At 36.9% G+C, this 72,089-nt stretch overlaps 4 protein-coding genes and 1 pseudogene across 7 annotated transcripts; 4 read left to right on the top strand and 1 right to left on the bottom strand.

The window, feature by feature from the left end:
• Positions 1-5,991, top strand: part of LOC113294735 — a 7,188-nt pseudogene extending 1,197 nt beyond the window's left edge.
• Positions 5,992-6,627: 636 nt separating this feature from the next.
• On the top strand, positions 6,628-7,429 carry LOC113300593. The gene is made up of 2 exons (XM_026549796.1): positions 6,628-6,829; positions 6,923-7,429. Exons 1-2 carry the CDS (start codon positions 6,732-6,734, stop codon positions 7,236-7,238), a joined length of 414 nt encoding a protein of 137 aa, XP_026405581.1. The 5' UTR covers positions 6,628-6,731; the 3' UTR covers positions 7,239-7,429.
• A 13,714-nt stretch (positions 7,430-21,143) lies between these two features.
• LOC113294732 lies at positions 21,144-28,951 on the top strand. 3 transcript variants are annotated; one of them, XM_026543109.1, is made up of 15 exons: positions 21,144-21,344; positions 22,062-22,531; positions 22,621-22,900; positions 23,323-23,621; positions 23,990-24,172; positions 24,326-25,057; positions 25,157-25,251; positions 25,341-25,400; positions 25,486-25,574; positions 25,991-26,581; positions 26,698-26,772; positions 27,007-27,077; positions 27,181-27,238; positions 27,610-27,877; positions 28,084-28,951. In XM_026543109.1, the coding sequence occupies exons 2-15, from the start codon at positions 22,128-22,130 to the stop codon at positions 28,638-28,640; spliced, it is 3,762 nt and encodes a 1,253-aa protein (XP_026398894.1). In that variant the 5' UTR covers positions 21,144-21,344; positions 22,062-22,127; the 3' UTR covers positions 28,641-28,951. The 3 variants fall into 3 exon arrangements, with proteins under 3 accessions (XP_026398894.1, XP_026398892.1, XP_026398893.1); XM_026543107.1 differs by having other exon boundaries at positions 21,146-21,344; positions 28,009-28,951; XM_026543108.1 differs by having other exon boundaries at positions 21,147-21,344; positions 22,624-22,900; positions 28,009-28,951.
• A 7,009-nt stretch (positions 28,952-35,960) lies between these two features.
• LOC113294731 (probable protein phosphatase 2C 6) lies at positions 35,961-39,287 on the top strand. Its single transcript, XM_026543106.1, has 5 exons — positions 35,961-36,230; positions 36,522-37,773; positions 37,884-38,207; positions 38,296-38,401; positions 38,543-39,287. The coding sequence occupies exons 2-5, from the start codon at positions 36,865-36,867 to the stop codon at positions 38,875-38,877; spliced, it is 1,674 nt and encodes a 557-aa protein (XP_026398891.1). The 5' UTR covers positions 35,961-36,230; positions 36,522-36,864; the 3' UTR covers positions 38,878-39,287.
• Positions 39,288-40,061: 774 nt separating this feature from the next.
• On the bottom strand, positions 40,062-42,540 carry LOC113300479 (mitogen-activated protein kinase kinase 2-like). 2 transcript variants are annotated; one of them, XM_026549682.1, is made up of 8 exons: positions 42,440-42,540; positions 42,256-42,340; positions 41,834-41,971; positions 41,386-41,610; positions 41,097-41,279; positions 40,762-40,982; positions 40,630-40,675; positions 40,062-40,543 (listed from the first exon to the last, which is right to left on the bottom strand). In XM_026549682.1, the coding sequence occupies exons 1-8, from the start codon at positions 42,517-42,519 to the stop codon at positions 40,445-40,447; spliced, it is 1,077 nt and encodes a 358-aa protein (XP_026405467.1). In that variant the 5' UTR covers positions 42,520-42,540; the 3' UTR covers positions 40,062-40,444. The 2 variants fall into 2 exon arrangements, with proteins under 2 accessions (XP_026405467.1, XP_026405468.1); XM_026549683.1 differs by lacking the exon at positions 42,256-42,340 and having other exon boundaries at positions 42,440-42,527.
• Positions 42,541-72,089: the final 29,549 nt, after the last annotated feature.

The raw sequence follows: 72,089 nt of genomic DNA, 5'->3' as shown, positions 1-72,089 counted from the left end.
CATGATATCTCTGAATGCATATTGCATGTAGTACTTTTGAGTTAATGTTGTAATTCTTTAAGGACATGATATCCTGATTCTTACAAAAATGGAAGGCATAGAGCCTTAAACTAGTCTTCAAGTAGAATTCCCACAACCGACTTATTACCCTATATATACCATATGAACCTACCTTATTGCTCTATGGTATATATAAGGGACTAAGTTGGCTATGGTATGTGTACATTAGAGGGACTGGAATTCTACTTCGTAAGTAGTTTTAAGGCTTTAAGCCTTCTATTTTCTGTTGATATCATTGGTTCATTTCGAAGAACTTTAGGGTAATATGAGACCGGATCGAATTCTAGTTCAAACTAGTTGTTTGTGGCTGGTGACATGGTGCCATAATTTCCCTTGGATCATGGTATTCACCACGAATGGTGCACCATGCATATGATTATTGCTTATGGATGGGTGTCATGCCACCATTCTGAGGAAATGGTGTGCAACCTTTCATGGTTGGTAGAAACGAGAAACAAAATATCCTAGAATGTTACAATATGCTTGAGATGTTTCATCAAGTGTGTGTGTTTGATGCGTGTTAGGATATAACAATAAACAAAATGCAAAACTGATAGGGCACTTGCTCTACACCGACCATGCTAGGCTGCACATCACTTGCTTGCGGCTGGTGCATGGTGCCAAAATAACCCTTGGATAGCATTCACACTCAAAGGTGCGTCATCCCGAGAATTAGGGCTCATGGATTGGAGCGATGCCACCATCATGGGCACTGCGTGCAAGTGATGTGCAGCCTAGCATGGTTGGTGGAAATGAGAAACAAAATTTCCTTGAAATGTTTCATCAAGTGTGTATGTTTAATGTGCATTCTGAAGTTGTCTTTTCTAGCTGAGGATAAATGCGACATAATTTGCTAGATAATGAGGCCATTTTGTGTATCTCTCTAAAGCTGACCTCGAGTTTTCTCTTACATTTTGCACTGTTAAGTTATTACCGTAATTGGGAAAGTGCTTAATTGAGTGTTGTTTGTCATATTGCTCTGGTTTTTCTGCTGGAGCAAGGTGGCCTCGCTGTTGATATGAGTTGTTTCTTTGTCTTTTGTTCAGACGTCATGTGTTGGAAAAGCAATTAGCATCCTCAGATGTACCTGAGGAGGAACAAATAAATTTGTTGAAGGATTTGGAAAGGAAAGAGACAGAGTTTATGAGACTTAAGAGGAATAAGATTTGTGTTGATGATTTTGAGCTGTAAACCATCATTGGGCGTGGAGCATTTGGAGAGGTACGAGCTGTTAACACTCCACATTTATGTTTCTTTATATGAAAGAATAGGTTGATTCTTTGTAAGAATTTTAGAATTAGGTGCAAATTGAAAATTTACCATATACGTCATGCCACTGTGACGAATAAATTCTGGCGGTAATTCCTTGACTGTTGGTAATATGTTATTTATTGTTCCCTTATTTTCTCCATACTTGATAATTTGCGTCCCAGAACCTTTTATGACCATGCAAAATAGTGTTGATTCTCATGTTTAGTCAATTTGCATCACCTTGGGACTCTGGATTTTAAGTCTTTGAAAACCCACTTGTTGTAAACAGGTTTTCAAGGAGAATTAGATCCAATTAGTTTGAACATTCTTTTGTTTCTTGGTTCATATGCTTTGTATTGACACAGGTAAGGCTATGCCGAGAGAAGTCCTCGGGCAATATATATGCCATGAAGAAGTTGAAGAAGTCAGATATGCTTAGCAGGGGCCAGGTGAGGTTAAACATCATTCCCATCCTTTGTTACTAAGCTTGTGGAAGGTGTCATTTTGTTATGCGTAGATTACATTTTCTCCATGGTTCACAATGTGTTCAGCTAATTAGGAAAGTTGTATCTGTTTAATAAACAAATTGTGGGTATTTCACTAACTTGTTGTTTCTTTTACTTTTATTATAACTAAGTTTGATTCATGATTTATTTCGGAGCTCATCTTTTGACAATTAGGGTCCTAAATAAACCATGTGAAACTGTTTTCTTCTCGATGCAATGTGTAAGAATGTTTGTATGTGTTTGTTTGAAAGATGTTGATTGTCGGGTGATGTACTCTACCATAGGCTTGCCATTTTGATACCTTGGTGTCGACTTGCTTATTATTGTCTGTGCTTTGGATTCAACATTTTATGTTCAGTTTGAAATCCTTTAGCATTGATTTCCTTTTCATTGTTAGTATAGCGTCTACTTCGGTTGATGGAGAGAACAGTCACGGAAATCATGCATTTCCTTGCATCGTTTGTGAAATGTTTTGATAGGTCCACTCCTTTTCCGTCCATACCATATTTGCTTCTGTAGTCCGCTTTATCAATCATATGCCAGCTCTTCACTGAATTTGGTTTGTGTACTTAGAGATTTATTTTTTCACCCGTAGGTTGAACATGTTCGAGCTGAAAGGGATTTGCTTGCGGAAGTTGGCAGTCACTGCATTGTGAAGTTGTACTACTCATTCCAAGATGATGAATACTTGTACCTAATTATGGAATATCTTCCTGGTGGAGACATGATGACTCTCTTAATAAGAGAAGACACCTTAACTGAAAGTGTGGCTAGATTTTATATTGCTCAAACCGTCCTGGCCATAGAGTCCATTCATAAGCATAACTACATTCACAGGTTAGTAATTATTTACAAGTGAATTAGATTGAGAAAGGTTACATATCTTTTGTAGGAGTAACTTCATCCTTTAAATTAAACTACCCGTAAAATTCCGATCTTGCATTTTCAGGGATATCAAACCTGACAATCTTCTGTTAGACAAAAATGGTCACATGAAGCTGTCTGATTTTGGTCTTTGCAAGCCACTAGACTCTGCTACTTTGTCTACTTTACATGAAAACGAAGCAATGTCTGATGAGAACTTGCGAGAAACAGTGGATGTTGACAACAGCCTCCAGAAGGCAGAGGCTGGACGTAGGTGAAAAAGCCCAAGTGAACAGCTTCAGCATTGGCAGATAAATAGGAGGAAGCTGGTAGGCGTTGAAATTTTACATCATAGTGATATATTAGTTATTTTAAGGCATTTGTTTTAGGTCGCACTAACATGCTATTGGTTTTATCTTCAAGGCATTTTCAACTGTGGGTACACCAGATTATATTGCTCCAGAAGTATTGCTGAAGAAAGGCTATGGCATGGAGTGTGACTGGTTCGTATATCAATCCTTTTAACTCAGTGGTAGAACTTGTTACTTGTAACTTCGCCATCATGAGACATTTATCATTTTTGTGGTTTACTTAGTTTTCAGTCATTTGGTTCCACTTCCTTGCGACTTGCGACTGTCACCCCTCAATTGATTGCACTTATATATTTCTTATTAATAGTGGAATGTTGATTACCTTTCCTGTGAATGGCAACCTAGTACACATTTATGTTGATCTGTTCTGCCTTCCGTCATTTTGTCTTTTAAGAAGAAGTACCCCTAGTTTTTTTTAAAATATACTTCACTATTCACCAATTGGTTATAAGTTCTGCAGGACCAGGTTTAAGTCTATATAAACCACCTGTATAGAGCAGTACCTTAGATAGTTGTCTGTGAGACTTATACTCCTGTCCATCATCTTCAGATCTAGATGCGTCCTTTGAACTCATTACCAACTCTCTTTAAACTACCTAGCTTTTCTTCGCTTTCTGCTAAAATGTCATCTACTATTGTAGTGATGCCCTGTTCCCCTTTCTGTATCTGTGGGATGAGGTATCTAAGAGCCTATAACCCAAACCGACTGAAAGTATGTGCTCTATTAACCAAGTAAATGTGTTTCATGTAGCATCTAATGGTTTGTCCTTAGACATTGTAGTTAGTAGTTACCACATCATAGTATACTCTATGTGAGTGCTTTTTTCCTCCATTACTGCCCAAACTTTCTTTTCAACATTTTAACTAACATGAGCTATATTTCTCTTGCAGTAGTATTTGATTTGATATATTCTGATTCAGTGGACCACTTGCAGGTGGTCACTAGGCGCAATTATGTATGAGATGCTTGTTGGTTATCCCCCATTTAACTCCGATGACCCCATAACCACATGCAGAAAGGTGAATCTTCTTATCATAATTTGGGGCATCCTTGTGAGCCTAATCATCTGCGGAATTCTATACTGTTAACTTTAATTGTCAGTAGCTAAAGGATCGTTTTGATTTACTTTTGCATTTTGTTTGTATCCTTACAGGAATTTTAACTAATTATCTTAGACAATATTACTAGGACACGACCGCCTTATAAAGCTCAAGCAACCGAAGGTTTCTTGTTTATTTGACTCTGTTCAATAAATGATTTCAGATTGTTCACTGGAAAAATCACCTAAAGTTCCCTGAAGAGGCAAGGTTGACACCTGAAGCAAGGAATCTCATCTGTAGATTGTTATGTGATGTTGACCAGAGACTAGGTATTGGAGGGGCAGACCATATAAAAGTAAGACCTTAAATTATTTTTAAAATTCTATCATATGATTTTGTTCCTTGTATTCATTGTAATGGAAATGTCTCAGGCTCATCCTTGGTTCAAAGATATTGTTTGGCACAAACTTTACGAAATGGAAGCAGCTTTCAAACCAGAGATCAACGGGGAGCTTGATACTCAGAACTTTTTGAAGTTTGATGAGGTTAGGTGCTAATCGTCCTTACCAGACATGTTTGTTTATTTCGTGGGCCATAACTTATTCCATTTGTCACTTCCTAGGCGGAAACTCCCCCAGCAAGAACTGGTCTGGGCACTCACGGAAGGTACATCACCTGTTAATTTTTAAGATTAGATATTGTTCTCGAGTAGACTCTAGCAATTCTGACTTTGCGTAGGCGCCTCTCCAATAGCTTCTGGGAGTTGGCTAAACTTTAACTTCTGACATTTTAACACTACTCTATTACCGTGAAAATTAGTATCTTGGATTTTCTTTTCAAATCTATTACCATGAGATGTCTCAGGTATAAAAACTAAATGCATGTTCTAAATTGGTAAGCTCCCTTTAGTTATCTTCATATGTTTCTCTAAAGTGGATTTGTATCCTTCTTGTAAATTAGGGAGTGAATTCTCGTTAAACCTGTTTTATCTTTATTCTAAATGCATTGAAACTCATGTTTCTTTCGTTGACAGATGCTATTAACACCCAAAGATTTAAGCTTCGTTGGTTATACATACAAGAACTTTGACGCTGTGAAAGCGAAACATCAATCTTTGGGTATACGGTTCTTGCTTTTAAATTTAGAAACTGGATATCTCTTAAAGTTCTCTTGTTCTGTATTCCTCTTCATGCTTGTTAGTTGAAAGGGAAACAATCATGTAAATGGAACCTTACACTTAGTTATTTCATTGTTTGCAGATCGGAAGAAGAGTACATCACCGACACGACAATCGCTGGATTCTGTAAACAGTAATAAACTATAAAACTAACCCTGTTTGTTAGCCTCAACATATCTGCTGTTTAGGATTTATGTTTTTGACAAAGTCCAAGTATAGTATCCTTTTTCCTTTTGGCCCTGATCATGCTAGGTAAATTTTTCTTGCAGGTGATTCTGCTGTGGATTATTGTGCCAGGCCAACAATGTTGGAAATACAAACAGATAAGCTAACAATTGACGATTCCATGTTGCCATAGAAAGAAATGCAGTTAAGGCAATTCGCCCATGTGATGCATTCCGCTGTTAAAACTTGAAAGTTCTCGTATGACGATGATGGTAAAGAGCGTAGCACTGCCTGCTTAGTTTTCAGTCAGTCAGGTTATTGTTACCGTAAATTTGTGTTCTGTTTGATGAACCACCCACCGTCTAGATGTACAGTAGTATGTATTTAGAAAAACTGTCACTGGCGAAATGCATTATTAGTTAGTAGCAGTCAAGTGTCATTATGCACAATGTCCTGGCTGCCCAAGTCGGCACACCCTCATGCCTTACCTTGCGGTAGTTTCTGGTTTTTGCATCTAAACAATTCAGGAAAATTAAGCAAAGAAGAAATTTATGCATGTATGAGATTGTTCCTACACATTGCTAACCTGCCTATATGTATTATTCGGAAATCTCTTTAACAAACTGATAATCTTCGGTATAACATTTTAACTGTGGCTTAAGTTCTTCTTTTACAGTTTTACCTTCAAATTCATTCAAAATCAATATAGCTGTGTAGTTTTCCATTTGACACAACTTCTGTGTTACGAAGTGAGGTTAGAAAAGTTCTCTGAAATTTCCAATTTGTTGATTTCTCCAAAACCGCTTTAATTTCTTCGTCAACAGTCAATTTTTCTTTTTCCTTTTTCTTTTTGTGGTTGTAAATTTAACCATAATTTCAATGTCAACGATTTCAATTAAATAAAATCAACTTTAAAAAAAAAATATCTTTTTTTCTAATTTCCCGGTAGACCATGCATGTTGCTTCTTAAATCTAAAAGGATATACCTTTCCAATTAACTCTTCTTTTTAAGTTTGTTTCCCTTTCCTTTATCCATCGAAATCAATGAAAACGTATACTGAAAACATAGTTTGTATTACTTTTCTTGGTATAGGAGCAAGAGCAACACATGTCCTGTCCTGTACCCTAACTACTACTATATCATAGATTTCATTTCCCCAATATATATATATATATATATATATATAGACACCGACTCATCCTTCATTTGTACTTCTTGGGTCTCTCTCAATTCTTTTCTCCATCCTCCTCCATCTTCTTCCATCAACAAAATTTAAGCTTCTCACAAAAATAAAAATGTCTACAACTAATAACGTTTGCTGCTTGTGTGGTGATATCGGTTTCCCTGATAAACTCTTCCGCTGCAACAAATGCTGTAACCGCCTTCAACATTCGTAAGTACTTTTAACTGCATATTACATCTTGTTTTGAACTACTTAAGTACTTTATCTTTTCTAATTGTGATCATGAAATTACATTATCAACAGTTATTGTAGTAACTACTATGATGATTCGGCGTCGGTAGTGAATGTATCGTGCGATTGGTGTCTACACGAAGAGAGAGGCAGTATTACTACCGCCGCTGCTGCAACTTCTGGCAAGAAACAAATCTCTTCTTCTGGCAAAAGATCTTCGTCGTCTAGCAGTGGTAAAGATCATGAGTATAACTCATCAGGCGAGAAGATTAAAAAAAATGATAAAGAATCAACTACTAGTACTGATCAAAAGGGAAAGAATAGTGGTTCTCCATCTCCAAGAACTGCTGGCCGGAGATATAAATTTCTGAAGGATGTGTTATGTTGATCATGAAAGGATCAATCAGTATGTTAACGTCAATATCATCACGATCGTATCATCAAGAGTTATAGTATTTAATTTCCATCTATATATAGTTTTTTTGTTTAAATGTATGTTTCATGTGTAAATGGAACTTTATAATTAGAAACATGTATCAGGTTTTATTTATTGTGATAAAAATCTTCTTAATTAATTAATTAATGGTGATTTAGATCGATCCTTTTAATTTTAATTAACTTTTTTTTTTTTTGTTTTTGTTTTACTTATTTAGCACTGTACTTTGTTTAGGTGTAAGATCACATGAAAAGATTTGATCACTGATTGATTGGGATTTAGTACCTGAAAGAGATTTGTGATTAGAAACATAGAATCATATTATTTCTCTAATCACCGTACCTTATAATTATGATTATGTTAATTATGCTAGATATAAGTGTGAGTGGTCAAGTAATATGTCTCTGTCTGTCACATTGAGGTGTTGCGTTTGCCTTTAATATGTACTCACAATATAGTCTGAGCTGAGAGTAGTCTCTGTAAGAGAAATAAATTGACACCAAAAAAGGGAGATCATATAGCGTATCTAAAAACTGCTGCTAACTTTTTGTAGGTTCGTTGAAGGTATTTATGACATCCTTATCTCCATTTTTTCTCTGTAGTCTTCTTCATGCATATCTCCTAGATTGCCCTACTGAATTTTTGTTCTTAACTATACAACATTAAACTGTGTTTAGGCGGTTGTTGGGTTGCTGTCTAGTTCCTTTATCTCCTATGTGTTTGGGTGGCTTTTAGCCTTTCTTGCACTTAGACGCTTCTCTTCTTAACAAATTTATAACCTTGTAAGAGGCCAAAAATAAATAAATTCATTTAACTAAAACTTTTACTCAAGTTTTAGCGAAATCATTTTCACAATGAAGAAGAGCAAAACAGAACTGGAGATGGTTTAACTTGGAAATTTTCTTACGAAAGAACCACCCATGATTATTGATTGTCTCCATCTCAAAATCAAAATCTTTCTTGATGATTTGACTTGGAAACACTTGTACTCAATGTTTAGCTTGATGGTTCAACTGGACTAACGTAAGAATAAACGCATTAAGGAATTCCCTTGAGATTGTAAGAAGAATCTGTTGTTCATTGGTCAAGTTAATTAATCATGAGAACTGCCTTTGATAGGGAGTCTTTCTTGACCACTCAAACTGTACAAAAAAAGATTTAAATCATTTTGAAAATCTATTTGAGATAACCCAACACACAACCCCACCAAAATCTAAATCATCTTCCATCAATATCATCTAGTAATAATAATTGATACTCCTCTACGACAGGATGAGTTTCTCTACCATGGATGAGAACAACGATACCAACGAAGAGGGCGGATGCTTTACACCCGTATCGCAATCTGTATACTAATACTAACATGTAATAAGTGATGATCGAGGATATGATACGTTTAACTGTTGGGATATATACATCATTAGGATCATATATAAACTACAAATTCTGACCCGTCTAAACATTGATTTCTACATAGTAGTCGTCGTCTTCTGATGATATTTCTTCATCTGCTTAGTGCTAGGAATTTGAGATAGCAATGGTTAGCAAGTCTATAATTTCCAAATAATATACGTAATTCTGTACGTACGTATATAATTAAGGAACCAAGATCTGTAATTAGATAATTTTGGAATTCTATATAAGGTGAGGTACATAAAAAGTAGAAAGAGCTTTTTCTATTTTTCCACAATGCATTGATGAAAGATCTTGACCCACAAATTGTAATCAACTCAAGAACTTAAAAACAGACCTTTTCAGATACGACATGATCAGCATATGTTTTTTCAAGTCGGCCTCAACGATCATGGGATATATCATATTTTACTTAATTAACTCTTGATCAAATAATTATAATATATATATATATATATTTGATTTACCTAGAATATGTTTATTCAAGTCGGCCTCAACCATCATGAGATATATCATATATTACTTCAAAAATTCATGATCAAATTATTATATTTTTTGATTTACCTAGATTATCACATACTAGTGCATGCGCTAAATATTCTAATTGAGCTTAAAAGTGAAAATGGTGATGACTACTTCTTTATCTGAAATATCTCTTTTCTCTCTCAAAAGTATGAGTTTGATCGGTCAATTGCATTTTTAGAGATTTTCATTAGTGCCTTATCAAACCAGTGTCTACGTACCTATTACTAGGTTAAGTCGTCATGTTCAACATCATATCATTATGCATCATGTTCAACATCAAATCAAGCCAAGTCTAGACGGGTATTAGGATACCATTTCAAAAATTACCAGAAGTTGGTCTGCGAATACAATTTCATTTTCACTTTTACAATCAAACAAAAATAATCTATTTATCTTGAAGGAAATTGTTTTTATTTCTGATTTCTGAAATTGATTTTCGTTTTAAAGTATCTGAATATCCTGTAAATCATTTGTACGGTAGAGGAGAGTTTCCATCTACAAGAAAAACAATTGATGATTGTATCGATGTAATAAAAGTTTCCTACATCAGAAATAAGCGGTAAGTGTCTAAATAATTCATTGGTGGCGTACTGGCGGTGGCCTTAACCTCTTGGACCATATGTGCAAAACCCAACGTTGCTTCGATATATTCCAAACACTTCTACCAAATAGATAATAATCCCAAAATCTAATCCATGATCATGACAAAGACTATGTTTAGCTTCAGTTGCCAGTAACAAACAAAATTAACCAACTACTTGCTCAAAATTATGTCCCCCTTAATAATTTTCATGCTTTCGCAAGCATGAATTCATTGGTTCGGATAACTTTAAAGAGCTTGCCCAATCACTTGCCACTAGTGGAGCATGATCTTCTGGCCGGATAATGGCCGGACGTGGTTAGAGCTGTCCGGATATTTTCTCCCGAACTATTAGGAGCTAAAGTATGAAAACGTCACTGGCCGGAGGTGGCTAGATTCCGGCAATTTTCTCCCAAACTATTAGGAACAAGGAAGCATGAAAACAACAGTGGCCGGAGGTGGCTAGCGCTGTCCGGCATCTTTCTCCCAAACTATTAGGAACTAGGAAGTATGAAAACCACACTGCTGCATTGCTGGATTAGTGGGGCCCACATAAAAAAAAAGGTGTAACAGTGAGCAGTCGACCAGGGGAACGTTTTGGATCGACAAAATATTTGGTACCAACGAGTTTCAGGGTCAGATCATCAGTATTTTACCACAGTATGGTGAAACCGGCACCGACTGATAATATTTAACGATGATTTATTTACCAATAGTTTAGTTTTCATCTCATCTTGGATTTAGCTCAAGTGCCCCCAGCGTAAAGGAACAGGGGACGAAGTGTACTGCTAGTAGTACGTACTTCGCTTGGTAGTAGCTGGTGAGATACAGATAGCTAGATATACTTTTTGTAGGGCATTCAAGAGATTCATAAATGTGTTGTGTTTCAATCTTTACCAGCAAAAACTACTATCCACATCTTTGGAAAGGGTCGTTTCTAGGGCATGCGGACAGTACGTATATATACTGTTGCCTCCTTCAACATGCAATACACCTATGCATTATTTGTACATTTATATGTTGTACATTTGGCAACTTTATGTGGTTGTGATGTGATATTAGCCTTATGTACCCTCTGAACATGAAGAAAAAGGAGAAGAGAAGGACAGTTTGGAAGGTTATTGTTGTGGACAGGTAGGCAGGCAAATAGATAGGTGCGTTATGTTTTATCTATTTGAGCCAAACAGTTTTTTTTTTTTGGTACTGTGGGATGATTTGATTTAATTTATTTTTTTCTTCTTATGACAAGTTTCGAGCTCAGGTCATAATTTCTGTTGTGATGTCACTCCAATGACTTTACCACTGTATCGATATCGTTTTTTTTTTCTTTTTACTGTGACTAACCGGTCAAGGGTAACCAAAAAAACGAAAGGAGGAGATTGTTTTTTCCTCTTTGGTTTCTGTCAAAAGTTTTAGCTAGGAGCTATGCACTTAATGCAGCTCAATCCCCTGCTCTTCATCCTCCTCTTGCTTCCCTACATTGCAGGTAATAATAATTCTTACAACATAAAGACCCAGTATGGCCAGGAATTAAACCAAGTGCAGGAAGAGTCGTTTTAGTTATAGGTGATTTTAAATTGAACCCCAAGCATGTCGTCAAGGGTATCACAAGAGTGGTTAGGTAAATTTTGGGGCCGGTCCTCAAAATTGTGTCTAGTTTAATGCCAATGGTAATGGTCATTGTGCAAGTACTGGTGATTGTTGAGGCAGCATGTATAGTAACGGTGCTGGAGGTGCACCACCTGCAAAGCTGCAACTCTTGCTGAAATTATACTTGGTGGGCTTGGCTTCTATGGTACAGAAGAACCCATCAGCACTTAATCCTGGATGGAAGAGGGAATGCCTTTCTCCGATTAGTCTAATATTTGAACTACCAAGTGTAAACGAACGAATATGATTCGTAGAAATTTTTATCGACTCCTTAAATTTTGTAGTGCAACTCATAATTTGGCACAATTGCTTAAATTTTGCTTACTGATGATACCATAAACTATTTAAAAACCCATAACTTGCCTTGTTGGTACACAAAAATGCTCCATGACAGTCAAGATGTAACTCTAAACAAACCAATTATACATGAGGCAAAATTTTGTTCTTACTCTAGGTAAGATTCATGACCCAAGAAATCTGTTCATAATCCTCACAGTATAAAACCTACCACTGTATCTTCAAGATCACTTAGTCGCTTAATGCTCTTACCTCATTGGCGAAAATTTAATCACATGCACTTGTAATTTCTGACTTCCTCTTTCCCTACAATATTAATAGTCTGATGCAAACAAAATCTGTTCTATAAAACCTACTCAAAAAGCTCATTATTTTTGTGGAAAAAAAATTACAGCCCTCTTTGAAATTTAATTCTTAGCCCATTCAGCTGTTTCTTACCCACCTAAATTTTCAATCTTTGCTTTGGTCCCTGCTCAAAACACAACATTGGTCACAATTGGATTATCCTCCTATCTCGATCATGCGAGATTAGAAACCTCTCAAACACCTTTGTGTTACGGTTGTAACAAAATACGTACACTATCTGAATTTTCAGGTTGTATGAGGATCATACCATTAGTCCATGCAAAAGGTAGTAAGATATGCTCTTCAGTCCACTCGCAGCGTTCGCCTTCAAACGCATCATCAACAAACATTTTCACCCTTCCTAATTTGGAAAATATATATAAACAAGCTTTATAATTGGATATACGTACCAATATCCCAAGACGCCCATCAAATTCCATTAACTGAACAGTAGATATATTTTGTTTGTCTCTAAGAAAGTTCCTGATGATTGGATGATACCGGAACTCTTCGCTTCCAAGATGAAATTCTACCAATTCTTCAACCCACCAATATATAGAACCATTTGCATAAACAGGAGGATCCACCTTTTCCAACCAAAGTGATGTGGGAGTTTCATCATCACATAGTCTTCTCCTCCATGTACCTTCTCCGGTATTCCATATATTACTATCAATCGTCAAGACTTCAACAACAAAATGTGTAGCATATGTGAATGAACTTAATACACAAATGATTTTATGTTCGTTTCTCGTTGCATCAAATCCTAATGCAATGTAATCAGCATCTACCCGACTTTCCCAAGCAGCAGTAGTATTAATCCATGGTGATTGTTCTCCAGAACTAGGATTATATAAAGGGGATTTTAATAAAGTGCCACACTTCCAATTTGCAGTTCAAGAACATGCCACCGTTTTTTTCAGAGTTTATTTAATGCCACACATTTGACCTTTTCCATCCAAAAAAACTGTTGCCATCAGTTAATGCATAGGTGGCAGTTATCCAGCTTAGTAAAAGACATATACACCCTCAAATTCATAGTGTACCCGTCTATAACCAATTCAATCACCATTGCGTTGTTCTGTTGCCATGAACCATCATGAGAACGACGAGACTCCATACCAATTTCTCGACTTGCAGATAAAGCCCATCAGCCAGCGTATACACCTTACCTCTTTCCGTCTTCTCACTTGGACGGAACAACAGCTTCAACTGATCCGGATGATTTGTGAGAAAGAGAACGGCAGAATGAGCATCTTCTGTAATGCACTAGCTGACATGGAGTTGACATCCTCTTCTTGCCCTCGTGCTGTTGTTCCATGATATATGGAGGTCTGCAGTTGCTTAAAAAGAGTTGAGTATTCGCAACAAAAACCCCAGCTGTCTCTATAATGCACTTGATACAGTTTATGTATCCTATGTTCCAGTATAACTGCTGCCACTCTCGACTTGAAAGGAATTCAAAATCACCAGCAGAATATAAGCTATGTAATCCAAGTCCGTACTTATCCAAGTAGTTGCTTTTGTACCTCCAGAAGTACAAGGCTAAGGAAAATTTCGTACCAAACCTGAAGCAACTCTTGACATAATCCATCCTTCCTCGACACCACATGATGCTGAATTGTGCGCTATTATCATTAACTGAATCCTTGACATGAGGTCATGTTCCTCTTTCTCAACATTAATATCAGATTGCCATAATTTCGCACTTCAGATCCTCATCTTACTAGACACAACATTATTAAGTTGCCATATCAGCTTACCCACTGCTTCCACATGCCTCTTGTCTCGAATTAGCGAATCCAACAATCTGAGAACTTCCCAAAAGACCTCTAACTTAATCATTTCCTGAGTGTAATCACAAACATAACACACTTTCCTCTTGGTAGTGACATCAGCACATTCAATGTTTGTGGAGTAAGTGCGTAGATTGATGCAGACAATATGAATTAGTGAAGCAGTTGGTTCCAGATCCCACTCTCTACATTCTCTCTTGCAATATATGCCGAAAATTCCTGTAAGGTCCAGAATACCACTAGCCACAACTGACTGCAATGCAGCTCCCCTCTACCAGTATCAGTGGAACTATATATATCTTTTTTACAAAGTGACATTAAACCCAATCTCACCACTCTTACAATGACCCAAGAAAAACTGCCATTAAACCCAATCTCAGCCACCGTCTCCTGTAATTCATGACCACCATTTGATCAAAACCAAATTGGGCAAAAACCGATATTCAGATTACATCAAAACCCCCGATTCAATTCCTTGGTTGCTGTTTGAAGAAGTCTTGTATAGGAACGGTAGGCATCCACCATCTGCCACACTTGTAAATCCCAATTCAAAAAATTGAAATCGACCATTGCTTCAAATTGAATCGGGATTTAAACATGAATCGACCCACCAATCACAACAGCTCAATCATGTTTTTTCTGTGGATACAGCTCAATTCTTCAAATTAATACTCAAACCATTGCTTCAAATTGAAATCGACCCACCAATCGGGATTCAAATCAAAGACATCCTAAGTTCTCTTTTCTCCACAGAAAAAACCCTAGCTCTTCGATTTATCTTCAAAATGGTTTCAGAACATTAATTAAACTTCAACCCCTTTGTTCTACATCTGAAAGCAACCCTAACTTCAGAAATCCTATGTTCGATCTACAGCAGCAACTCCATCCTCTTCATCCCGTGCTAAAACAATCAGAACAGCATCACCGACAATCAACTCTTAACGTTTCTCTTAAGTTTATGATATCATAATCACAAAATCTTCTCACGGAAACACGATAAGAGAAGAACGGGGGAAAGAGGAAGAAGAAAGAACTAACGGCGAAAGATGGTGAACCCATGACTAGTATAATAGGGTTTTCAAGGTTAAATATGTAAATCGCGACATATTATTTTGACCAAGTCAGCGAAAAAGACCAAGTGTGTGGGTCCTGACGGAAAAACTAACGGTTGTGGCATTTAATAAACTCTGAAAAAAACGGTGGCATTTTCTTGAATCGGGATTTGCAAGTGTGGCAGTTTGTTAAAAATCCCTTATATAAAATAAAAGCATCTTTATTCCAGGTGGTGATGAATACCAAACCATTCACAGTTTGTGTTGGTGGCCCACCTTCATCCAATACTAATAATTTACTATTTGGTAACCCTAATGGAGGAGTAATCCAGGTGAATTGGATGTTACCTCCTTCTCCGATTTTAGCGACAGGATCACGATCGGGCTTCATGGATAGTAGTGTTCGAGTTTGAAATCCTGAAAGATTCAAAAAGTTATTCAAGTACATCCATTAAAACCCTTCAAGGAATCTCTGCTGCTGCTCCTCTTCTTTAATGGACGATAACTTCTTCAAACAAAGAAGCTTCCTTTGAAAAATATCTTCAACCTCTTTCTTCTTGAAAAAATTGTTCTCCTCCTTGATCTTTGATTTCCATCAATTGTCGTCAGTCAATATCGTATCAGGAACGTCCTCCTTATCTTTCTCCCCTCTTTGTTATTAGGAATCAGTCGTCTACCTAAAGAAGGAGGAATCAATTGTTTTCCTTCCAAAAAATGAATATTACATGGAGAGATCTTCTTCAAAACTGCTCTCATCGCCATTGCTGCAATCTCTCTGTCTCCGTCCCTCGGGTTAGGCGGCGCCTAATGAAACCATTAAAAACACAAAATTTACCCCTGTTGCCAAAACAAGATTTCCTGCCCCGGGATATTACAATTTTGGAGTCGTGTCCGACGCGCCCATGTACGTGTCTCACATGTTTTTTCTCGTGCGGACACTGTTTAGACGCGGATAGGTCATGAGTTAACTCCATGATTTGCACCTTAGTTGACACCAAGTTCGAGGCTAAGGAAAGTCTGGGCACTATATAAGTTTCGATTTGATTTTTATTCGATCTAATTTCGTGTTGTGTTTTTTATGAAACTCGATAATCCTATAAAAATGAGTATAATTGGAGACGTATAACATCATCATCTATCAATTGGAAAAAGCAACCGTTGAAAATTGAATGTCCAAATTAAATCGGGTAGACAATAAGGATTGGTATTTCAAATTATGCTCTTTTTGATAGGAATCTAAAATTTAATAAGAAAAATGCATGACCAGCATATTAGCTTTAAATTCATGATCGTTTGTACTCCAAAAAAAATTTGGTGTAAACCTTATAAGATAATATAGTCTCTGTATAAAATTGTTTGTTGACCCTCCTTTTTTTTCTTTTTTTGTATTTGGTATACATTTGGAATGAGAAAAGTAATTTGTGCTTTTCACGGATGCCAAACTACCTTAAATTTAGATTTTCAATATATTATTATAACAAAAGTGACTTGCAAAGAGTTTGTTGAAAGTAGGGCTGTTAATGGGTATCCATTACCCGGAACCGAAATCAGACCCGGTAATTTTGGATCCGGTTTCGGATCCTAAAGTTGGACCCATTAACAATTGAGGACCCGACGGGTAATTACCCGATTCTAAACGGGTCAGGACGGATAATATCCGCTAGGTACCCGATTATTTATTCTTTTATTCATTTTTTACAAAATTACAAGTATTTTGTTAGTTTTGTCTTTGATTTTTTTTTACATTTTTCATTTTTTTCTTACATTTAATCTTTATCTACTACATGAATAAAACAATAATAAGAAACTTTTATACAAATAACTTAGATCCAAACTAAAAAGAGAAAGATAATAATTTTTTTAAGGATTTTTTAATAGTTTTTTTAATACCCAATGGGTACCCGGAACCGATGAGTACCCGGAATTTTAAACGGTCTGGTTCTGAGTCCATGCATTTAGAAACAGTGCCCATAACCGTTAGGAACCGGACCCGATCTTTATAAATAGGGTCCGGGTCTGGATCTAGTGATACCCAGGAGGATCCGAATTCATTGACACCCCTAGTTGGAAGCCCAAACTCCCACACAAGAGTTCGTAAATTACAAAGTGAATTTTAAATTGTCGCAACTATTTTTTTTTTCCCGATGAGCCAATAATTATCTTGTAAGCCAAGTTAGTATTTCGGCGTGTAGTATAATTTCGGACCGATAAAAGTGTGTGCTTTAGCCAGCTAAGGAAAATGCAGATTTGGTCAACTATGTGGTCAAAAGATGCCCAGTTGCAAGTAAAATTCGAGAATTCGCTAGTTCACATTTCGTGTAAAAAATGCGGGAGAGAAAGCTCCATAAGGAGATCATCATTAAACTCGCACTACGAGAAAGGGTCGACATCAAATCTAGTGTCCCGAAATTTCCATGTGGATGTATAAGAGGAAAAAGAGGTTATAGAAAATCTTTTTTGAAAAATCTCAATAAAAGATTCTTGAATCACAAGGATTAACTAATATACAATTTGTTTGCACTTTTAATCATAAAGATAAAATCAATATAATATGAAAATTAAAAGTATAGAAAAGCACAAGCTATAAACTTTGTTAACGAGGAAAAATACGAAGCAAGAAAACCCCGAGACCTCGTACGGTTTGAACATGCACCACTATATTAAGATGCTAGAACACTAGCCTACTATAAAAATTTGGCATGGAATGTAGTTTTTGAGAAATAACACACCGTCCAAGCTATTATGTTGAAGTTGTAACGATCTCGCAAGAACCTTTATACTTGATTCCTCTAGGTGATGCCCTTTACAACCATCGGAGTTGCTCGACAGTTCGTCATGAAGACTACGACTATCCTTCCTCCAAAATGACGCCCAATGATTCCCTTTCTGATGTTAGATTAGGGAAATATAAAAAAAAATATTCCCTAATTAAACGAATCTAAATCTCCAAGACTAGGTTGTACCCATGCTTCGCAAATCCCATGGAGATCTTAGGTGCATCACCTAAAGTGATTGAGGTTTCAGTGACGGAGATCATTGAAAGTCAAATCTTAGGTCATGGAGATCTTAGGTTCTTGGGGGATAAAATTTGCAACAAGATACAAAAATATGAAGGGGTTGAGTTTTTAGTGCTGTTGATGTTTTCAATTTTTAATAATCAATTAAGGATCGCTTTTTTAAGGTGTAAACAATGATTTTTTTGTAACCGTAGTTCGATTACAGAATCTAAGTCGTTTCCTTAGACAAAAATTTATTTTTTTGGTAAGAGGTAGACTTGCATAAGGTTCTTTTCATAATTTTAAGTTGTACATTATTGTTAGCTCAAGTACATTCTATTAATGAATTACTACCAAAGATAACTTCAAATTACTAAGTATATACAATGCGTACAATGAGGCAGTTGTATAGAAGAAGGTCTGAAATCTTGAATCTTAAGATAAATAAATGGGAATTTTGATAAAGTACCCCCGTTTTTTAAAACCCATAAAATAAATGCCCCCGTTTTTTTCAAACTTTCTAAACTGCCCCCACTGTTTACTTTCACACCTTGGGCCCGCATAATTTAGTCACGGGTCGTTTACCTAGTAAAAAACCGGGTTAAATTACCTCTTTACCCTATCACATATAACTACCCTAATGCAACACAACTCTATTCATTCCTTCATTCTCTTTCTCTTTCTTTCATAAGTGGTGAGAAAAAGAGACGCCGCCTTGTTTTTTTTCTTCATCACCACTAGTTAGAGATGTTAGAGAAGAAATTGTAAACATGGAGATGTTAGGAAAAAATATGAATAAATTTCTGATTAGGGTTCTTGTGTTCTTGGGATTTCTTTTTTAAAATTAGGGTTCTTGTGTTCTTTGAGTCGATTGAAGAGCTTCTTGATTTTGTGTATTTAATCTTTTTTTTCTTTTCCGATTTTATTAAATTGATCCAATTTAAGATATGGGTTTGTATTAATTTGTGTGTGAATATTTGTTTTCAAACCTGAATTGAAATCCTCATCTAGCAGTGTGGTAACAATCAAGCACTAGCAATAGAGACACTGAGGACAATTCAGACACAAAAATGTGTCTATCAATGATCATGGATGTTCTAAGGACGGTTCATATGCACCTAGTAAGCAAGAATATTTTTCACTTTTACATCCACTATGGGTATGGAAAAGTGGTGAACATAACTGGTTAAGTGGAAAATATATGACTTACCCAGTTGCGGTGTATTTTCTAACGGGCGATAGAGGCCCAGCGCTTGATTGTTACCACACTGCTAGATGAGGATTTCAATGCCAAAAATTATGTTTCCGACGCTCTGCACTATATCCGTCGCTCGGTGATTTAGCGTTTTAAGGTCACACATCCGTCCCTATAAATACTCGATTTCAACCCCGTTTCAACTCACACCTTCTTTACATATATCAATTTCTTACTTACACTTCTTCTTATCTAAACCAAAATAAATTATTTTCACTCACAACTTCTCTAAACTTCACCATCTTTTAATTTTCTGTAACATCGCTTTTCAATCTCAATCTGGTCGAAATCACAAAGTTCGGGGTATAAATTTATTTTGGCCAAAGATGAATATATTTGCCGGAATTATGTTTATTTTACACAAGATAGTATCGATGGTGCATATCAACAAGATAACACCATGTGGGAAAACATATATCAAAAATATCATGAACAAACCATGAACATCAGTGATCGTTGTCATGTCGCTTCGTTGTAACCCGTAGGGAAGTATCTGTATATGTTGCTACGATAATTAGAGCCTTTTGAAGCCGGGAGAGCGGTGATATTAATGCGAATATGGAAAGAAATTGTCGCATGGATTGGTAACACAAAAACGGGAAAAAAATCGCATTCGAAAGTTGTTACCATATTTGAAAAATGTTTCCCAAATATGATCTAGAGTTTTTAAAACATAATCACCAAATACCTGAAAGATCACCATACAATTCTTCTCTTTAAACACAAAATTTGCAACAGCTCAACCTAGTTCACCAAATCCATCTTCTTCAGTAAATACCACAATAAACACAAATGCTAACTTTAATCTCGATGCTGCTAATAAGAGAAAACAATCTAGGATAACAATAAAAGACTGGTGTGAAAATTCACTCAAGAAGGAGCAAGCTCTGAAAGTTTAACATGAGAGAGCTTACGGATCATCAGAAGACCGTCGAAAAACAAAAAGTTGTTAATCGAAAATTTCAAAATAAGGAGTCGAACAAAGGTCGGGTTTCTCAAAATAGAAACTTGTCTTCAACTATGACAAGCATGAGATTTTAATGCGGACACTACGATAATGAACGAACAAGAAAAACATTTATGACAACTGGCTTTTGATAAGATATAAAGAGAGATGTAACTACAACATTCAACATCCAACAACCTACTTCGTGATGATGAAGGTGGTGAATATGATGAAAAAAACCTCATGATTAATGAAAAATTGATGTATTAAGTCGAAATTTAAAATGTTTACTTAATTCTACTTGATTAGAATTTGAAATGACAAATTTTTCCTAATTCGACCTAATTCTATTTAATATAAATTTTTACTTAGTTATAAAACCACGTTAAACATCATTATATCAAAATGTCATATGGGTGAGAAACTCCTTATTGAGATGTTAAAATGAGGAGCATATTCGAAATTTTTTCTTTTCCATATTCGCCGTTCCAGTCAAATTCGTACAACAATTTCATCGGAGGTTTACCTCTAAGTCTGTATCGATTTACAGTCCAAAATAAAGCAGTAGATTCTTCATCTTGTTTTCTTAATACCAAAAAATCAACATAACAATACTGCACAATTTTGGTTGTGAGAATTATATGTGCCATTACAACAGGTTTCATGAACTTTAATCGGTAACTTAGATTGACGAAACTATTCTGACGTCGTTTTACAGTCTACGCACCTCTTCAGATAATATATTACATAGCGTTTGCAAAGAGATAAATCATCGTCTAGAAAAAAAATTATGATTAACCATATTTCTAGAGATTAGAGCGAAAGAGGAAATGAAAATCATTTTTGTTCGCAATATTCATGTTTTTTTTTTCAGCAAATCAAAATAAAAATTCTCAAACAAAAACTAAAAATAAAATTCTCTATATTTTGAGTAATTACAGTCCAACCTGGAAAATAACAGGAGTAGAGTTGTATACACAGTGTATCATTGATACGTATACAACAAAATAAAAAATTGAAAGAAGAAAAAATAAAATAAAACCCCCGAAAAAATTATTAATCTCCCTCCAAATCAAATCGTTATATTCAAAACCCTAATTCTTTCCCCTTTAACTTTCCCCTTTTTTATTATTCCAAACCCTATAATTTTTCATTCATTCATTCAATCAATCATCTGATTATTATTGTTGTTTATCTAATTAGGTAAGTATAATTTCGTTTCGTTTCGTTTCGTTTCGCATTCTTTCATTCCGTTAATTTCAGCTCTCTGTTGTATCAATTTGATTGTAATTTGATCGTGTTTTGGGTTCGGTACCAGGGTTTTTGTTTAATTATGTTTTCAGTTTCTTATCATCATTGGGAGGATCATAATTGATTGTATTCGTTTTGTTAATTTCATTGATTAAGCGAATATTGAGATCGTTAATAAATTTTCTAATTTTTTTGGATTAAAATCGTTGTAGAATTGTTTGATTGAGTGTGTATGATTGATTAATTTCTGGGTTTTAGTTGATGATTGGAAGGGTATATTTTTGTTAAGTTTTTAACATGGGGGTGTGTTTGTGGTGTTCAGGTAATGAATTTAGTTCGTAAGATAGCTCAATATATCTGTAATCTAACCACGGGGGCACGGTAATAACGAGAGCATCGTAGTACTTGGATTATGTACAAAGAGAGCTAGTGTAGAGTTAAGATTGTGACTGTAATATAGTTAGACATTAAGGTTTTGTATTCTATTGAAGGAAATTACCCAATTTTTTTAACCTTTGTTGTGTTTCTTTCTGGTGAATATAGCTTGCCTCGAACTTTGAATTGTTTGCTTGTTTCAGTTATAATATTTATTTGAATTTTAGTTCATTACGGTTGTATCCGCTGCAAGTGCTTATATTTCTGTTTGTGTTGTGTTCTATTTGGAATTAGAAATTTGGTCGTCAGGAGACGAGACGTGTTTTATAATGCATCCCTGGGAAAGGAGATATTGATGTGATGTCATCGAGCAACAAATATGGTCTGGCTTCTAATAGTCCAGATAGGCCGACGTACCCTAGTGGACAACGGGGAGTCTATGGAGCTGTTTCATTGAATAAATCAGGCAGCTTTCGTGAGGGCATGGAGAATAGGATACTATCATCACGTCCAGGCATGTCTAGAAGTGGGTCTGCGTGTTCACCAGCAGAGGTGGCAAATTTCTTGCATAGTTTGCCTCTTGATGCTAAAGTGATGGTATCTGGACAGAAGCTCCCTCGGCAAGCGGAAGTTAGTAGAATCTTAAGTGCATCGCTGGGCGTGTCACAAGATAGCACCCATTCTGGTTCATCAACTACCAGGATTGCACCCGAGGGGATTAAGAAGGCCAAGGGCGCTGTATTTGAAAACGTTGGCAGGGCTAGGTATTTATCAAGTCTTTTTTTTTTCCTTCTAAATTACTCTAATTAGAAATAGGAAGGTCTTGTTAGCTTATGCATTTTGTGTGGCTTAGCAGCGAGCAAGTGAAGGTTTTCACTGAGATGATTTCCAGATTCGACAAGTGTTTTCCAAATTTGTGTACGAGGAAGCGATCTCGTTCCGATATTCAACCAAGTGATCGATCAAACACCTCACTGGCAGTTGATCGTCTTGCTTCTGGAGGAATTACAGGAAAGTTGGCAACCCAGAGTAATGGGATATCCAGTGGGTTTGACCATGAACACCAGAAACTGGAAGACCAATGCAAAAATCCTGTTAGTAAACGCATACGTAGCTCAATGGTGGATGGACAGGTCACTTCCAATTCCACTTCACATACTATCACTTTGCTCTTTTGTGGACTTCAATTCTTCCTAATTCTGATTTCATCTTGATCTTGCTATATTTATATCATATAAGTTAGTGATATCATGGTGGCCAATATTATTTATTTTTACTGCGTTTAGATTGCTATGGGTTAGGTCTGTTTTTTTCTTGGTGTGACTGTTCAATTTGCTTCGTGTAAACTACTATGACTGGCATAATTGAAAGCATTATAAAGGCTAGGCTATTATTATGTTACAAGAAACTAGTTTTTCTGTTATTACTTTCACCCATATTCCTGTTACTCGAACATAACTTGCATCAGATTTGTTGCTCTTTCATGCTTCAGTATGAAATTGTCTGCTATGTTAGTTATATAGGGGAGTCTTACATTTGTTTCTGATTGATTTAGATGGATATACGTGGGAGTGCTCTTGGAAGGCCACCTGCAGCAATGGATAGGGATAAAGAAATATTTGGAATTGCTAGTGGTGGTCAGGTTCAATCTGCAGAAAAGGATCAAGCTTTACCCATTGGTATGGACGGCTGGGAAAAGTCAAAAATGAGGAAAAAGCGTTCAGGGATAAAGTCTGATGTCTCCATGAATGGAACAATTAGGTCTCCTGATGGTGATCGGGAATCAAAACGAGAGACTCAGCAAAGGCTAGGCATTGAGGCCCGTTCAAGGTTTAGTAACGTTCATGGCTTTAGGTAAGGTTGGCTATTAGTTGTTCAAGCTTACCGCTAGGAACTTTGATCTCCCTGAAAATTAATGTTTTCTCGTAAGATTAAATCTCAATTCTGTCTCCGAGTTTGCATATGAAAACCGGCTACTGTTTTACTACTTTTTTTTCCCTCTCGTTTTGTTGTTTTTTTGCATCGCTTCATGCACCATCTTTTGTCTTAGGCACTAGTCCTGTCTGATCAAGCGTTGTCGTCTATTTTTTATTCTTAACTATGATATTTTCTGAAATCTTTCTAAGGCATCCCACACAACTCTAAAGAGATTAGTTTCATCATGGTTATATTTTTTAATTACATAGGCAGTTTTGTTAAGTTTCGACTTTTGTTATATTCAGATCTGGGCCTTCTAATGGAGCAGTTGGGGTTGGAAAATTAGATGTCATCTCTCAACAAACAACTGGGCTTGGCATGCGATCCGCAGCTAGGAGTGACCAAGATAATGGCTCTCTCGTCAATGACAGAAGAGACCGCCTTGCAGGCGTAGATAAGGAGAAGATCAACCTGAAAGCCGTTAACAAGTAGGCAGACCATGTTTCTGCATTTTTACTTAGTTTGAATTGCAGTCGAATCCTCACATGATATTCTCTAGGTCTAGGGAGGGATTTATATCTTCCTAAATTATGATCTCCCTTTGCTTATTTTATTTTAACAAGTGATTTTCTTAAATTCAGATTGAATTTCCGTGAAACTAGTAATGCTGCTAGTCCTGCTTCAACCCTAAAAATAAATGTGTCCGCTCGGGGGCCGAGATCCGGTTTTGGTACAATGCCCAAGCCAATACCCAATGTCCATCGAGCAATAGGTGGTCCTGATGATTGGGAGACCCCCCAGCCTACGAATAAGCTCAATGCTGTTGTTGGAACTAGCAACCGTAAACGCTCTCAGTCAGCACGTTCGTCATCACCGCCTGTGACACAGTGGGGTGAACAAAGGGCTCAGAAGATATCCCGTGTTGCACGACGAACAAATTTACTTCCTCATCTTCCTGGCCATGATGAATCCCTAGCTATAGAAAAAACATCCGATGTTTCTGGTAATGAAAGTGGCCTAAGGCACTCGTCGGGAAATATTGTGCATCAGGTTAGACCAAAAGTTGAACCTTCAGTTGCATTATCAGAAAGCGAGGAGTCGGGAGCTGCAGAGGTCAGATCTAAGGGTAAGAAGGCTGCTGAAATGGATGAGAAATCAGTCCAAAATTTTCAAAAGGTTACAACATCGGGCTCGTCCAGAAAGAACAAGATGCGAGACGAAGATTTCGGAAGCACTGTTCGCAGACCAGGAAGGGGAGGTAGGAGCTCTGCTGCTGGTAGGTCTAGTGTATCAAAGGCAGTTGATAAGTTAGATAATACAATCACAGCGAAACAACTCAGAAGTGCAAGACATGGAAGTGATAAGATTGTGAGGTGAGACACTTCCCATTTAGAGGCTAGTTATTCAATTTTACTTCCTATGCAGTTAGTATACTTGTTATTATCTCTTATTTGGTAGTTTCCTTGTCTCAGTAAAGTAGGTCGCCCACCAAATCGAAAGATGTCTGAGAGAAAGACTTATACACGTCCTAGATACACAATGAACAGTGGTGTGCAAGATTTTCTTGGTATTTCACCTTCAAAGAATCCATGTTCCATGATCAGTTTTGCAGGTGTTCCTTTTATTCTTTTACTTATACCCTTCTGTTCTTCTCAGGAGAATCACATGATGTGCATGAAGAGCTCTTGGCTGCTGCAAATGCAGCTGCAGACCCTGGTAGAGTTCTCATCATCACAGTTAAATAACCTTTCTTTACTTCTGGAAAGTTCAGTTTCTCTAATGGGATTGTTGTTTTATGCAGGTCAAGCTTGTTCCAGCCCATTCTGGAGACAAATGGAGCCACTCTTTAGTGTCATCTCAGCTGATGATATAAATTTTCTGAAGCAACAGGTGATAATCAGCTACGATTCTTTGTTACTTTTTATCTATGTCTTAATCTTTCAGCTTCTGAACTTTTGTTCACTGTTCCATAGTGAGTGTCATAATTAGATTATATTTAAACTGATTGTGCGCACTTTTCGTATGCTGACGTTTACCTTGCGCTTCATACGTAGTAGATTGTTGTATGTTTGTCAGTATAGCTACATTAGATCATTTTATGGTGCAACTATATCCTGGTTATGATTGGTTAATACTTTGCCAAGGTGAATTATCTGTTAACATGATTTCGGCACTATATGTTTTGTCTATCTTATAATTGGGCAGTTAGGGTCTCAGTATCGAATTTTGTATATGCTGTTGTTTTTCTAGATAATATTTGTTTGGGTTCTGATAGCTGGATCTTTTGTTTAACTTTTTCATTGTAGGGGACTCTTGGGGCCAGCCCCTTGACATCAACAACGGGAGTTGCATCTAGAGATAATTGTAGTACCATCCCTAATAGATTTGAGTTGGTTGAATGTAACGGAGATAGGGGTTTTGCAAGTCAAGCAAAGCATCCTGAATATCATTCAGAGCATTCAGTACCAGCCAGAACGGATGATAGTGTAATCCCACTTTGCCAGAGGCTTATTTCAGCATTAGTTTCGGAGGAAGAGATTGAAGAATTTTGCTACACAGGAGAAGATGAAACCAGTTTTGGGTGGGATGCAGAGTTGAAAGATAATTCATTGAATCAGCAGTCATTTGGAAATCACTGTAGCATTGGCAAACCTGTTACTAATGGCTATAGGATACCTTCCAGCGGAAGATACCGGAATGGGTTTGTACACGATGAGGTCGATTTCCCAGCAATTCCAAATAGTGCGAGCTTTAGGGATGATTCCTTATATGGATTACTGGCAGACCAAGAAGTGACGCCTAACGCACATTGTTCTGAACTTCCGTATAACCAGATGGCTCTTGAAGAGAGACTTCTCCTTGAGCTTCAAAGTATTGGAATTTATCCAGATCCAGTGGTATGTTTCTTTTACCTGGACTTTCATGTTTAAAGATATGTCATGGTCAGTCAGGTCCACCACTTGACTGACTTAGCACGCATTGTTCTGAAATACATGCTTCCATCTCATTTCAGCCTGGCCTAGCAAACAGAGAAGATGAAGATGTTAGTGAGGATGCCAGAAGAGTGGAGGAGGAGCTTAACGAACTGGTACTTAATTTATGTTTCGACCACTCTTCTCAGTTTCCTACCCGTTGGCTTTTGAACTTGGTTGATCATACAGGAACTGATCCTTAAGATACTATTATAAACTGCACTAGATCTAGATTACTGGCCGACACTTTGATTATCAAGCATTCCTAGATTTAATAGAAGGGTTAAAAAAAAAGTGCAGAGTTCGTGCGATTCTCAGGTGTATCTTTTTGTTTTTTGTTTTTTAAATAGGTGACTAAGAAGAATCACTTACTCGGTAAGGTGCAGAAGTCTGCAGCTGAAGCCAGAGAACTTCAAGAAAGGTAATCTGGATGCTTTCTCTTGGATAGGATCAGCTGTATTGCGTACTGTTATTTCCCTTTTGCACCTAATGCTTTTTATTTGTACGTTTTGTTGTTTGTACAGGGAGATAGAGCGTCAAGCTTATGACAAACTTGTGGGATTGGTGTATAGCAAATACATGGTAACATATTCTTGTATCTTAATGTTGCTTCATCGGAATGTTTAATTAAGTCATAGACAATACGAAAATGAACATGCCTTAACTAAAAATGTATAGCCACGCCTCTCACTTAAATTCTATGGGTCCCTTGAGTAGTTGAGGCAGATAGCATCACATTTCATCCCCCTTCACTATCTATCTTCTTCTTCTTCTCAGTATACATGTGGTCTTTACAGTGCGCACTTTTCTTGCTACATAATAATCATAGCTTATCGACTATTTCTCCACTGTTAATTCTTGTTGAACCTATATATTTTTGTGAATACGAACATGCAGTTATATTAAGGCTTATTCATCATTGAGTGGTATAACACCTTCCCTATGTCTTACAGGCATGTTTTGGTCCTAATGCCTCCTCTGGAAAAGGTGCAAGCGGCAAAATAGCAAAGCAGGCTGCTTTAGCTTCAGTAAAACGTACTTTAGAACAATGCCAAAAGTTTGAAAATTATGGTGAAAGTTGCTTTAACGAGCCCGTGTTCCAAGATTTATTCCGCTCTAGGTCCTCAAACTTAAAGGTTTCAGAATGTGTAGATAGTATCATTGAAGGAGAATCTGCGAACCTTTACACTGGAACTCGCTCTTCAGAAGTTAGAGTTTCAGGTAAGTTCTGCATTAGTTATATGCAGATGTTTGATTTTTTAGTTTCTTTGGGAGTGCTTCTTATTGATAAATTGACTTACTTAACAATCTTGACTAGATTTTAAATATTTCTTCTATTGCATCTATGATAGGTACACACCACATCCCTCCTTTTATTCCACAATCAGGTCAGAATATGGATACCATTGACAAGTACCATTTGTCAGGCGAAACTACTGTAAAAGAGGATAAAGGATGCACTAAAATTAAACAGAGGGAGTTGTTGCTAGACGAGGTTGTTGGTGGAACAGGTATTTCCTTGAGAGACCATTCAGGTATTGGAAGTTCTCTTGCTACAAAAGGAAAGAGAACTGGTCCTGCTAAAATTGGCCGGCCAGCTTTAGGCACCGTTAAAGGTGAGAGAAAGCCAAAATCGAAACCTAAGCAGAAGACTGTTCAGTTATCCTCTTCTGTCAAAGGCCTTCTTGGTAACGGTTTAGAGGCACCCAAAGCAGTATTTACTTCTGCTTCAAGATACAGTGGAAATGCCACAGATATCAATGCCAAGAAGGAAAATGGTACGAGTATGGGGACACCAGACAAAGATGAGGCTCTTGACTTGTCTCATCTGCCGTTACCTGGAATTGATGATGATCTCGATGGGCAAGGGCAGGATTTTGATTCAATATTCAAAAATATTGATGATGAAGCATTGCAAGACATTGATTTTATGGGACTTGAAATTCCAATGGACGACCTTTCAGACTTAAATATGATGGTTTGAGTTTCCTCTCTTTGTATATTCAGTGATTATACAGGTTAAACAACATATAAATGAAGAAGAAATGGCTTAATATGTGGGACAATCACTCTATAGCCAGTTCTGTAAGTACTTAGTAGGGTATAGATAGATTCTTTCGACTACTTCTGACTTCACAAATCTTTTCTTTTTTGTTGATGTACAAGCAAGTCCCCGACGTTATCTTAGCAGGCATTACATCCTGATAATGGAAATAAAAGTCAGTAAACAGTGCCAATTGTACATAAATCATATTTTAATTTAATAAAATAAAAAAAGTGGGGATTTATTTGATACCTTGCCTCTGTATCATGTCTACTGTTGTGCTCATAGCAGCTTAGGGTATAAAATACTCTGGTGTTAGTTTTAGTATATTTTGCAGGACCAGACTCAGTTTTGGTGACTAGTCTTTTGGACGGTGTGCGTATTTCTCTGGCATCAGGCATCAGCTGCTACAATGTCACTGTTTGCGGCGCTTCCTCTGCTGAGGTAAAACCCTCAACTCATCTTAATTTTGATTGTAGTTAAACTTTTATCAAGAAGTACATACTCTTGAGCACCCTTTTTCACTAGTTTGTCTTTTCTTAGGCTTAAGGGAGGATCTACCTTTGATATTTTGAGTTTAGTTTGGCCTGTTTAGGGCTACTTTCAGGAGATTGTTGCTAGGTGGAGTTGATAGCACAACAGGGGTAAGTTGATGTAGTGCACCAGGGTAGAAATTGGGCTTTAGTAACGTGCTTATAATGTTATGTGGCTAGGGACCTAGGGTTGACAAAGTTAACTGCACTGAACACTGACACTTGATTCCTGTGTCAGAGATGAAAGTTAACCCATTCTATCTAAGTAATCGCACCAGGTTCATTGATTGGGCTAAATCTGAGTTAGTTGCCCAAAATAGCTGGACATTCCGAAGCCTAGTTGGTTTTCTGATCTTAGCCATTAGTATTTGAAAAAACTAGAAAACAAAACCAATTTTGTTGGAACTGCATCGTTTGTTTGGTTGCGGCGGGTTCCCTGAATGCAAGTTCAGAGATGATAATGTTTATATCTGAAAAACAAACTTGTATTTGTCTGAATGCAATGTATGTTCTGAAAGAGGAAAAAACAAACAGACGAGTAATAAATGCGAAACAGTGTTGCATTTCTGCACCCTAAATTTATTTGGAAACCAACAATGAAACAGATTTTCTGGAATTAGTTGATTTCGTTTTGGCTTTGCATGATTTACTAAGCATGAGAATGGACATGGATTTACTTTTTATCCTGATATCCCTCCTTGGACTATGCGTTCAGCAGCGCCCTTCAAGAGGGCGGTGACTTGAATCAGAAAAGGTAATGCTTGTACTAACTTTTTTCGCTCTCAACTTCCGCAGGAATGCCTGGAATACCATTTTGCAAGTCTCTTGATGTTATTCTGCAGCTCACCGATCATCATAATAGAGCGGCGGAACTAAATTCTGATCTAAACTGTTATCAACAACAGGTACTACAAGTTACCTAATTGGTACCGCTATATTCCATTTCCCCATTAGTGATACAGCTGTGTAAGTGGGTTTAGAACCACCACTTGCTCGAGTTCCGGAACATTTGGAGTTCCGGAATGCAAAAGAAATGGTCCCTAGAAAATCTATCAAAATGATTCGAGATGATCTATCAAATCATTCACTGTTGTCGTATGCGTTGGTAGATATCCACCAACTAGACCCCACAGAGTAGGACCCTTAATGATTATGATGGTACGTTTATGATCGGCCTGTCTAAATAACAGCCCTCAGATATTTTTTTCTTCAAAAAATGGGATTGAAAGGTCACTGCAGTGGTGTTTTTTTTTTTTTAAGCAATCCAACATTGTTTGATTTTTGTTCACTACCACCACCATATAACTTGTGTTTCAAAAAAAAAAAACAAGAATTAAAGTATACAGATATTACTGTAGTGCAGTGGTAATTTTAACAGATAACTTAAAATTTACATTTTAGAAAAGTAAATACGGATGTTTTCAATTTCTAGGACGAAAATTTATTTTCAAATTCTAGAACGAATATTTATTCTGCCGGCAGGTTCCTGGCTACTTGGGCAAGTCCAAGTTAGTTCATGTACTTGATTTGGTTGAGGGCCTTGAGGCCCTTCTCATCCATAGTGCTATGGTTATGGGGTTTTGCATATGCCATGTAACACTGCCACCATTATAAGTTAGGTACTCCCAAACCTTGTCTGAAACGTGCACTTTCCTGAGTCGTTGGATCCGCAGACAAATCTTTTGTCTGTAACGTGGCATGAAGTAGGTGGTGTATAGCACGTCCGATGTCTGCGGTTTGGAAACATCGAAACTATTCCCAACAATGATGCCCTAATCTCTTATGCACATACCCTTGATTTCAAATTTTATTACATAATTTACCATTGTTTTTTACACTTATAACTAGGCACGTGTCTAATGTGATTATGAGATGAGATTTTGTAAAAAGACGGAATCCTATGCCTAGAAGTGTAAAATTTTAGCTCTTGATTTTGCAAAGCTAAGAGCAACTGCAGTGGTGCGATCAAAACCAAAGATCAAAGATCAAAAAAAAGACCAAAATTTGGGTTTAGTCCGTGGTGTGACGCAACGGTACATGATTAAAATTTCGTCAGGCGGACTTTAAAAGTCCGCCCCATTAAAATTCCATCAGGCGGACTTTAAAAGTCCGCCCCATCCTTTATAAATTTTAACAGGCGGACTTTAAAAGTCCGCCTCACTAAAATTCCATCAGGCGGACTTTAAAAGTCCGCCCCTCTCTTTGTAAATTTTAACAGGCGGACTTTAAAAGTCCGCCTCATTCTTTTTTTTTATTTATTTAATTAAAATTTCATCGGGCGTAATTTAAATCTCCGCCCGTTAACAAGCGTACTTTAAATTTACGCCCAGCAACAAGCGTACTTTAAATTTACGCCCGACTATAATAGAATTTGGGATTTGGTCGCGACCATATTTGGTCTGAAATTTGATCTTTGGTCCAAATTTGATCTTTACTCCGTCCCACTGTGTTACGATCTCATCCCATAAATTTGGTTATACTCGCCCACTGTGGATGCTCTAAGGTATGGACATCCTATTGCAAATATTTGTTCGAAGCTACCTAGGTTTACAGTGTGTTTGAATAACAGAAACAGAAGTAGAAATTAGAAGTAAAAATATTTTGTTTCACAAAAAATTATTTTTTTCGTTTTAAAAATCGTTTTGAAATATTTATACCTAAATTAACTTCTTGTTTTTTGATTTCTAAAAGTTGAAAAATTATTTCTGGATGTATATCCAAACAAACTATTAAAATCCTCCGCCTTGTGTGTTTGGATTTGGCCCCGACTTGAATCTAAAATTTATTGTTTTTCACTCAATTAAATATCTAAATTTAATCTAAACATGTTCGGCTTCAAATTGCTTGTTTTACACTTTTGTGATATTGGATTCGAGGTATGACTCCTCCCGTATACATTTTACCGAGAGATATCGGAATCAACAACAATACTAGAACTGATTTGTTAGACACATATCTGACTCGAACATAATTCATGGTAATAAATTATTTTTACTAAATCCACACACACCACCCTGTATAACTCAGTATAATTTGCATAAATATCTAGAGTTTTTTTTTATTGAATTGCTCGATTGAATATAACCTTTCTTTAATACATAGTCCCTCTCATATTAACACGTATGCATTGAGCATCTCATATGAGGTCATAAACTACATCATGCACAATTTGTCACAACTTTCCTCCAAATGCTACACACAACAAAACGAGTTAATCATAATTCACTAACTTCTCTAAAAAAACTACTCCCTCCATTTTTTTTAATAGGCCGGTTTTGTTTTTAGCGAAATTTAAGGAAATTAAGAGAACTAATCATTGAAAGTGGTCCTCATGACACTTGTCAATAAAAGAAGTGAAGTGAAGTGGTCCCCGTGACACTTGTTAGCAAAAGAAGTAAAGTGAAGTGGTCCACATGACACTTGTCACCAAAAGAAGTTAAAAGAAAAGTGGTCCCAAAAAATTAAAATAACATTTGATTTTCCCAATTAAGAAACTGACCTATTTTTTTGAAACTTTTATTTATATAAACTGGCATATTAAAAAAGAATGGAGGGAGTATATAAACAAGGAAAAATTTCACTTTAATCAAACTAACTTTCATAGACAAATGCCAAAGAGATTTGGGAATTTTTTACAAAGAACATTGAATTAGGATACACAAGACAAGTTAAGTCTTAAATTAGTAATTTTGGGAGATTAGACAAAAATGTGACTTCCTCCCAAATATTCACAAAAAGATTTGGTGAAGTGTTTGGAGATCTAGACCCCCTATAGGTGTCCAGAGCTGGGACCAACAAAAGAGATTGTGGGTCCCACAAACCATAAAAAGTCACCTATGACTCACCAACACATTTTTCATTAAAATCAAAAAAAAACATAATTGAAGGTAGCAGAGACTGCCACCTGTTTGAGAGCCTGATACCTAAATTATTTAAGTTTATTGGGTGGCACTTTGGCAAATAAAAATATTATCGAGATATAATTTATAGACAATGCTATTTGGCTCCCTAATCTCCACGTTCGTATTCTCATCCATATAATCTAAATTCCATATTAGGAGAATGGTGAATTCCACCAGAATGTGAATGCGGATCTCGATATGGACATGAGGCTTAGATCATTGGGAGGTGGAGAATATGAAACCAAATAACATTTCCGATAATTTATTTATTTTTTTTGCTAAAAAAGAAAAAATTCCCTAACAGACCTGCCTTCACCATGTCAACTTTTAATATGTGTCACAAATTTGGTATGTCATTACACAGTATAAAGAGTTTGATTATTCTAAACTCTTGGTGGTGTGTTTGGTTTAAAGGTCAATGACTTGAGAGACCAAGAAAATCATCCTTATATTTGTTTTTGTGTATCAAGAGAAGTTTTTCACAATGTCATTGATTAGCACTGAAGGTGCTCCTAATTGTCTATGGTAAGTATTAGTTGTTAAATTAATCTGCTAATTGTGATTCATGAATATCAAGTTTTGTAATTAGAATTTTGTTGAATATTTAGTTGAGTAAATCTATGTTACAACATCCCCAAATGTTTTCTAGATTAGTTTGTTGCCCGATGAAAAATGCTTTTTAACAGAGATTTGAGGATGTCGAATCATTCGGATGTTCTGCGACTTCTTTAACAGCTGGATTCTGCTTTTATTTGAATGAAAATGCTAGCATACAGCTTTTTAAGAGAGACTAAACATGTCGAATGATCCAGGTGTTGAATTCAACTCCCGAATCTGTTTTTCTCCTTACCCTTCTTACCTTTAATCCATGCATTGTCACTACTACGACTTATTACATAACATGTATAATGCGTCTGAGTGTGCATTTAAATGTTACTCTTTAAATTCTAGAAGTCAGAATAAAAAGTATGTAGTCTGTATAACAACTTATCGAAACCAGAATAAAGCAAAACGATTTGACTTCAGGTTTATAGATAATTAATATCGAGTGCTATAAAATAACATTTGAAGTTATTTTATAAAATAACATTTAAAATAACATCGGTTTATGGATACAAACTTAGAAGTTATTTTTTGACTTCTAGAAATCAGAAAATAAGAAGTCTGTTTGCACTTAGAACTTTAAAACGATTTCTACAAGTCAAAAAATTAATTTTTTGTTAAAGAAAAATAGTTTTCCTTCTTGTTTGTGCTTCTGGAGAAACAGAAATCATAAACAAATTTGTATCCAAACGTTCTATAAAAATACTTCTATTACTATTTCCAAACGCGCTTATACCTATACCATTTTAACTACATTAAGAGCAACTGCAGTGGTGCGACTAAATCCAAAGATCAAAGAGTAAAAAAAACGACTAAATTTGAGTTTAGTCCGCCGTGTGACACAGTGGAAGACGAGTATATTTAGTTGAGCGGAGGTATAATCTTCGTTTGGTTGTGGAGCGGAGATATAACGTGCGCCCTGTTCAGGCGTTGATAAAGATTACGTGCGGTGTGGGGTGATGGTAAAGATTACGCTCGGTGCGGGGCGTTCATAAAGTTACGCCTGGAGAAGGGGCGTAGGTATAATCAACGTGCGATGGGGCAGAAGTAAAATCCACGCCTGATGACAGGCGTATGTATAATGGGGCGGTTGGTATATCAACGCCTGATTCCAGAAGTTAACTTCAGCTACGCCCCATCGGGCGTACATTTTATCAACGCGCCATTGGGGCGTAGTTTATATGCCCGCCTCTTCGTGGGACGAATTCTATACAAACGCTTCATGTCAAGCGTAGATTATATAACCGCCTATTGAAAAACAAATATTAACGCTCGACTATATTTGGGTTTAGTCTTAGTCCCAGACCAAATATAATCTGGGATTTAACCGATAATACATCTCACTACGTCTCGTTAATTTACCAAATATTTAAATTTAGTCGGCCGTTATGGTTGCTCTAAGAGCGTCCACAATGGACGACTAAACCCAAATATAGTGTCCAGTTGATAGGCGTAGTGGGACGGACCATCGATCAAAATTTGATCAAAGACTAAAATCCAGACCAAATTTGATCTGCGACCAAGACCAAACCCAAATATAGTCGGGCGTTTATATAGTCCACGCCCCATAACCAGGCGGACGTATAGTCCACGTCCCACCCCAGGCGGACGTATAGTCCACGCCCCACACCAGGCGAACGTATAATGCACGCCCGTTTTTTTTTTTTTTAATCTTTTGTATGGGGCGGGCTTAATACCTCCGCCCCACTCTTTACAAACTTCAAATGCATGGGGCGGGCATAATACCTCCGCCCCACTTTTTTTCTTTTTTTTTTAATTTTTTTTTCTACACCGGGCGAACGTATACTCCCCGCCCCACACCAGGCGTTGGTATATTCTACGCCCTACACCAGGCGTTGGTATAATGTCCGTCTGACCAAATTTAGTTTTTCCACAGTAGGATCACACACCAGATTAAACCCAAAATTTGGTCTTTTTTTTCCTCTTTGGTCTTTGGTTATACTCGCACCACTGCAGTTGCTCTAAGAAAACCAAAAGTTACCATATTGGAAAAAAACAAACAATAAGATAAAATATCACTAAAATAACATATCAACTAATTTTAGGCATCACCCCAAATTGATGCTCCCAAAGAGATTACCCAAGATAATATAATTGATACTCCTCCTTTTGTTTTTCAAATTTTAAACAAAGTTAGTAGTAGTCACACACACAATTAATACTAATTAATTAATACTAAATTATCATCATCATCAACATAGATTATTATTTGTTTCCCATTGTTTTTTCCAGGAGCTTTGAGGTTGAAACGTGAGAGATAGAGATGTGTGAATGTGTTGTGCATGGTAGTAGTAGTAGAAGAAAAGAAACAAATGCTTTTATTATTCTCTCAGTTCTTGACATCTGTCCATCTCTCAAAAAATAATCTCCTCTCCCCCCCTCTTCTTCTCTCCTTTCTTTTTTCTTTCTCAAACAACAGAAGAGATGATGATGTGATGAACAAACAACACACTGTTTTCTTGAATTAATTGGTAAGCAATTTTATAATTTGTCTTCTTTGAGTAATCTTTTTATTTACTGTATTTAGAGTTATAGTAGCTGGGTGACATCTCTTCTGAGGTGGTGTTTTATGAGGTTGAAATGGGTTGCCTTTGATTCAGGGTAAACCCAAGATTAATGTGAAAAAATAAAACCATATTCATACCTTTTGTTGTCTTTCCTAGGTTCTTTCTCATGATCTCTTTATGGGTTTTTTTCTTTTTGTGTTTAAAGATAAAATGGTTTAATTGATTTTTCATTCGTGTTTTTTTGATTGATTTTAGAATAAAGGGTTGGTGTGGAGGTGTATGTGAAGAACAACAAGTTTGAAGAAGTGGGTCGTTGTTGTTTGGACAAAATAAGATTTCAATTTTTTTTTTTAATCAAGATCCAAATTTTTCTTACCAGATCTGACCAACCCTTTTTCTGTTGAGCTGATAGGATGATGGGTTTTTGAGGGTTTGGTTAGATATGGAGGTAAATCTGATAGAACCCAGAGGTGAGATTTTTTCATTAATCCAGATGGGAGATGAAGAAGGGAGTAATGAATTTGTTGAACAATGATAGGTAAACTAATTGGAGGGGGTTGTAATTGTAACTATTCAGATAGGAAGGGTGGTGGAATTTATGGAGGAGATGTCTCCAGCAGCAATTGCAGTTTCATTTAGATTAGGTGGTAATTCAATTTGTTGTGATAAATCTGCTATAGCTACTCATATGGAAATTACAAGACTTAAGCTCATAACGGAAACCGCTAGCTTGTTGTCGTCTGCGTCTGATACTGCAACAAAGAATTTGTCCTCGGAGGAGTCGTCTGTTATGGAGGTGGATGAAGGTAGTTGCAGTAGTTCATTGAGTGAATTAGATAATATTGTTCCTAGTTCCGCACCACAGATTAAAGAAGATCAGGAAATGGAAGAAGGAGGTGGTGGTGGTGGAGAATCGCTGTTTAATGTTGTAAGTGAGAGTGATGCCATAATTCAAGAGATTGAAGAAGATGACAAGTTAGCTCTGGTGGGTGGTGATCAAATACTTGAAGATTCGTGTTCGTTGTCTGTTGTTAGCACTACAGATAGCATCTCTGCTGAAGATCTCTTAGCTTTGAATACTGCTTGTGGGATTTTATCGCCGGGTTCATTGGAAAGTGGAGGTGTCAAAATTATTGGTAAGATTCCTGTGACTGAGGAACCAATAGGTGATTTACTTCCTGTAGCAGCTTCTAGCCTCGGTTTGCAGGTTGGAGGTGTGTCTGAACAGGAAACGTCGATGCTGGTTCTTCAGGTACCTCATGAGAATCGAATTCTTGGAGTGGGTAAGCGAGGGGTTTTTGAATTGGATTCTTTACCTCTTTGGGGGTCCATTTCTATTATTGGGAGAAGACCAGAGATGGAAGATGCTGTTGCAATGGTACCTCGGTATCTTAGAATACCTCTTCCTATGTTAATTGGTGATTCAGTGGTGGATGGCTTGAACAAGAATTTGTCGCACTCTACTGCTCATTTCTTTGGAGTCTATGATGGCCATGGTGGTTCTCAGGTATCCTCGGGCTTCCCACTGTTTTTATTTCCATTTATAAGGTATTGCTATCAGCAGTTAAGATCAAAGAAGTAAAACCCACCCTAACAAATGTTATTTGCTAAGTGAAGGTTGCAAATTATTGTCGTGATCGTTTCCATTTAGCTCTGACTGAGGAGATAGAAACCATGAAGGAAGGTTTGATGAATGGAAGCTTTAAAGATAATTGGGAAACTCAGTGGGAAAAAGCATTCACGAATTGCTTCATGAAAGTAGATGCGGAGGTTGGAGGTAGCATAAATGGTAGCGGCGAACCTGTTGCTCCCGAAACTGTTGGATCCACTGCTGTAGTTTCTGTTGTTTGTTCGTCCCACATTATAGTTGCGAATTGTGGTGATTCAAGAGCTGTTTTATGTCGTGGAAAATCACCTGTACCGTTATCCGAAGATCACAAAGTAAGGCATTCTTGTATTTGGCTGCATATGGCAAAAACCAATGCTTCAATCACATTTAGTTATCTAATTGTCTGCTTGATTGTCCCAGCCAAATCGAGAAGATGAATATGCAAGGATCGAAGCAGCTGGAGGCAAAGTTATTCAGTGGAATGGACATCGTGTTTTTGGTGTTCTTGCAATGTCGAGATCCATTGGTAGATTATCTTCTTCTCATTTTCCTTTTCAAACAACAAGCTTGTATAACACAGCGTCACATTTAGATCTACTAAGAATATCTCCCGAAATAGTACACAGAGCTTACACAGTTCGCATCTTATTTTTGTTCTGATTTTCAGGTGATCGGTATTTGAAACCGTGGATTATTCCAGATCCAGAAGTAAAGTTTGTTCCTAGAACTAAAGAAGACGAATGTCTTATTCTAGCTAGTGATGGGTTATGGGACGTGTTGACAAATGAAGAAGTTTGTGATGTAGCTCGGAGGCGAATCCTACTCTGGCACAAAAAGAACGGTGTGACGCCTCTACCAGAACGAGGCATTGGAGTTGACCCCGCAGCTCAAGCAGCGGCAGAATGTCTCTCGAAACTTGCTATTCAAAAGGGAAGCAAGGACAACATTAGCGTGGTTGTCGTGGACTTAAAAGCACATAGGAAGTTCAAGATCAAAACTTGAAACAGTAAGTCCACCCCGCAACTTATTGTTGATCAAAATCTTATAGCTGTACGATATATGAAAATACTGCACCTAATCCATTATGGTTACCAAAATTAATTATGTAGAAAGCTCAACGAACCCATCTGTTTTTTCATATGGGATGAATGAGTGTATGTACGAAAGAAGTTGTATTCTTTATGTACTATGTAGGGTGTTCACCATTCTGGAATGCATTAATGTTTTCCTTTTTTTTAAGCCTTTTGTCATACACCAATGCCAAGTTATATTATCACTGGCTATGTAAATTTAAGCTTGTTTTTTTAGGGGTTAGTAGGTAGGGACTGTCTACACTTTGACACTATGTATTTGTTTCTGCCTCCGGGTTCAATGCTCTGTGAGGTATTTCACTTTATGTTACTTCTATTAGATATGATGCCTAAACAAGAAAAGCGAAAAAACTTTAGCTTTAAACAGGTTTAACATGAGACGTCTGACGATCTTCTCATTTTCTTCTCGTTATGGTCTTAATTTGCAGTTAATATGCTTCTTGTTATTTTGAGTTACATTCGCATTTCATTTCGTAGTATATGTGCAGTTGAAATTCAGCATGTCTGTTATTCATGTCGACTGAGAATGTCATATATGTTGTTTCCTGCTGATAAAAAGAAGGATAATAAAATGCTTTGTATTGCTTTTCGATTTTATACCTTGGGACCAAGATATTTTTCTTGATAGATAGATTCTTTGACTAATGTTGCAGAAGATTATGACCTCATTACATCGCAATCCTTCTTTCTTATCATGTTAAGACAGTATATATATTGTGCACAAGAATATGTTTTACTGGTTGGTAAAAGCAAGGAACTTTATCTTGTGGGTTTGATGGTGACGAGGATAGAAAACTATAGCGTATTAGAGAACAAATAGTGTCTTCTTTTGCTGACTTTTGTTAGTTCATTTGCATAAGGCTGTGACGTAGACTAAAAGATATAGATGCTGTAATCTCCCGAGAATCTGTGTGGGATACTCGAGGCTCTTTTAAGATTTTTCTTTAGAAAGTGAAATTGATTTTGGTTGTTTAGGTGGGTTAGTGTGTTTGTTGCTGAATTGACCCAGTTCTTTGATATCTCAGACCATTTTGAGCTTGTGCTTGGAAGGTCCATAAAGCCGTAAACTATGAATTCTGTGCAACACTTGAAATGAAAAACCGAATTCGGCAGAGTTTTCTGCGATTATGAATTGTACAAGTCTGCAAAACTTATGTTGAGGTTTTGCTTGTATTACAAAGTTGTACATTTTCATCTGAAGGGTCTAATGTACTTGCACCTACGTACTGACCATCTACTGCCTCCAGTGGCTAGCATTTGGCGACTGCTGAGAAGTTTTTGTGTTCTTATTAGTGACTGAACACAACCAGGACTAGTCCATAGTGGGAAGAATTGAAAATGAATACTAGTTAACATCATAAGAGAATCCAGTCTGTAAACTACTGGTAGAGATTGATGAATGTAACTGTCGAGACAGGTAGTGTAATTAGTTGGGTATTGTAAAAGTGGCGAGAGGAGATCCGTTGTTGGTGAAGTAACTAGCATATTGTAAAAGTGGCGAGAGGAGATCCGTTGTTGGTGAAGTAACTAGCAAGATCGACATCTGCATCTTCATACATATTGATGAACGGATGATCCTAGTTTCGACAGAAAACATAACGATTATCAGTTTGAAGAGTACTGACATTCAGCTTGTTCAAGTTTGTGGAATTGGCACACATACCATGAGTTCTCTAGCTGATGGTCTTTTCATTGGATCTTTCTGCGCACTGATTTAATGAAAACGACAGAATCATATTTCAAATTCCCTGGAATATTAATTGAAAACATGAAAAAAGATTCAGAGAAACTTTACCATGAAGAAATAAATGAGCAGAACTCTGGAGAAAATTTGTCAGAAGGTGCACAGGGAGGTGGATGATCCACAATGGCTTCCAAAAGCTCATAAAAACTAATCCAACCTTCTTCTTCTTGTGGAGTGTATGGAAACTCCCCGGTTGCACATTCTAGCAGTAGTATTCCCAGGCTCCAGATATCACTTTTATAGCCATATGTGCCTGCACTGATTCTCTCTGGCTATGCAAACAAAACAGCACAAAAGTTTACTCAGATGAAGTTACCCGCCGTAGATAGACAATCTTTGATTGAAAACAATTGGAAGTGAAACGTCAATGAAAGTTTAATACTTACAGACATATAGCTGTAAGTGCCCACAAAAGTGTCCCTCTGATCAGAAGTGCAGGATAGAATTGCACTCACGCCGAAGTCTGTTATTTTGACTTCTCCATTATGATTGATTAGTAAATTTGATGGTTTCAAGTCTCTGTGAACTATGTGTTTTTCATGATGGAGATACATTAAACCCTTCAGAACCTGCATAGACGAAACGAATTATGTGATAGACTCAACCGCATTAGTAGTCTACATTGTTCAATTTCTTGGGTCTGACAGAAAAAATTTTGTACCATGAAAAACTTGCCTGCTTACTTATGGCAGCAAGATGCTGCTCTGGGATTCTTTTAACCTTGGTTAGGAAGTCTGCGAGAGAACCTCCATCCATGTATTCCAAGACTATTGATATGAATCCATTATCATAAAAAGTTTGATAATATACGACGACATTAGGACATTGAGAAGACTGGTTAATCTTCAATTCCTCCACGATATGTTTGCGTATGTTCTCATCAATTGTCATTTTAATGACCTGCATTATGCATCATAGAATGCAGGGAGATTTCAATTGCAGAACTTTGACAGAGCAGTTTGAGGTGCTAACTCAAAATTAGGTTGTTGGCAAACTCACAGCAGGAGCAAGGAGCAAAATAATTGTGCAAGATATGCTGATTTTGCACATCATAGAAAGAGTAGAAATACTGAATATAAAGATTGGTGCAAAGACGTTCAATTGGACGCTTCAGGTAGTATACCTTGAGAGCGAAAAACTGGCCAGTCCATTTGTGGCGTACCAGTAGAACATGCCCACTGCTACCGCTTCCAATTTCCTTAACTTTTTCAATGTCATCGAAATTCATCATTATCTCATCTGATGGTTTTATGGGAGGAGGCTACAAAGAAAAACAGTAAAATCCAGTTAAGGATCTATAGAGAACAAAATGCTAAAATCAAATTGGGAAGCCGCCTTTAAATGCAACACCCGAAAGTTGCAGCAAAAGTACAATTCTGGCATAGAGGGGCTATGAGTTAAATCCATTTGAGGTAAAATCTGATCTTAAAATGAGCCAAAAAGGATCCTGTAATTGCGCCGACAAATGTAATCTAATTCAAATTCGATTTTTTTTTTTGGGTAATCAAGATTAAACAAAACTTGGTGCCTGGTGGTGTATCTTACAATCTGATCTTCATTCGGAGTAAGAATCCGAACTCCGTCTTTGTTAACGAGAAGATTTCCTTCCTTAAATGTACCATCCTTTGTTCTGTGATAAGAACAAATGGAACATCCATTGTTGACAGAAGCTGTAATTCACAGTAATTACTACAGAAAAATGTAAAGAAACAGAGACGAGACGACTTACAGGAATTTAGATAAGGAAGATTCTTCAGCAGCTGGAAGAGAAACAGTGAGATTAAGGCTTGTGCTTTCTTTTTTCCTCATTGCTTGCCTCCCTCTCTATATCTCTGCGGTCTATGTTTATTCTCCGTATATATATATGTATATGAGAAAGTCTATACAAAGTCAAGCAAAGACTAGGGCAAAATGTAAGTAGTGGACATGAATAAATGAGAAAATGGATACATGATAGAAGAGAAGACTAAACCAATTGTCTGCATTAAAAAAACATGTTCTATGAACACAACTAGAATTATGTCACTTTCTTGACTAGTAGTTTGCACTTGCACAGCTAGTTTACGGATAGGTGGTACATATACATGGTACGCGTACGGATGGATCGGTCTGAGAAGCACAGTGATACAGCCATAAGATAATTCAGTCGTTACCGGATGAAAGTTCAGGGCCGGCCTTCTGAGAAGTTACACAAGGAGTAAATTACTGATGAAAGTAGAGAGATTCAATTGGAGTGGAACCTAACTTGCCTTTTCAGCTTTTATGAGTTGGATTCATCACAACTTTTTTTTTTCTAGTGTATCCAACTGTACCCACCAAACAGAGATATTAGCAATGATGAGTGATGTAAAGCAGGAGGAGGACCCAAATGTGCAACAAAGGAGAAACAATTTGGCCTATGCAAACGAACATATGGTGATTGATTATCAGTAAAATTTATAAAAGTTTATGATCATCCAATTTTTAATTAAATTGTTAAATAGAAACAGTACATCTGAACTTTTTCTTTCCTACGTAAGAATCAATTACCAAAATCTTCAACCAAAAAACTTCACCAAAAGGTAATTAAGTCTTTATTTTTCCTTGCAAAATCTGGATATATATATATATTTTCTTTTGGCCGAACCCTTAATCAATACTTCTTTTACATGATAACATTATTGAGAGCATAGAGATTGTATATACAGAACTCAAACCTGTGATCAAGGACATCCATAAGCCACAAAAATGTAATTCACTCGTTTTTCAATTTCCTCTACCATCTCAAGAATTCTTCGAGTATAACTTGATTTATACTAACTAGGTTGGAAAGACATTATTTGTTATACTTGAAAGAGAAGATCAACTTAACGGTTTACTTTTTACTTAATTGGAACGCCTTTTACAATTAGAGCCTCATATAAAACATCTCTTGCACGGTCCGTTTGTTAACCTTACTGTCCTTGCACTCTCAATTGTCCATGAAAAAGGCTTTTTTGATGACTAGTGATTGACATTTCTTTACGTGTTTTTGGTTCATTCAAACCTTCACATTCAAAATTTTAATGCGATGAAATAATTCAACTCCCTATTTGTTGAAAATGAATGCTAATGGTCCTAGCGGACCGAAGAGAAAATTTAAGGCAATGACTGCATTTTTTTTTTTTTTTTGATCGTGAAAGGAGAATTTTATTAAGGAGAGGAGAAAAAATGATAGTACAACTAGAAGAAAGAGTGGCAGTTTAATGTCACTTTCTTGAATATATTTGTTGCTAATTTCGGCACAGACTTCTGAAACAATAGGTCGTAACGACCATATATATATATATGTATAGAGGTGCAAAACGTGCAGGTCCCGCACAACCCAACACACGAAATCACGTGCTTTACGTGCCATGTGCCGTGCTGGGCTGTGCCAACGATTTAATCGTGCGGTGCTTTACTAGTCAAAAGCTAGGCACATCACAGCACACATGCACAACACGTAACGTGCTGTGTCGTGTTGGCACACGTGTTATAAACAATTTGAGATCACTTAATGGTATACATTAAGTCGGACACTATCACGATATCTAAATAGACAACATATAATTTGAAATTATTTCGGAATTTATTTCATCTAAAATTAACAAGTTTATTCAATAAAAAGAAATATCGCACCAAATATAAAATTGGATCATTGTCATGTGAATTAATGTTCTAGTCAAGTATATATAGGTAATGACATTATAACAACGATATTGAAATATATTTTCCAAATATTTAGGTATTATGTGTTGTTATAAAAATAAGCTAGCATAAAGTGTCAAAAACTAGCTAGAATAGTGACTCTTTTGTGAAATATACACAAAATGTGATGTATTAGACCTTGTTATATTATGTATCTGTGCACGTGCTTTCTTAACGTGCTGTGCTGGGCTGGGTCACGTGCTTATCAGTGCCGCGTGCTGTGTTGTGCTACTGTGTCGATTAGGCTAACCCAGCACAGCCCACGAAACTAACGTGCTGGGCCGTGCTGGGCCGTGCTGAGCTGGGATGGGCTCCAATTTTAACGTGCTGTGATGGGCTGTGCTCGTGCTGGCACATCCCAATTCACACCTCTCTAAATATATATATACATATATACCTGTGACTAAAAGAGAAACTGCTAATTTCATTGCGCAAAAACTAAGCCGTCTTAGGAAGAAAGTTTAGGGGCAGTAGGAAAGAAGGCCTTCCGAGAATTTGCGCAAGGAGAAAATTACCAAGGAAAGTGCAGTGCATATCCAATTTGAGTGCAGCCTAACTTGCCTTTCTTCAATTAGATGGATGGACTAATCAGACCGTTTTCTAGTGTATCCAACTTTTGGTAATGATGATTGATGTACGATAGTACTAGAAGGAGGACCCGATGTGCCTTGAGGTCCCAAACCGACATGATAATGGAGGCTGATTATTTGAAGATATTTATGTTCAAGGTTAATTCAATTTCGATTAATCTACTTAAAAACAAAAACTAAAAGTGTTTGCATCATTTGCATGAGAGACTTTAAGAGGTCTGAAGCTTCGTGATATTGTGGGGGCATCCTTCTTTTTTTTTTTTCCATTTTCTTGCCAAATACTTGGGAATAAAATCCAAATTAAACCAAAGAATTAGTATGAAAAGTTATTAACTTAGTTGTCCTTTTAATCGGAATGACCGATTAGATATATGTTTATAGGTTCTAAAGCCAAAACAATCATAATACTGCAACTCCCCATACTTCGAACTAGGTAAATAATCATTCTCTTCATCCTTTTCTTAGGTGCACACCCTTCATTATAACTTCCTCTCTTAGTTTGGAACACGAACCAAGAGATAATCTATAAAATATAACGTAATATAGTACCGATAAAAAGGCTTGTTCAGAGACTCAGTAATATAGATTCAAATTTCCTTCATATTTCAATTTCCTCAACCATCTCAAGAACTATGTAAAGAAATATAACTTTGCAATGAGTGTTGAGGTACATTTTAAGTAAGAAGACCTAAAACTATCAACAATGTTTCTTTTAGGAGCTCAATTGTCAGTTAGCTAGCTTAGATCACAAAAGATCTATTTGTCATATACGACGCATTTTTGAGCATGAAACATGCATTTTCGCGGCTACCATAATTCTTTTGCTTCTGCTAATCATTTTGTGCGTCGACTATCTGGGGAGTCACTTGGCACTCTACCAACTCTACCTTCTTCATGAACAAAGCGATCCCTTTTGATTATGTGTCTAGGTGTTTAAAAAGAAAAATTATTAAAGGAGGGAATAGTATCAATTTACCACTGTTAATAAAATTTTCGTCTGCAAATATAATGTACACAAATATACATGAACACATCTACAATGCGGTAAATGGGTCATGTGCCCAAAAACCATAAAATATAGCAGTAATAGACTGCTATATACATGACGGTTAAAAAGGATGCAAAGAAATCCGGTCAAATATGTCCTTACTTTTAACTTTATCCTTTTATATTTCTTATATATTTTCACTCTCTTTATAATTAATTGCGAGAAAAGTGTTAACTTATGATATATAAGTCTAATTTTTTTATATGATTTTTTATTAATATTTTGAAAAGGGCATGAAAATATGAAATTTGAAAAAGAAGAAAAATCAATTTGAAACCAGATTGGGGGTACATTATGCACCCATGCAACTTGGCCAAAATTAATTTCCTATAAAAATATGCAGTATGCACCTAGGTGCAACCAGACAAATTTATTTCTTATAAAAATATGCATTATGCACTTAGGTGCAACCAGACTAACTTAGTTTCTATAACGGTGATGCATTATGTAGACATATAAAACTTGGCCAGAACTATTTCCTGTAAGAATAAAAAAAGTATACATTATCCACTCGGATGCAACCAGACTGAGAGCTATTTCCCTTCAGAGTGTGCATCCTGTGTACTTCATTGAAAAATCAAGGTTTATCCTAGTAATCACCTACACACAATTAAAATCACTAGTTCATGATCTCAAACAATAAACGCACCACCACTATCACCATATTCACCATAAAATATCAAGCAAAAACAAGTATTGGAGAAAACTAATTAAAGATGAAAGACAAACAATAAAAAATTCGGAAAATGTCTTATGCACTCAGGTGCATATTGTGTATTATGTGATACGTTTGAACATATGGTGACAAATACTGTTATTGTTAGTTATGGTTATCGGATGAACAAAGGGGATACCGGTGGACTGAGATAATATCTTGGAATACTATGTATCTACGTGTATATTAGACCTCTGAGATTAATATTCATCCACATGCACTATTTCATTATATATATATATATAATTTGAGGGTGAAATACTGGCCTCAGGTTGAGTGTTGAGCCAAAAAAATTGAATTCTAGAGTTCCTGGCCCCCGACCAATAAAAATCGAAGATTTCCATTTTATTTTTCAATGGATAAACATCAAACACCTATGGTGAGCTCCATCGTGTAAAAGGTATCCTTCATTCCCTAATTCAGCGATGGAACCAAGATTCCATGTCCTGGGTGGGTGAGGGGTTGGGCTAATTTTTTTTCCCACCAATACCCTATTGGTTTTACAGTTACAATAATCATAACTGCACTATAGCATGCAACATGACATGCTACCTTTCTTTTTTGTATATCAGGTTTCAAGTCGAAAGTTTTTCCCTAAGCACCATTCTTGTAAGTAGCTGCGGTTTGTTGTTGCATATCCGTTTTTGTCCGTCTGGAATGTTTCTTCGCTCTTATTCTCTTTTCAATATATTTGTGTTTGCAGAGGGAGAAGAACATTATGCTAATCAATTAAGTAGTGCTAGTCTGGTTATCTAATTAAGTAGACATTTGGAAGTGGGACTGTGGGAGTCGTTGTGTTATTCTTCAATCTTCACACACTTTGCTAGTTGGTTTATCGGGTTGAGAGGTTTGTGTTCCAAATTTGTAATTCTTATGATTATGTTTTTTATTTTTTTTGTTATAATAAACCTTGGGCTTAATATGTACGAGATTAGTATATTGGAAAAACAAACACTTTTCTAGTAAAGAGGGACAAATATCGGAATCTTATTCGTCCCCTATGCCCTCATCAGTATTTTCCTCCATCCAAAATTTTCTCCTTTTTAATAAATATATAGGAAAAAGTTCACTTCATCACTGGTTGAATCATTTCCATGTATGGCTTTAAGAGTTGGAAGTCCTAAAGCTTCGCGGATTTGAGGCAATACATAACTTTTCTCTTTAAATTCTTAAGGACCGCGGTTATATGCAAATTAATCCAATTTTCTCTTCTTCATCTTCCTACGTCTTTTCTCGGCAAACACTTAAAAATGTTCTCTTCTTAGAATACTTTTCTTCTTCTTTTTTGACACAAAAATAGCAAAATTTTATTCAAAAACAGCAACCAACATAGGGACAGATCTAAGGAAACAAAAGCAAACGCCACAAGAAATCATTAGACGATTTCAATTTTATTGTTTGAAGCAAAATCATTAGATGGCCATTTAAGTACACAGAGAAAAATGAAAAACATAAAGATTGAAACAGAGAAAGTTCCAACCAAAAGATCTTCCAAACTCAGAATAGTTACATGATTTTGATAAAGAAGATTCTTCAGCAGTTAGAAGAAAAACAGAAAGATTAAGGCTTGTGTTTTCTTTTTTCCTGATTTTCCTCATTGCCTGCGGCCCTCTCTATATCTCTACCTTTTATTCTTTGTCTATATATATATGAGAAAGTCTATATAAAGTCAAGCAACGACTACGGAAATGTAAGTAGTGGACATGAATAAATGAGAAAATGGATACATGACAGAAGAGAAGACTAAACCAATTTTCAGCATTAAAAAAACATGTTCTATGAAATATGTCACTTTCTTGACTAGTTGCACTTGCACAGCTAGTTTATCTCCACCAGATTTTCGTGTACGGATAGGCGGTACATATACATGGTACGCGTACGCTGATATGGTGTACATGTTGGGGATTTGGCTTGACCCAAGCCCATGAGATTAGTTCTTTATGGGATATACGGAGTTCTAGGTGGAAACTAATAAGATGTGGAATCTCCCTGCATAGTACCGAGGCCTTTTCGATTAAAATCTCACACCTGTCTGGCCAAAGGTGGTTAAAGTGGGGACAATATCGGTACCATGTAACGTCTGTAGGACCCATCAAATGGTATCAGAGCTAGGGCTACTAAGAGATCGAATGATTATTGATGTCAACCCTAAGGAAGGATGAGGTGCGCAAGGTGGAGTTAGGTGGTGCGGAACACTTTAACTCGGATGGAGTATGGCAAGCCGAAGCTGGGCTCATTGTGGAGTTAGATCATCTCCCTCTCTAACTCAGGTGGAGCAAGCTCGAAGTGGCGGCCAAGGCTCAAGGGCGCATATTGATTGTAACCAGGTTGGGCGGTAGTATACGGATGACGATCGTGTACGGTAAATTGAGTTGGCATGCCGTACACCTAAGTGGTGCCAGTCAATGTGGCGTTGTGGACATGAAAGAGCAAGGTGTACCTCAAGATGTTGCATAACGGTGATCATACGACGATAGTTGGTGAGATAGTTTGGATCTCGCCAAGATGGAGATTGTGGGGGATTTGGCTCGACCCAAGATCATGAGGTTAGTCCCACATGAGATATGCGGAGTTCTAGGCGGAGACTAATAAGGTGTGAAATCTCCCTATATAGTACCGAGGCCTTTTCGATTAAAATCCCACACCTGTCTGGCCAAAGATGGTTAAAGTGGAGACAGTATCGGTACCATGTAACTTCGGTAGGATTCATCAGTACACACTGGATGAATCGATCTGAGAAGCACGTAGAAACGGCCATAAGATAATTCAGTCGTTACCGGATGAAAGTTCAGCAGGGACAGCAGAAGGGCAGGCCTTCTGAGAAGTTGCACATGGAGTAAATTACCAGAGAAAGTGTAGAGATTCAATTGGAGTGGAACCTAACTTGCCATTTTTACTTTTATTATGAGTTGGATTAATCATAACTTCTTTTCTAGTGTATACAACTGTACCCACCAAACAGAGATAATAGCAATGATGAGTGATGTACTACTACCAGAAGGAGGACCCCAAATGTCCATCGAAGGAGATACAATTTGGCCTATGCAAGTTGGTGTATGCAATTTTTGATTATCAGTAAGATTTATTAAGTTCTAGGACAATGCAATTTTTGATTAATATGTTAAATACAAACAGGTACCGAACTTTTTCTTTCTTATATAAGAATCAATTAGCGAAAAAAATTCACCAAATGGTAAGTTTAGTTTCTCTTCGGCTTTTTCCCATCAAAATTTTGAAACTTTTCCTCGGTCGCAAACCCTTTATTAATATTTCCTTTTACATTGTTTTTTTTCAATAATAAAGATAACTCAATTAAAAATTAAGATGACATATTGTTTAAAACCTGGTGAAGGGTGTCAAACATTTAGCTGAGAGCTTCATCATACAAACTATATTATTTCTAATACAGGTAGAAACTGTTCCCTTTTACATTGTAGAATAGCAACATTTAGAGCATAGTGATAGTGCATATATACCAAATTATAAACCTGGCGTCAAAGCTATGTCCATATGGATCAGACGTTCATAATTTCACTGGTTTTTCAATTTCCTCAACCATCTCAAGAATTCTCTAAGTCTAATTTTAATCAATGCATGACAAGTTGAAAAGACATTATTTGTTATACGTGAAGTAGAAGATAAACTTAAGGGTTCACTTTTTATTAGGAGATGCGTAGTGTTTGGACTCAAGACTGTGTCTTGAGCCCTACGTATTCGGTCTGGATTCTGAGATCAACTTGGATAGTCCATGTAGATGGTCTGTTTACTTACGTAGCAAACTTGAGACCCAAGTAATCGGTCTCAAGTCGGTAGGTTTAGGGTTTGTGTCTTGTAACCCAAGTTTGGTCTTGTATAAGTAAAGACGTGATGAATGAATGAAAAGACAGAATTACCAAAACTTAACATGGTATCACGAGCCGGTTAAGAACCCTAAAAGAAAACGATGGATGGTGAAACAGAGTCATCCAAAGGGAAAAATATAGAGTGTGATATGCAGAAGAAGAATCCAGTCTACCATCTAGGATTGAGTGATGGTCCAGGTATCATCATCACGACGATTGTTTTAAAGGGGACTAACTATGATGAATGGGCTAGAGTCATAAGAAGATCATTGATAGCTAAAAGGAAGTTTGGTTTTGTTGATGGAACAGTCACAAAACCTGAAGATAGCGACCAGTTGGAAGAGTGGATTGCTGTCCAGTCAATGCTTGTTTCATGGATTAGCAACACGTTAGATTCACCAATTAGATCGAGCTTGGGAGACTATGATGATGAAAACTTGCTGTGGACACAGTTGAAGAGAAGATACTGTGTTGTAAGCGGAACAAGAATCTGTCAGCTGAAAGCTTCGTTAAGTGAGTGCAAACAAAAGAAAGAAGAAGGTGTAGCTGAATACTTTGAGAGATTAAACAAGATATGAGATGAGATGGTAACATACATGAAGGTACCTCAGTGCAAGTGTGGTAAGTGCACTTGTAATATCGCATTACAAGTAAGTATGTTGAGAGAAGAAGACTTTCTGCATTATTTTTTGATTGGATTGGACTCTGTGTATAGTTCCGTGCGTAAACAACTGTTGGCTAGAGACCCGTTTCCATCAACAGATGTAGCATACCAGACAATGGTGAATTCGGAGCGTCTGCGTATAGGAGAAGTAGCTATGTCTACGGAGGTACATGACAATGTGATGGAATTCAGAGTACAATATGATCAACGTCAACTCAACAATACGTATGATCCTAGCAAGCATTGCAAGTACTGTATCAGATATGGACACTCAGAGGATGGGTGTTTTCAACGTATTGGATACCCAGAATGGTGGGGAGACAGACCTAGAGGCGGAAGAGGATCTGGTCGAGGAGGAAGAACCAATGGTAGAGGGCGTGGTGGCACTAACTTTACCGGTGGTAGAGGTGGTCGAGGATAAGGTGCAGGCAACCAGGTTCGAGCACACAACCTTAATATATCAGACACAAGGCAGTCAGGTGGAGCGCCCTCATCAGAAGCGTCAGGTTTGACCGGAGTCACAGCAACACAGCTTCAACAGGTGCTGAAGTTTTTAAACTCAAGAAAATCCACGCCTCAGCTCCAAGGTAAGAAGAATAAAACTGCTTGGATTGTAGACACGGGAGCTACAAATCATGTCACATATAAAAGGGATGACATGATAGAGATAAAAGATATTAAGGCATGCACTATTGGACTTCCATATGGGAAGTATGCACTTTCTGAGAAGATAGGAACTGTTATCCTTCCTGGGGGTTTGAGACTAGAGAATGTGCTTTATGTGCCTCTGATGACTTGTAACTTAATTTCGGTTACACAACTTATTGATGAGAAAAGATGTATTATCCAATGTACTAACAGTTTATGTCTTATACAGGACCGGTTGACGAGGAGGATGATTGGAGTGGCTGAGAGACAAGGTGGACTGTATATTTTCTGTGGTGTGCCTCAAGTTGAAGTTATGGCTGTTAGTGGAGATATGTATGAGCTATGGAATCGGCGTATGGGACATCCTTCAGAAAAGGTTTTGCAGAAGTTACAAGGAGTGAGTGGATTAATAAAGAAGAATAATGATGCTTGTGATATTTTTCCACGAGCAAAACATCATAGGAGTAGTTTTGCTAGTAGTCTCATTAAATCCAGTTGTATTTTTGAGTTGGTTCATATAGATTTATGGGGTCCGTATAAGACTCAATCATCGTGTGGAGCACATTATTTTTTGACAATAGTAGATGATTTTTCAAGAGGTGTGTGGATTTATTTTCTTCGAAACAAAACTGAAGTTGAACAGACATTTCTTAACTTCATTGCTCTTGTGAAGCGTCAGTTTAATAAAGAAATCAAAATTGTTAGAAGTGATAATGGAACTGAGTTCAATGTATTGCGTGGATACTTTCGAACTAATGGGATAGTGTTTGAGACATCCTGTGTAGGTACACCACAACAGAATGGAAGAGTTGAGGGAAAACATCAACATATAATGAATGTGGCAAGGGACTTGAGATTTCAAGCCAATTTGCCAATAAGGTTTTGGGGGGAATGCGCATTGACGGTTGCGTATTTAATCAATCGTACGCCTACACCTATTTTAGATCATAAAACTCCATATGAACTTTTATTTGGAAAACAACCTCCATATCATCAGTTGAAGGTATTTGGATGCATGTGCTATGTGCATGATCAAAGTAGTAAAGGGGATAAGTTTGCGAGTAGAGGAAGAAGGTATGTCTTCCTTGGTTATCCGTTTGGTAAAAAGGCATGGCAAGTATATGATTTAGACACGAAACAATTTCGGGTGTCAAGAGATGTCAAGTTTTTTGAACATCAATTTCCGTTTAAGACTGATGGTGTATCGAGTAAGATAGCGACTGAGATGATGCAGTCGAGATTTAACGCTTCATCTGCGACTGATATGCAAGGTTTATCGGCTGAGAGGGTTCAGTCCAGTCCTGATGAGTACTGGAGTGAGGATGAAAACAGAGAAGAAGCAGTATTATCTCCTCAAGGTGGAGTTTCAACTGAGACAGACAGCGCTGGTGCTTCAGCCGAGACCGAGGATGCTGGTGCTTCTACTGAGACTGCAGGTGCTTGTGTTTCAGTTGAGTCCGAGGGTATGGGTGAGAGAATACAATATGATGTTCCGAAACAACATGAAGAAAATATTGCTTCTCGTAATGATGTTGTAGTTGAGGGTGACATGGGTAAAGGGAAGCGTCAGAAGATCCCTTCTAGCAGACTAAAAGGATTTGTGACGCACACCATTCGAGAAAATAGTATACCTCATCCTCATTCTACACAATCATCATCCTCAGGTACGCCTTATCCTTTGACATATTATGTTAGTTGTGATAAATTTTCTGCTGTGCATAAGAAATATCTTGCAGCTATAACAGTTGGGTCTGAACCGCGCAACTTTAAAGAAGCCATGAAGCATCCAGGGTGGAGGAAAGCCATGGAAGCAGAAATCCGAGCTTTGGAAGAACAAGGTACCTAGGAATTGCAAGAATTACCGCCGGGCAAGAGAGCACTAGGGAGTAAATGGATTTACACGGAGAAGTATGATGAAAATGGGAAGTTGGTACGATTAAAAGCACGATTGGTGATCTTTGGAAATCATCATGTTGAGGGCTGGATTACAAAGAGACATTTGCACCAGTTGCAAAAATGACAACGGTACGTACTTTTCTAGCTGTCGCAGCAGTTAAACATTGGGAAGTACATCAGATGGATGTACATAATGCATTTCTTCATGGAGACTTGGAGGAAGAGGTGTATATGAAGATACCACCTGGATTTGCCAAAGGTCAGACAAATATGGTGTGAAAATGAAGAAATCATTATATGGTTTAAGACAGGCTCCTCGTTGTTGGTTTGCCAAACTATCAACAACATTGAAGAAATATGGTTTTCGGCAAGCATACTCAGACTACTCTCTTTTTACTATGACCAAGGGAGACATGCAGCTTAATGTCTTGGTCTATGTAGATGATTTGATTGTTGCAGGGAATAATCTAGTGGAGATTCATAAATTTAAATCATACTTGGGACAATGTTTCAAGATGAAAGATTTGGGAAAATTGAAATATTTTCTCGGCTTGGAGATAGCTCGCAGTAAACATGGTATTTATATATGCCAGCGGAAATATGCATTGGATATTATCATGGAAACGGGTTTATTAGGAGCTAAACCTGCTGAGTTTCCAATGGAGACTAATCATCGTCTTGCTTTGGCGCAGGGAGATTTGTTTGATGATGTGGAGAAATATAGAAGACTAATTGGTAGACTGATTTATTTGGTAGTGAATAGACCTGATCTTACATACTCGGTGCATACGCTGTCTCAGTTTATGCAAAAACCGAGAATAGAACATTGGGAAGCTGCACTTCGAGTGGTTAGATACTTGAAAAAGAATCCTGGGCAAGGCATTTTGTTGCGCTCTGATAGTACCCTAAGTTTGCAAGGGTGGTGTGACTCAGATTGGGCAAGTTGTCCTTTGACTAGAAGTTTATTGACAGGATGGTTTGTTCGTCTTTGGAATTCACCGGTGTCTTGGAAGACAAAGAAGCAACCAACTGTTTCTCGGAGCTCAGCTGAAGCCGAATACAGGTCCATGGCGGCAGCAACATGTGAGTTGAAGTGGTTGAAACAATTACTTGGTGATTTGGGGGTTCGTTATACGCATGGAATGAAGCTCCTGTGTGATAGTCAATCATCATTATACATTGCTCGGAATCCAGTCTTTCATGAACGAACAAAACATATAGAGGTGGACTGTCATGTTGTTAGAGATGCTATCGTGAAGAAGATTATATCACCTTCTTACACTCCTACGACGGTGCAATTGGCAGATATCTTCACCAAATCCTTAGGGAAAGCTCAATTTCAAGGTCTTTTGTCCAAGATGGGCATTTGTGACCTACGTGCTCCGTCTTGAGGGGGGGTATTAGGATATACGTAGTGTTTGGACTCAAGACTGTGTCTTGAGCCCTACGTATTCGGTCTGGATTCTGAGACCAACTTGGATAGTCCATGTAGATGGTCTGTTTACGTACGTAGCAAACTTGAGACCCAAGTAATCGGTTTCAAATCGATAGGTTTAGGGTTTGTGTCTTGTAACCCAAGTTTGGTCTTGTATAAGTAAAGACGTGATGAATGAATGAAAAGACAGAGAATTACCAAAACTTAACACTTTTATACTTAATTTAAACGCCTTTTATAATTATAGGCTCATATAAACATCTCTTGTACGATTAATCATGCATGAAATTGGTTTTTTGACGACTACTGATTGAGAATTCTTTACGTGTTTTTGGTTCATTTTAAACCTTCACATTCAAAATTGAACTCCCTATTTGTTGAAAATGAATGTTAATGGTCCTAGCGGACCCAAGAGAAAACTTCAGCCGATGACTGCATTAGAAGCACATGTTTTATGTACATTGAAAGAAAGAGTGGCAGTTCAATGTCACTTTCTTCAAATATAGTTGTAGCTAATTTTGGCACAGACTTCCGTAACAATAGGTCGTACACACATGGCGCGGAGACATGTTTTATACGCGTTGCATATATATACCTGTGACTAAAAGAGAAACGGCCAATTTCACTGCACAAAAGTTAAGTCGTCTTTGGAAGAAAGTTTAGGGACAGCAGGAAAGAAGGGCTTCCGAGAGGTTGTGCAAGGACAAAATTCCCAAAGAAAGTGCAATGCATATCCAATTTGTGTGCAGCCTAACTTGCCTTTCTCTTTTGATTAGATGGATGGATTAATCAGACCATTATCTAGTGTATCCAACTTTTTTTTTTGCATTTGTATCCCAACAAAAGTGATAGTTATGATGATTGATGTACTATAGTACTAGAAGGAGGACCCAATGTGCCTCAAGGTCCCAAACAAACATGATAATGTAGGCTGATTGTATGAAAAAATTTATGTTTTGAATCTATGATCCATCTAAAGAAAAAAAATAATTAAATAATTGATTATCAGTGTTTGAATCGTTTCCATGAGAGGCTGTAAGATGTATGAAGCTTCCTGATATTGTGGTGGGGCATCCTAGTATTTTTCTTTCTTGCTAAATAGTTATAGGTACGAAATTCAGATCAGGCATCAACGTTGGCATGGAAAGTTCTTAAAATAGTTATCCTTTTGATTAGATTTAGGTTCTAAAGTCAAAAAAAATAACTAGAATATGAATATCACTTCCACAGGGGGAGGGATAACCGAAGACGAAGGAAACATCGCTGACTGCATAATACAACACGTTATACATCATTTTTTTCTTTTCGGAAAATGGGCCATTTATCCAAATATTTTTAAAACATGATTTTAATGGACGGGTAAAATTTAGTATGAGTGAGATGGACAAAAAAAACAAGGATGAAAATGGATTCATCCTGGCTTAAATTGTAAAAATAGCGAGGATGAAACTGGATGCATCCTGATGTAAATTAAAAATAAACCAAGTATTTGAAAATGGGTAGGATGAAACTGTTCACATCCTGGCTATTTTTACATTTTTGTCCATTTAAACAATATCAAAATCTACATGTCTTTTTCACCCAGGAATTATTGATTTTGGTGTTTTTAACCAATTTTGTGTTTTTTTTTTTTGGAACGTTATATTTGGCTGCATAATTATGCATCATTTGTTGTGGTTTGCATTATGGCTATGCATTAACTTTTCGAAAATTATGCTTAAAAGGATGAACACCTCCGAGTTTCCAGTGAAAAGTCTAAATTTGTTATTGTTGTTGGTACTCATTGTATAAATCTCTTTAAAATCTTTCTAACGAGATAAAATTTATAAAATTGGAAGACACAAATTTGTAGATATGTTATATGCTAGTTTGATTGTCAATTATATCCCTGAAAAAATAGAATAACAAGGAGTTATAATAATTCAAATAAAAGGAAGGGGTATTTTCTATTTTTGTAAATAGTAATATTTTTATCCAGTTGCACATTTATGTTAAGGCTTATTTTACAAAAAAAGAAAAAAAAAAACTCATAAAAGGGACCCCTCCTTCGGGCCCTCCGATCGGTCATTCCGGATAATAATATGCCGAGACCAGGTATATAATCACTCTTTTCATTTTACTCTTCCTTGTGTTATAAGATTTGGTAATTTTTTTTCTTAGGTGCACACCATTTAATATAAACCAGACACATTGATGGCTTAAAGACTCAGTAATCCAAAATTTCATTCTTGTTTAAATTTCCTCGAACATCTAAAAAAAACACTAATACGAAGTATAACTTTGGAATGTTAAGCAGACCTTTCTTGTTAAATTTGAAGTAAGAAGACCTTAAACTATCAACAATGTTTCCGTTCATTTCCTCATTTATCTCTTATGCAATAGCCAGTTTGTTAGTGTTATATCGATCACGAAAGACCTGTTTGTCATATACAACACATTCTTGGGCATGAAACGTACATTATTCTGCAACTACTACTTCTATTGCTGCTCATTTTGTGGGTCGACCATATAAAAACGGCTCCTTCATATGAGGGTAGGTTCCGCGCCTTTTGGGATTAGCATGAGGCTACCTTTGGGCCCACCATCGGAAAAGATACGAGGGAGAAGTTTCTATGGAGTTGGACGGGAATTTTCGTTAAAGGAAAGACTGAGAAAACTATCTAGAAAATAATTTCATAATGGTCAAAAATAAAATTTCGCTCGAATATGATGTACATAAACATGAACGTATCTTGTTACGAAGGCACCAAATTTGTCAAAAATTTGCTCTTTACAAAGATGATAATTTTACAGTCTCTTCTTTACTAGTTACTATTTAGGCATCTTATAATCCATGTACTAACAGGCCTGACCGATAGCCAGCCGAAGGCCCATTTATAGCACATTAGCCGTCCCACAAACTTTGCAGGAAGTTTTGAGTTGTATATCCATTTTTTCTTGCAGTGGCATAAGTGCATAAGTTTCTTTGGTCTAGAAGTGCACTAAAAAAATAACGCAGATACACAATCCTCTTTATAAAGTACCTTTGGCCAAGCGAGCATTAGATTGTGAAGACAATCACGTAAATAACTCCATATGGATCCACCGGAGAAAGTACACATCTAATTGGAGTGAAACCTTTTGCTTTTATGAGATGGATTTTATCAGAACTTTCTCTAGCGCATCAATTGGTTTTACTCCACCCAATGAGTAAAAACATCTAAGAACCCATTGTTGACGGAAGCTGTAACTCACAGTAAACTTGTTAAGGATCGAGCAAGAGAAAGAAGAACATAAACGCAGAAGCATTAAACGTCTACATTGATAATAATTTGGTGTCTTTCTCGTTGATTCTTCAAACTATTTATACAATCACAAGACTTGACTCTCAAGATATAAGACTTGGTTCTCAATAGATTCAATTCCTAATATAACTCACACAACTTAAAGTGCATATCTCCTAAATATAGACTCTCATATATTATTTCTTAATAAAACTACAAAAAAAAAAATGTATGAAAATAGACAGAAAAATTAAGAAGTGAAAGACTAACAGGAATTTAGATAAAGAAGATTCTTCATTTGTTGGGAGAGAAACAGTGAGATTACAACTGGTGTTTTATTCTTTTCCTCATTGCTTGCCTCCCTCTCTATACCTCTACCCTCTAAGTTTATTCTCCGTCTATAAATATATATATAAGAAAGTGTATATAAAGTGAAGCAAAGACTAGGGAAAAATGTAAGCAGTGGACATGAATAAATGAGAAAATGGATAGAAGAGAAGACTAAACCAATTGTCTGCATTAAAAACAAACATGTTCTATGAACACAACTAGAAATATGTCACTTTCTTGACTAGCTGCACTTGCATTTGCACATCTAGTTTATCTCCACCAAATTTTCGTGCACGGATAGATAGTACATATACATAGTACGCGTACGCTGACATGTTGTGTACACGCTACGGATGGATCGATCTGAGAAGCATAGAGATACAGACATAAGTTCAGGGACAGCAGAACGGCCGGCCTTCTGAGAAGTTACACAAGGAGTAAATTGGAGTGGAACCTAACTTGGCTTTTCTGCTTTTATTATGAGTTGGATTAATCATAACTTTTTGGGTGATTCTGCACAGACCGTAACACAACCACACCAAAACCGAATTCCATTTTTTCTCTCACACATTTTTTGGTGTGGTCTCGGTGGGTCCTGTAGAGGACAACAGGGTCCTGTTTTATGAGTTTTATCGTGTCTTGGTGGTTTTCGTGTGGTTCAATCACACGGTTCACCAAGAATTTTTTTAACTTTTTTTAGTGTATTCAACTGTACCCCTAAAGATATAGCAGCAATGATTAATGATGTACTACTAGGAGGAGGACCCAAATGTGCATCAAAGGAGAAACAATTTGGCGTATGCAAGTTGGTGTATCATGTATGGTCCCGAACGAAACATGATATGGTATTTGATTATCAGTAAGATTTATAAACGTCTAGGATCATCCAATTTTTGATTAAATTGTTAAATAGAAGTAGTTCATCGGAACTTTTTTTTTCTTACATAAAGAATATCAGTTACCAAAAGCTTTAACCAAAAAACTTAACCAAATGTAATTATTTTTTCCTTCCCCTTTTTCGGGGCAAAATTTCACTTTTTTCTCATGATCCCAAACCCTTACTCAATACTTATTTTTACATAATAACAACATTGACAGCACTGAGATTGTATATTGCAAACCTGTGATCAAGGACATCCATAGGCCACAAAAAATATAATTTCACTCGTTTTTTCAATTTCCTCTACCATCTCAAGAATTCTCTGAGTAAAATTTTGATATACACATAACCAGTTTGAAAAGACATTAAAGTATTTTTTTCTACTTCAAAGGCTTTAAGGATTCAGTGCTCACCTTTTTACATAATTTTTAATAGCCTTTTATAATTAGAGAGGCTCATACAAAATATTTCTTGTACGATCAGCTTGTTAACCTTACTGTGCTTGGACTCTCAATTCTGCATGAAAAGGGCTTTCTTGACATCTATGCGAAATGATTTATTAATGTCCAGTGATTGAGAATTCTTTACGTGTTTTTGGATCATTTCAAATCTTCACATTCAAAATTTTTATGCGATGAAATAATTCAACTCCCTATTTGTTGAAAATGAATGTTAATGGTCCTAGCGGACCGAAGAGAAAACTTAAGTCAACGACTACATTAAGAACACATGTTTTATGTAAACAAAAAGAAAGAGTGGCAGTGTAATGTCACTTTGTTGAATATAGCTGTAGCTAATTTTGGTACAGACTTTTTTAACAATAGGTCGTACATACATGGCTGGGTGACATGTTTTATACGCGTTGCATATATATACCCATGACTAAAAGGGAAACGGCCAATTTCATTGCGCAAAAATTAAGTCGTCTTTGGAAGAGAGTTTAGGAACAGTAGGAAAGAAGGTCTTCCGAGAAGTTGCGCAAGGAGAAAATTACCAACGTACACCAAAACAGAGATTTTGTGACACAATTATGTATGACATCTTATTTAATATCACACTTATTAGTGTAATAAATATGGTGTTCTTTTTTTGTTACACATCAATAGTCACACTAATAAGTATGACTATAATTAATTAAAATCACACTAAAAAGTATGTCAAATCTCTTACATATATTAGTGTAACCAATTAGGCAGTAATTAAGAAAAACAATACTATTTACTTTCATTTTCCCCACCCTGTTTTGGATTCTACACCGGCTTTCCCCGACCCACCACATTGTTAGATTTTTTCCAAAATCTACAAAAACAGGTGCATAATTTTAAAAGATAGTACCCAAAAATTTAATAGAAATCAAATTAATAAAAAGAAATCTTTTCTTTTTGATGCAAAGAAAGGATTTTTATTAACTTGAAGTAGAAGCGTCATACAATAGCTGCGACTCAATAAACTCAGGGGGAGAAACTGACCAGACTTTAGAGACTCTACGTTTCTGCTATATTTAGCAAGAATGCCAGCAGATTTATTTCACTTTCTTGGGACAAAACTGCATTCCCATTGAACAAAATAACTAAAATTATCAATTGCATCTAGCAGGAGTGTTTCACTTTCCCAAACAATTGTTGTTGCAGCTTTATTGATGTAGCTTTCAATTCCTTTGAGAGCAGTCTCAACTATAATATGTTTAAGCTGCATTTCCATACACCAGGTAACTGCTTCATAGAAAGCTAGGCACTCTTCCTGTTCCGAGCTACTAATTCTTGCATGGAATTTTGAGACGCCTCCCCTCCAATTGCCTGCACAATCACGTAAAATTAGTGCAGTGCCAGTAAAACCCGTATTTATATCAAATGAAGCATCACAGTTCACTTTAAGAAATGGGGAAATAGGGGGCTTCCAAAATCTTTCTATGGGTATTGTAGGAAGCACTGGGTTAATCTGACTGTGAGGTTTACTATACAACTTTTCTAGATAAGCTGAGAAACTTAAAGCCTTCTTCGCCACAGTCTGTGGTTGAATCTTCAAATTTTGAAAATTCACTTCACATATTGAATTCCAAATGGTCCAAGTAACCACCAGAAATTTCTGAAACCAACTAGTAGAAGGGTTATGTTGTTTCCTTTGCTTTATCCATCTTTCAATCATCTCATTAACATTATTATATGTTCCCGTCAACACCAGCGAGCCTCCAGGGATTAATAACCAAACAACCCTGGAGAAATGGCACTGGAACAACACATGCATAAGACTTTCATCATGATTATTGCACAAAGGACACTGTCTGTTGATGTAGTGGAAGTTCCTTGACAATCTCACTTTTGTAGGAAGAATATCAGTGAGACATTTCCAGAAAAAGTATTTAATTCTTGTCCAGGTTTGGATACTCCAAAAGTCCTTCCACTTGATATCAGTACCTTGAATGGTTGCAGATAATTATAAATTCCCTTGACTCAGTTCATATAACCTGTTATAAGCTGATTTCAAAGTGAAGGAACCATTCTTAGTTAGCTTCCATATGAGTTTATCATAAGAAGAGTTGGGTATTCTCATACCTAAAATCCTTCCAGCTGTTTGAGCATCAATAAGATACCTTATGAGAGCATCATTCCATTGCCTGCTGTCTTGGAGCATAAAGTCACTGAGACATAAGATTCACTATCTTCAACTCCATCTCTTGGGGTAGGAGGTTCATTCAAACCTAAGACCCAAATATCCAGCCAAATTTTGATCTTGTTACCTTTTCCTAACCTCCAATGGCTATGTTGTTTAACGAAAGTAATCTGTTTTTGAATGCCTTTCCAAGCCCATGAACAATTCATCCTGATTGTAGAGTGAAGTAAACTAGTATACGGGAAATATTTAGCTTGAATAGCTTTACCCCAGTGTGCATCAGTACTTGTACAAATTCTCCAAGCTGCACGGACCAAGAGGGCTTGGTTTAGAATTTTCAGATTTCCAAAGCCTTGCCCTCCATAATTCTTGTGCCGCTCTAAGTGTTTCCCAGGAGGTATCGTAAGTACCTCTTTTTTCTTCGAAACCCTACCAAAATCTTCTTTGTGCCGCTTCAATATTATTGAGAATGTCCGCTGGAATTTGAAAGCAACTCATGGAATAAGCTGGTATCGTGTTTGTGACATGTTTAATCATTAGAGATTTTCCACATTGAGACATAGTCTTGCTATCCCAAGAATTGAGTCTGCCATTAACTCTGTCTACTAGTTGCGAAAAACTCCCTTTCTTTTTCTTTCCAATTATTAGAGGAATACCCAAGTACCTTTCATCCATTTGCATTCGTGGAACCTTCAGTCTTCTTGTCAGCATCCTACAAAATCTTTGAGGAACATGAGTACTGAAGTGCACACTGGATTTACTGAAATTCACCAACTTCCCAGAAGTCTCTCCAAAATCTTCAATAATTTTTAGAGCATTGTTCATATTATGGAGATCAACTTTCATGAATAATAAACAATCATCCGCGAAGAATAAATGCGAGATGGATGGATCTGTGGGAGCAATCTTAATTCCTTCTATTAGTTGTTGATGTTCTGCTTGAAAGAGTTGTCTGGAGAACGCTTCCATTACTATGATAAATAAGTAGGGTGAAATAGGGTCACCTTGCCTAACCCCCCCTTGTTGGATTATAAGTTGCACATGGTGATCCATTCAGAAGTATAGAAATCTTTGTAGTACAAATACACTGCATGATAAGATTACACCACTCAGAACAGAAGCCCATTTGTAACATCACATCATGTAAGAAAGACGATTCAAGCCTGTCGAAGGCTTTAGACATATCTAGCTTAAGTGCAAGGTAATGATTGTCTTCATGTTTATCTTTCATTGTATGCATTATATCTTGGGCAAGATGGATATTATCAGTGATACGTCTTCCTTGCACATACGCTACCTGAAGAGGAGATATTATATTTCCCATAACCTTCTTCATACGAGTTGACATGATTTTGGAAATTATCTTGTATGAGGTGTTGCACAAAGCAATTGGTCTTAGATCTGAGGGAAATTGCTTGTTTTTTGTTTTGGGAATCATAGAAATACTTGTGGCATTTAAACGCTTTAACATAAACTCTGTACGAAAGAATTGTTGTACCATCTTTATAACATCACCACCTACAACGTCCCAATGAGATTTGAAGAAACCTGGAGGAAATCCATCCGGACCAGGGGCTTTCCATGATTTCATACACTTCAAGACATTGTAAATTTCGTCCCCATCAGGTATACACATTAACTCACTATTGTCCTCAGCTGTAATGGATACTTGAATGGACTGCAAGATGTTATTGTTCTTTACTGGGGAATTGGTAGTATGCAGTTTACTATAAGGCCCCGTCAGTAAATTCTCCATCTCCCCTCTAGTTGTGCACTAGTTACCTTCATCATCTTTTAGAGCCATGATATTGTTTCTAGATCTTCTTTTATTTGCTCTAGCATGATGGTATTTAGTATTTCTGTCCATCTCCAGATAGTATTCATCTCTAAAATTTTCCCCCCAAAATTCACTTTGAATTTTATGCCAATACTCAATCTGATTCTCTAGAGATTGTACTTGACTTGTGGTAGAATTGTTAGGACTCTCCTCTTGTATGGCTTCCATTTGTTGATATAGAAGAAAAATATTACTGTGCATGTTACCAAAATGCTCCTTGTTCCACCAAGAGACATATCTTCTAGTGATAACAAGTTTTTGTGACAGCTTATAAGCATCTGAACCATTGATTTGATGAGTCCAAGATGCCTCAATTTCAGGCTTAAGAGATTCATCCCTTTCATAGCATTGGAAGTACTTCCAATTACGCTTTCTGTCACCTTCATTCGGGGAAGCATCCAACATTATTGGACAGTGATCAGAACCAAGTTGAGGAAGGTGTATTAATTTTGCATCTGGATAAGAAAGAACCCATTCAGCATTGGTGAGTGCTCTATCAAGTCTGGATCTTCGAATTTCGGTGCCATGCACATTGGAAGACCATGTGAATGATTCACTAGTGTAGCTCATATCATCCAAAACAGCTTCTTGAATTAACTTGATATATGGTACATCTCTAGAAGAAGAAGTATAAGAACAAGAAGAATGCAAATTAATTCTTCCCATGTTGTTAGAAGAAACTCTATCCTCCTTTTGAAAGATAAGATTCAGATCACCAATTACAACCCACGTATGGTGAATAGAAGCACTTGAATCTTTGATATACCGCCACTGCCTTTCTTTGTTGTTTGGATAAGGAGATCCATACATACAAGTGAGAATCCAAGATGGCTTAGATGGATCATCCTGCACTGAACAATTAACAATCCAGGAATCCCAATTGATAATATTAAAATTAAATCCATCCTTCCATAAAAAAATAATACCTCCAGCTAAACCTCTAGAGGAAATAAGTTTATGATTAGGATAGTTATAAGGCCTAACTAGTTTTGACATTTTAGCTTCACCTATTTTTGCTTCAGAAATGAAAATGACATCTGGGTTGTACCTAGAAATAAGGTCCTTAAGGTGATCTCTAGGTTTTTTATTAGCAAAACCCTGACAATTCCATGCAATGATCCTCATATTTCTAGAAACAGATTTTAAGAAAGTAATATGACTGTGACAATTTTCGGATAACTCAAGCCTACAAATATTGTAACAAAGACAAGCAGACTTACGCAGAAAAAAATGATTATAAGAATTTAAAACAAGAGGTAAACCTAAGTACGTGTAATTAATTACCTCAGTTGCATGGTACTCTGGATTGAGCATGGGATTCTTTCTTGTGACAGTATATGGCATATCACTTTCTCCAGTTTCGACCCCATCCATCTTTTCAGTCTGAGTGATGTTGACGGTATCACTTATGGATCCACCATGAATTGCTAAGATAGGGACGTGAATGTAAGGATTAGAGCCATTATCTTGCTCAGGATGATTCCTAGCTCTTTTAGTCATTCTTTCTTCTTCGGCTTCAAGCATATTCTCCCCCTCCTGATTATTTCGCATCAAGTCATCTTCAGTATCTTTTCCTTTTGCACCTGATTTTTCCTTAGATTTATGATGTTCCTCATATTTTTCAACTGTCATCGCCCTTTCACGTAACATCTCAGCTACTTCTTCACATATTGTGTCGTCATGATCTATAATCCAGCATTGGTCACACAAGTTGTGAGGTTGTTTAAGCCAATGGTAACGGATCCATACGGGTTCTACATGGTTTGAATTCCACCACTCCCCTCTTTTTAAAGGCTCAGATAAATCAATCTCGATACGCTCCGTGACCATATTACCTGATCTGGGTCTACAATTCTTCGGTTCTATAGATATATTTTTTCTTAGATCTTCTATCGCTTCATCCACTACTGCTTCATGATGATGGTCCAATAATAAACCTTTGAATTGTACACTCCAAAGCTGCTTTCTAAAGACATAGTCTATGTACGCCACTGCAGTAGTATAGTCTTGTAGAGCTAATAAACACCTTTGAACATTCCAAGGGGCCTTCTTGAGAATATCATTCTTGTCTTTTTCAGAATTAAACTTGAAAACAAATAAGTATTTTCCAACGATCATTGTTTCCCTCTTTTTGTAGTTCTTCCACAACTGATTGATCTCCTCTTTGATATCACCAGTTTCAATCTTATCATTCTTAGTAATAAACTTACCAATTAAACTGGAAGACCATACAAATGCAGCATCATTAAGATTTTTTGCCGAACCTATGGTAACCCTCGAGGATTTTATAGAGGTATCCTTCATCTTTTCAGTGATAGTCTTGATATTGGATGAGTTTTCATTACTATTGTTGTTTGCCTCCATTGAATCTCTGAAACACGATTTGCTAGGGTTTATGTTGTGAGCTGGGATATGGCAAAACCAAAAAGGTAGATGACTTATATTAAGGGTGAAATCAAGGGATATTGAACTTAGAATATTTTGTTTCCTAACTAACTGATACAGATGAAACTGAAAGGAAAGTAAATGTTTCTTATTATACTACCATTGCATGTGATCCGAGAAATAATGAAGACTACTTGAATCACGGAGGAAAAAAGTGGGAAAGTTTGGTTCTTGAATTTTCTTTGGATGAATCGGTTGCTGAGTCGTAAAACTGGACTGAATTTTCATGGTTTCAAAAAATTGAGTCGAGTAAAGTGATATCTCTCATAATGAGAAAATCTAATATCTGACATAATCTGTTTCTGCAATATAGCAGTATGAGGAGGAACTGTGATAGGCAATATAGCCAAAGTAGACAAAACTATCTTGAGAATCAAGCATATACTGAACACAAGAATCCAATATAGGAAAGAATCCATGGAAATCCAGAGAAACCTGCAAAAATTAAAACTCCATATCACAGATCGAAGAACTTATATAATGAAAGAAGACATAACAAGAGAAAATATAGATAGAAAAAATAAATCAACTAAAGGTTAAAATGAAAAAAAAATCAATAATCAAAAGTGATCACGAAGAAAATTTATAGTTTATTTGGAAAAAAATGAAAGATAATTATTAATTATTATTATTTTTGACGCAATTTTTTTTATTAAGAGTGTCAAATAGTTACATAAAAAGAAATCTATTTCAACATAAACAAATAGCCTCACTCTTAAAACATTACACAATTGGAACTAACAAATAATTATAAATTAAGACATTAAGCTCTACCTAATATAGTACAAATCTGTAACAAGTAAACCAAGTTTAACTTGTATATTGCAAATGCTTCGTATGCCATACTACCCAACCACCAGCAACATAAGAAGATAGCTTATAGTAGTCATCACCTTGAGGAGGGTCCCAAGTTGGTGCAGAATCATCTTAAACACATTCTATGCGAACTTTTCTCTCGGTTTTTTGGATAATTCTATGATGACAGACTTCACCTTCCAAATAGGTCACGACATATCCAACTGCAACTTTTTTCCATTCCTGTTCAACAAAGTCGCATTCTGATATGAACACTCTTCATAACCGGAATTTTCGACAGGTGGTGGCTCTGACATGGGATTTATATTCCTGGTAAAAGAATGGTTTTCTGGAGTGAAGTCATAAATGACGATATCAAGTTATTTATATTCAAGCAACAATGGTAGTCTCTTCCATGTAAGATATCAAGTTATTTATATTCTGCCCATGAATATAAATAACTTGATAAAAGAATGGTTCTCAATTTGGTGTAGTGCAAGGAAAGTGCAATGCATATCCTAAAAGACGATATCCTAAAAGACGTTGGGTCCAAGAGCATAGCTCAGTGGTATCCCATCAACTCCAGTAAAGAGAAAGTCAGGGGTTCGATCCCCACCGTAGTAGAGGTTTGTATTTAATTAGTTGTATAGAGGAGTTTGGCTGGGTTTGATCTAACAGTGGGAAAGACTGCAGGATCCTTTTTGGAAAAAATATGTTTAATTTCTTCTCCTAAAGTGATTCCCAGAACTACTTCGGATAATTCTACATCTGGAGCAGAAACAACTAGGGTTTCTGCTAAACCTAGTTTTGCCTCCATACTGACAAACACACAACCAGAAGTTTGTGTAGATCAATTACCTAAACCTTGCCTTAAAGGTGATGCCATATCAATCCGGATCTCGGAGGATGAATACCAGAAGGGGGTGGAAGATTGTAAAAAAATTGTTTGATTGGAAGATTAACTCTTTCCAAAAGGGCGGAGCCTCTTAAAACAATGGATCTATACAACAAACTCAAGCTTATTTGGCCTGCAGATATTCGATGGAGTTTATCATCATTAGGAAGAGGTTTGTTTTGCTTCAAGTTTTCATCGGAAGCTGATGTTCTTCGTGTTCGATCAGCTGGTGCAGTTCATCTTCAAGTTTTCATCGGATACCTGATTTCAACCCTAGGAATCAAAATTAGACGCTGGCTCAGGTATGGATCAAAATATACGATTTAGGGATTGAATATTGGAGAAAGAAAACTCTATTCGAAATTGCTAGTGCTGTTGGCACTGATAATGCCACTTTAACTAAGCAATTTTGTCACTAAGCTCGCGTATTGGTTGAAGTTGATTTAGCTGAGACTTTACATGAGAAAGTTCTAGTGGAAAGGGGTGGATTCGCTTTCTTAGTTCCAGTAACGTATGAAAAGAAGCCTGCATTTTGCACACACTGCCGCGCAATAGGGCATGGGCTAGGAGAATGTAACAAGAGAATTGGAAATGTTCCTTTGGCTCCGGCCAAGGCAACTGAACCTAAAAAACCTTATGCTCCTAAAGCACCACCTGCTGGTGTTAAGTCAATTAGTAAAGGTGGTATCGATAGCGTTAATGATGGCGATAAATCTACCAATAATGTTACAGCTAGCGTTGCCACTATGCAACAGCCAAGTATCAGTGAAGTTCAAGAAATTTCTCAGATAAACGGTGAAAGGGATGCTACTCAACTGGTTGGTGATAATTCCAACAATGAGGATGCCAATACAATTCCTGGACAGGAAAAAGTTCAGGAAACTCTTCCTAGTACCGGTGAATTCACAAAGGGTGACAAGATTTGCGTCATCTTTCAAGTTCCTTAGCATGTGGTTACAACACCCAGATCTCAGAAAGCTAGTCCAGGAGGAATGGCAGACAGTTTTCTATGGTTGTCCTATGTACGTTCTGATGCAGAAGTTAAAAAACATCTCAAAAGTGTGTTTAAGGATTGGAATAAAAACGTATTTGGAGATATTAATCGAGCTGTGGACAAAGCTAATCATGAGCTGGAGGTCATTCAATCGAAAATGGCAGTTGAGGGTTACTCAGATGAGCTTAATATACAGGAATTGGAAGCTTCCAATAATTTGGTACTGGTTCTGAATATGCAGCGTACACATTGGAAGGAAAAATCAAGGCTGCAATGGGTTGCTGATGGCGATGCTAATACAGAATTTTTCCACAAATATGCTAAGATTCGTGCATCCACGAATAAGCTCTCTCACTTGAAAGTTGATGGGAATCTGACAGTTGACCATGATGTTATTTCGGAACATATAATTGGATATTTTAACGATCTCTATGCCGGTAATTCAAAATGTATCGACACTTATTTTATTGATAAGCACGTTGACTCTTGTGTTTCGGCAGCAGAATGCCTCGCTTACTCTTATGCCTAATATGCAATAAGTTAAAGACGCAGTTTTTGGTATGAACGCTAGTGGTGCCCCAGGTCCAGATGGTTTCGGTGGCATCTTTTTCACAAGCTTTTGGGATATTGTGGGTGAAGATGTGCTTAAATCAGTTCAATTGTTTTTTGAAAATAATTGATTAGTCCCTAATGTGAACCCAAATCACATTGTGCTGCTTCCTAAAGAGCCTGCAGCAGATATAATTGAGAAATTTCGCCCTATTACTTTGGGTAACTTTCACTGCAAGATAATAAGTAAGGTTTTGGCTACCAGATTAAGCCTTATAGCAAGCAGAATTATCTCTCCACAACAACGGGCTTTTCTAAAAGGAAGGAGCATTTTCAAATGCATCGCTCTGACATCTGAAGCTGTCAATTTATTATATCACAAATCTTATGGGGGTAATCCGGCTTTAAAGTTTGACATCAAGAAAGCTTTTGATACTTTTGACTGGATGTTTCTGTTAAAGACTTTGAAAGCCTTTGGTTTTTGCTCTAAATTTGTGGACTGGATACATACCACTCTGCAGTCGGCTAAATTTTCTATAATTGTAAATGGTAAGGCCATGGGATACTTCAGCTGCACTAGGGGTGTTCGCCAAGGGGATCCGTTGTCTCCAATTTTATTCTGCATTGATGAAGATGTACTTAGTCGTGGGATTAGTCGGCTCCTGGATGAAGGACTAATTCATACCATCTCATCTCCTAGAGGTACAATGGCTCCTTCTCATATATTGTATGCTGATGATATCATGGTATTCTGTAGAGGTACCAGACGTGACATTGACAATTTAATGGGTTTGTTCGAAGATTATGGCGCTTGCTCTGGACAAATAATTAGCACCTCTAAATGCACATCATTTGCGAGTAAACATATGATTTCTATAGCTACCCTTATTGATGGTCATTATGGTATCCCTATGGGATCTCTTCCATTTCGTTATTTGGGTGTTCCTATTTCCAGGGTAAACATAGAAAGAGGTTCATTCAGTCGATAATTGACAGAATTAAGCTAAAATTTGCTACCTGGAAGGGCAAGTCTCTATCTATGATGGGTAGAGTGGAATTAGTATTCGTAATATTGCAGCGGGGTATTTTTCTAAAGTTGTTTGAGGTAAGTTTGATCTCAAAGATTAGTTTTTTTTTTTTTTTGTGATTATTTATTTTCATAAATAATGGTTGATACATATGAATTGCCAGAGTCATCAAATAAAGATAAGGAAACAAAAGAAGAAATAATGCATTCGCATAGATCACAACTGAAGGTTGATAAGTTTACCGGAACCAATAACTTTGGTTTATGGAGAACAGACGTAATGGATGCTCTTGTTCATCTTGACCTAGAGGAACCTCTAGAAGGTCGGCCAGCGGAGATGTCTGACAAGCAGTGGAACAAGATGAATAAGTTATGTCTTGGTTCGATTCGAGGGTATTTAGCAACAGCAGTAAGAGTTAATTATCAGCACGAGACTTTTGCTAAGGATCTCTGGGAAAAGTTAGAGAAGGAGTACCTTGTGAAGAACGTGGCAAATAAGATACATCTTAAGAGAAATTTGTATCGCTATAACATGAAGAAGGGTGCAACTCTGACAGAGCACCTAGATTCGTATAATAAACTTCTTCCTGAGTTGGTTAACTACGATGAAATAATTGAGGACGAGGAACAAGATTTGTGGCTGATAAAATCTCTTCCTGAAAGGTATGAGCCTGTGATTAAGGATTTAATGCATGGGAATGATAAGATAACATACGCTGAGGTCACTACAGCATTGCGTAGTGAGGAGGTCAGGAAGATGGACCGTGAAGATCTATCAAGTGAAGCTAATAATGATTTTCTTCTTGCAAGAGGTCGTAACAAACGGGAGAAAGAAGAATGGTGATCGTGGCAAAAAGAAAGGGCGTTCAAAATCAAGAGCACGTCTGCAGAAGGATGAATGTGCGTGGTGTCATGACCTTGGTCATTGGGCTAAGGATTGTACCAAGCGTAAAGACAAATAAAGAGATAACAACAAGACCGAGGTGAACATTGCTAAGGCAAGTGAAGATTTAGATTTCTTGCTGACTGTGATACCATCAACTTTTATCGTAACTGACGGTACGTGGGTATTAGATTCTGGTGCTACTTATCATATTTGTCCTCATCGGGACTGGTTCTCAAATTTTGAAGAGTTTGATGGAGAAGTGTGTGTGGGGAATAATTACACCTGCAGGGTAATTGGGATTGGTAGTATTCGAATCAAGATG

The sequence above is a fragment of the Papaver somniferum genome, chromosome 7 (assembly GCF_003573695.1).
Source record: "Papaver somniferum cultivar HN1 chromosome 7, ASM357369v1, whole genome shotgun sequence".
Lineage (NCBI taxonomy): Eukaryota > Viridiplantae > Streptophyta > Magnoliopsida > Ranunculales > Papaveraceae > Papaver > Papaver somniferum.
The sequence above is the reverse complement of the archived record's forward strand: the minus strand, read 5'-3'. Positions and strand labels throughout refer to the sequence as shown.

Bases quoted from the DNA above. Each gene is read 5' to 3' on its own strand.
- LOC113294732 (XM_026543107.1), top strand. From the start codon at position 22,128: ATGTCATCGAGCAACAAATATGGTCTGGCTTCTAATAGTCCAGATAGG. The intron at 22,901-23,322 runs GTCACTTCCAAT...TGATTGATTTAG, and splicing joins GCTCAATGGTGGATGGACAG to ATGGATATACGTGGGAGTGC. The intron at 23,622-23,989 runs GTAAGGTTGGCT...TGTTATATTCAG, and splicing joins AGTAACGTTCATGGCTTTAG to ATCTGGGCCTTCTAATGGAG.
- LOC113300593 (XM_026549796.1), top strand. From the start codon at position 6,732: ATGTCTACAACTAATAACGTTTGCTGCTTGTGTGGTGATATCGGTTTC. The intron at 6,830-6,922 runs GTAAGTACTTTT...CATTATCAACAG, and splicing joins TGTAACCGCCTTCAACATTC to TTATTGTAGTAACTACTATG.
- LOC113294731 (XM_026543106.1), top strand. From the start codon at position 36,865: ATGGAGGAGATGTCTCCAGCAGCAATTGCAGTTTCATTTAGATTAGGT. The intron at 37,774-37,883 runs GTATCCTCGGGC...TGCTAAGTGAAG, and splicing joins ATGGCCATGGTGGTTCTCAG to GTTGCAAATTATTGTCGTGA. The intron at 38,208-38,295 runs GTAAGGCATTCT...TGATTGTCCCAG, and splicing joins CGTTATCCGAAGATCACAAA to CCAAATCGAGAAGATGAATA.
- LOC113300479 (XM_026549682.1), bottom strand. From the start codon at position 42,519: ATGAGGAAAAAAGAAAGCACAAGCCTTAATCTCACTGTTTCTCTTCCA. The intron at 40,983-41,096 runs GTAAGTATTAAA...TTGTTTGCATAG, and splicing joins GCACTTACAGCTATATGTCT to CCAGAGAGAATCAGTGCAGG. The intron at 40,544-40,629 runs GTATGTGTGCCA...TGTCGAAACTAG, and splicing joins CATCAGCTAGAGAACTCATG to GATCATCCGTTCATCAATAT.